The sequence below is a fragment of the Heptranchias perlo genome, unplaced genomic scaffold (assembly GCF_035084215.1).
Source record: "Heptranchias perlo isolate sHepPer1 unplaced genomic scaffold, sHepPer1.hap1 HAP1_SCAFFOLD_54, whole genome shotgun sequence".
Classification (NCBI taxonomy): Eukaryota; Metazoa; Chordata; class Chondrichthyes; order Hexanchiformes; family Hexanchidae; genus Heptranchias; species Heptranchias perlo.
The window spans coordinates 3596666-3668754 of NW_027139559.1; the positions used below are offsets into that span (position 1 = coordinate 3596666).

A 72089-nucleotide genomic window follows, 5' to 3' on the forward strand; every position below is an offset into this window, starting at 1 on the left:
ACTCCAGGAATTAAAAGAAAGTAATGGCAGGAAGGAACACCCAGGCCACAATCTTCTCCCCTAGGACCGGATTAATGCCGGCAATGTCGGCACAATCCAGAGCACGTTAGAAGGGGAACTTAAAACTGCACCAATAAAATATCCGGAGCCGGCAGGCCGTGTTTGTGCATTGCTGCGGTTCAAGCAGATCAGTGAGAAGGACTGCACTGTCAAACTCACAAATTAAAAAACAACTTTCTGTACAATTGTTGCCTTGTCCTGACAGGTGGGTGCGGGAGAACTGCTGGGACTCGCCCGGCAGAGGCGGAGACTCCGAAACGGCGCCAGAGAGTTCGATGTTCTGACCTGTCTCACTGTTTGTCGACTGAACGACAAGATTCTTATGATAGCGTGGGTTTGGGTGGGGGGTGAATTGAGATCCAGAATCCTGGACACATCAGGTCAGCATCTCGGCAGATACAAAAAGCATCAATTTCAGGACCTTAGTATTTAAAATCTATAGAGACAGAATCTCTTGTTCTGAACTTTTAACCGTCCCCGAAATAAAATCGCAGGTTGGTTTAAGGGTTTCACTGTTTAATTCTGACTGGACACAGGGTGGAACAATGGGTGTGTTTACTATATTGAACAAAGTTTACCTTCGATTCCCTTGCACCGATTATCTGATCTTTTCAGTTGACCCAGAATCTACAACCTATTGGAGGAGGGCATTCCGCATGTCCAGTAAACTTTGTGTGAAAAAGTGCGTCCAGGTTTCACACCTGAAGGGCCCAGCGCTAATTTTAGTGTTGTGCCCCCTTGTCCTGGACACCTCCATCAGAGGAAATGACTTCTCTGTATCTAATGAGTATGGTGTATTATATTTTGGTAGGAAAAATAATGGGGCCACATACTGCTTGGATGATAAGTGTCTAAATAGTGTAGAGGAGCAGAGGGTTCTCGGGGTAAAGATACAGAAATCACTAAATGTGACGATGCAGGTTAATAAGGCCATTAAAAAGCAAATCAAGCACTGAGGTTCTTTCCAGATGGATGGAATTGCAAAGCAGAGAAGTTATGTTAAAGTTGTATAAAACCTTGGTTAGGCCACACTTGGGTTACTGTGTACAGTTCTGGTCTCCATATGATAAAAAAGGATATAGAGGCACTGGAGAAGGTGCAAAAAGGATTTACTAGGATGATACGAGAACTGAGAGGTTATAACTATCAGGAAAGATTGATCAACATGGAGCTCTTTTCTCTGGAAAAGGGAAGATAGAGGGGTGAACTGATAGAGGTCTTTCAGATCATCAAAATTGCGGGAGAAACCAGAACTAGGGGCCATAAATAAATGATAGTCACTACTAAATCCAATAGGGAATTCAGCAGGAACGTCTTTCCCCAGAGAGTAGTTAGACTATGGAACTCACGACCACAAGGAGTCATTGAGGCGAGTCGCCTAGATGAATGTAAGGGAAGCTAGATAAACATCCGAGTGAGAAATGATATGGTGGGAGGAGAAGATGAATTAAGGAGGGAGGAGTCTCGTGTGGATTATGGACCAGTTGGGCCGAATGGAGTGTTTCAATGCCGTACGTTCGATGTAATTCTGTGCAATTCTCTATTGAATCGTTTTATCAATTTATAAATCTCAATTAACGCACCCAGAGTCCATGCAAACCTATCATTTACCAACACTGTCCACGTAACAATGTACTTAATGAGATATCAACCCACCATTTAAGCACAATGTCCATTTAACGGTGTATTAAATGATATATAAACCCACCATTAAACCACACTGTCCATTAAACAATGTATTTAATGATATATAAACCCACCATTTAAGCACAATGTCCATTTAACGGTGCATTTAATGTTACATAAACCCACCATTTACCCACACTGTCCATTAAACAGTTTATGTAATTATGACCACAATCTGTCCCTGTGATTGATCACAACAATCCGTCCATCCGAATTATCACCACAACCTATCCCGGGGATTGATCACAACAATCCGTCCCTCGGAATTATCACCACAATTTGTCCTCAAACACTTTCTCTCTTCTGACCTCTGAAAATGAGTGAAATTCAATCCTTCTACCGATCACAGCACAGAAATGGTCCTTTCCGGATTTAACAATTTAACTGCTGTATCTTCAGAATATTTACTATGATAAATGTAACTGGGGAAAGACAGTGCTCATTCCACAAGTGACTGAGGTGGTTGATGCTCAGCGACAGCTGAATTCGGCGGTTAAATGGTTAAAGTCCTCACTTTCAGAAACAGCCTCTCTTCAGCTCACTGACGAAACACTGTCTTTTGGCCCCAGGTTTGAAAGCGCAAACATCAGAAAATCGATGGGACTTTGAGCAAACAATGTCCCTGATGCAAATGTAACAATTTATTTCTAACCAAGTATATTTTTTTACTGAACCTCCCTGGAAAAAGAAGAGAAGAAGTAAAATTTATAACTGACTTTGTTCGCAATTGGCAGCGAATCGTCAAACCGGTTCGATTAGATTCCACCAGAAAGGCCGCTCCCTGTTCTGAAACAAATGAGGAATGTTTGTGTTGAAATCCATCCTCATGTCTGGCAGCAGCTTTCACAGAAGGCGGAGCTCTGAATCTCACATAACAAGGATCAGATCAAATTCCCAAGTTGTGAACTGCTAAAATAAAGCAAGGAACTTGTACTCGATTGGTTTCAATGAAATAACAAGGATATAATTTGCAAAATCTGCACGGACAGTGAGAGACGGAAAATCCTCGCGGGATCAAGGTAAGGTTCATGTTGTGTCAATTTGTTTTATGAATTAACTTTTTCTGCCCCTTCCTCCTTTCTAAAGCCGATTTCCCGCGGTCTGATATGTTCCCCAGCGGATGGAGCTCTCTTGCTCGCGGATGGAACAATTCACTAATTGTTCGCTGAGACACGAACTGAAGGTCGACTATTTTATACCGGGAATTTCAGGGCTTATCCCTTCATGGGCCCCACCAATCTCCCCACAGACACATTTTAAAGCGGTGACAGGACAGAAAGCAGGAACACGAACTCTGGAGATTTACACAACCGTAGTCCAGCGGTGCCTCCTCTCCAACTTAGAAATTGATATTCAGTAAACAGGGGTGAGAAACTGACCTTTCTCACTCTATATGCATTTATTTGTAACTGTGACACTGGCTTTTTTTACTCACTGAATCGTTTTCTGCACGGTACACTTTTATTTAACTGACCAAAAACTGATGCAACATTCAGTTCAACTTAGTAAAGTTTTAACACAGTCGCAATGGCCGATTATCGCGCTCTACCGGGCACCTGGAAAATCAGCCGATTACAACTACGAGCAGGTCGGAGGATCCATCACTAATCTTTATATAAAAAGTAACCACTGAAATTACCAACAGGTGGGAGGGACCATCACTAATCTTTAGAGAAAGATTAATACTGAATTACAAACAGGTAGGAGAGTCCATCACTCATCATTATATAAAAAGTAACCACTGAATTCCAAACAGGTGGCAGGGTCCATCACTAACCTTTATATAAAAAGTAACTATTGAAATTACCAACAGGTGGGAGGGACCATCATTAATCTTTATACAAAGAGAAACACTTGAAATTACGAACAGGTAAGAGTGTCCATCACTAATCTTTGTATGTAAAGTAACTCCTGAAATTACCAACAGGGAGGTGTGTGGATCACTTATCTTTATTTTAAAAGTAACTATTATATTACAAAAGGTAGGAGGCTGCATCGCTCATCTTCGTTTAAAATGTAATTACTGAAATTACCAACAGGTAGGAGGGTCCATCACTAATATTTACATAAAACGTAACTACTTTAATTACCAACAGGTCGGTGGGTCCATCACTAATCTTTTTAAAGAAAATAACGAATGAAATTACCAGCAGGAGGAGGGTCCATCACTAATCTTTTTATAAAAAGTAAGCATTCAAATTACCAACAGTGAGGATGGTCCTTCAATAATCTTTATACAAAAAGTAACGACTGAATTACAAACAGCAAGGAGGGTCCATCGCTAATCTTTAATGAAAATTAACTACTGAATTACAAACAGCTACCACGGTCCATCAATAATCTTTATATAAAAAGTAATTACTGAAATTACCTACAGGTAGGAGGGTCCATCACTAATCATTATATAAAAGTAACGACTGAATTACAAACAGGTGGGAGGGTCCATCACTAATATTTATTTAAAAAGTAAATGCAGTTATTACCAACAGGTGGGAGGGTCCATCACTAATCTTTATAGAACAGTAACTAGTGAATTACAAACAGGGAGGAGGGTCCATCACTAATCTTCAGATAAAAAGTAACTACAGAAATTACCAACAGGTAGGAGGGTCCATCACTACTATTTATATATAAAGTAACTCCTGCAATTACGAAGAGGGAGATTTGTCCATCACTTGTCTTTATTTAAAAAGTAATTATTGAATTACAAATAGGTGGGAGGGTGCATCGCTAATCTTCTTTTAAAAAGTAATTACTGAAATTACCAACAGGTAGGACAGTCCATCACTAATCTTTAACTAAATAGTAACGACTGAATTACAAACAGGAAGAAGAGTCCATCGATAATCTTTATATGAAAAGTAACTAATGAAATCAGCAACAGGTAGGAGGGTCCATCACTAATCTTTATATATCAAGTAACTACTGAATTACAAACAGCAAGGAGGTTCCATCGCTTATCTTTAATGAAAATTAACTACTGAAATACAAACAGCTACCACGGTCCATCAATAATCTTTATATAAAAAGTAATTACTGAAATTACCGACATGGAGCAGTGTCCTTCAATAATCTTTACATGAAAAGTAACTACTGAACTAGAAACAGGTTGGAGGGTGCATCACTAATCTTTGTATAAAAAGTAACTACTGAAATTACAAACGTGTAGGAGGGTCCATCACAAATCTTTATTTAAAAAGTAACTACATTAATTACCACCCGGTCGGAAGGTCCATCACTAATCTTTATGTAAAAATAACTACTGAATTACAAACAGGTAGGAGGGTCCATCACTAATCTTCAGACAAAAAGTAACTACAGAAATTACCAACAGGTAGGAGGGTCCATCACTAATATTGATATAAAAAGTAACCATTCAAATTACCAACAGGTTTGAGGGCCCGATCTCTAGTCTTTATATATAAAAGCAAGTAACTGCTCAAATTAATCTTGTGTTTGATTACACTAATGTAATTAGTGTAGGTGTAAATTTAAGTTTTTGTTGCTGTTGTCCGTTTAAAGCACTAGTGTGAGCGTGACTGAAACAACAGATAACTGCATCTTACAAGGTCTCAAACTTGGTTGTACATTTATGGTAGAGAATAACTTCAACTATAGTTTGCAGAAATTTCCTGACCGACATGAACCGCTTTTACATTCAAACAGTGTGAAAAGGAAAGCACCGATACTGATAGTTTGATTGGTTGCTCTTGCATTTGCGCACACATACAGCAAGGCGCACACAAAATGGAGAATTATGATTATAAAACAGCCGTCAAATCTTCAACTTAGAAATTTGTGGTGTTTTCTGAGATTGTACGACCCCAAAAGATAACGCAAAGATAAATGTGCAGCATCTGTTTAAAGTTACACGATTCACAATATTATACATTAGTGTTGATATTATTGAACGGAAATTCCTCACCTCCGACAGTGCTCATTAGTCAGGTGCTGATACCATGAGAGATACGGTAAATATATTCAAATAGAAGCACCAACCAAAACACAACTCCATGAACACACGGACAATGTCACTGTCCATAGAGAGCAGAAAAATCTCACACAGCTCCAAACTGTGTATGTAGATAGATATCAGGTTCATAAAATACCGGAATTTAATATCAAAACTCAACACGTTAAAAATATTAAAAATAAATCTGTGAATAAAATAATACAACAGCGCCAGACTGGGTAACACCGAGTGAAGGATCATTTAATTCATCACCTCGCTCCATATTGCCCTCCAGAATATTCACTACCTCAGGAATAAGTCTGGTGCTGGCCTGCACGGTGAGTAAACCTGACCAATTGGTGCTCCCAGGGCAGAATCTCGGCCGGCTACAACTGGGTTGTGAAGATCAGTGGGTCTCATTGGGTTTCACTGGGCAGCTGTCTTTGCCGCACCTCATGTGGAGAGTTGATCCTTACAGTCGGGAAATGCTCGATTCCAGAGCGAACAGCTGTTGTACTGATGGGGGAGGAGGGACTTGATATCGCGACAAGGCGACGTTTTATCCTTCTCATTTAAATATTTCACTCTAACCCTCCTATTAATATATTTATTACAGAGCATCAGAATCTTGGAAAGCCTGTCACCTCCATGGCTGAAGGACCAAACAGGGGAGAAGACCCAACATCTTCAACAAGAATGAGAATAGACACCGGTAGGTTCAGAACAATCTTTAAAATATCAATTGTGTCCTGATAAAGGGACCAGCTCACGAACAAGAACCTGCAGCTCACACAAGAAGAGAAAACCGAGCAGATACTTTGTGGATAGAGAGAAGTGAGTGAACATCGAGTGGGGCAGTGCAGTCACAGGTAGAGAGACATCAGTACTGGAACTGTCCGGTAGATAACTGGTGTTAGGGACTGCAAGGTGGATAGAGACAGTGACTCAGGCTGGCCTTCCTGATGAATAGTGTGACACCAGGGAGTAGGGGGACACCCCGAGTGGCGCAGGTGTGACAGGCAGGTTAGGCACAGGAATAGGAGCGCGATAGTGTTGCGAGATTCTATAGTCAGGCGAGTAAACAGACTGTTCTGCAGCCCTGAGCAGGTCCCAATTGGTAAGTTACCTTCCTGGTATCAGAGCGAAGAACTTCCTGGAACAGGTTGGACACTCTATGGGAAGGAAAGGAGAGAGGAAAATAGTCATGGCCGGAACGAATAACAAGGAAAGAGCTCCGTTTATAGAATGAATATTAACTCTGGAGCCCAAGACTGAACAACAAGGCCTGAAGGTGGTGATCTCTGGATTGTTTTGCGCTGGGCTGCTTAAGGAGGACAATATGAGGCAGGTCAATGTCCGGCTGCAGGGCTGGAGCAGGAGGGAAGGGTTCATGTTCTTGGGACACTAGGGTGAGTTGAGGAAGACGGGAAGGGACGGTTACGATCTGAAACGACAAACAACAATAGGGTGAGTTCAGGACGAAGGGAACGGATATATAAACCCATAATTTATCGACATTGTCCGATTAACAGTGTATTTGATGATAAATGAACCTACCATTTACACACACTGTCCATTTAACAGTGTATTTAATGATATATGAACCCACCATTTAACCAGACTGTCCATTTAAAAGTGATTTAATGATATATCAACGAACAATTGACACACACTGTCCATTGAACAGTGTATTTAATAGAATCATAGAATCATAGACAAAATTGTAATAGAATCATAGAAGTTACAACATGGAAACAGGCCCTTCGGCCCAACATGTCCATGTCGCCCAGTTGATACCACTAAGCTAGTCCTATAATGATATATAAACCCACCATTAACACACACTGTCCATTTAACAATGTATTTAATGATATATAAACCCTACATTTACCCACACTGTCCATTTAACAGTGTATTTAATGATATATAAACCCACCATTTACACAGACTGTCCATTTAACAGTGTATTTAATGATATATAAACGAACCATTGACACACACTGTCCATTTAACAGTGTATTTAATGAAATATAAACCCACCATTTACACACACTGTCCTTTTAACAGTGTATTTAATGAAAAATGAACACACCATTTACCCACACTCACCATTTACCAGTGTATTTAATGATATATAAACGAACCATTGACACACACTGTCCATTTAACAGTGTATTTAATGATATATAAACCCACCATTTACACACACTGTCCTTTTAACAGTGTATTTAATGATATATAAACGAATCATTGACAAACACTGTCCTTTTAACAGTGTATTTAATGATATATAAACTCACCATTTACACACACTGTCCTTTTAACAGTGTATTTAATGATAAATAAACCCACCATTTAACCAGTCTGTCCATTTAACAGTGTATTTAATGATATATAAACCCAACATTTACCCACACTGTCCATTTAACAGTGTATTTAATGATAAATAAACCCACCATTTAACCAGTCTGTCCATTTAACAGTGTATTTAATGATATATAAACCCACCATTTACACAGACTGTCCATTTAACAGTGTATTTAATGATATATAAACCCACCATTTACACAGACTGTCCATTTAACAGTGTATTTAATGACATATGAACCAACCATTTCACCACACTGTCCATTTAACAGTCTATTTCATGACATATTAAACCATCTTTTACACACACTGTCCATTTAAAAGTGTATTTAATGATAAATAAACCCACAATCTATTGACATTGTCCATTTAACAGTGTATTTAAAGATATATGAACCCACCATTAACAACATTGTCCATTTAACAGTGTATGTAATGATATATAAACCTACCATTTACACACACTGTCCATTTAACAGTGTATTTAATGATATATGAACACACCATTTAACCAGACTGTCCATTTAACAATGCATTTAATGATATATAAACCCACCATTTACACACACCGTCCATTTAAAAGTGTATTTAATGATATATGAACCCAGCATTTGGACACAATGTCCATTTAACAGTGTACTTAATGATATATGAACCAACCATTTAACCACACTGTCCATTTAACAGTGTATTTAATGATATATTAAACCACCATTTACACACACTGTCCATTTAAAAGTGTATTTAATGATATATGAACCCAGCATTTACACACACTGTCCATTTAACAGTGTATTTCAAGATATATGAACCCACCATTTACCAACATTGAACATTTAACAGTGTACTTAATGATGTATAAACCCACCATTTACAAACACTGTCCATATTACTGTTTATTTTCTGATATATAAACCTACCATTTACACACACAGTCCATTTAACAGTGTGTTCATGATATATGAACCAAACATTTAACCAGACTGTCCATTTAACAGTGTATTTAATGATATATGAACCCAACATTTGCACACACTGTCCTTTTAACAGTGTATTTAATGATCTATGAACCCAACATTTAACCAGAATGTCCATTTAAAATTGTATTCAATGACCGATGAACCCAACATTTAATCACACTGTCCATTAAGCAGTTTATTTAATGATATATAAACCCATCATTTACCCACACTGTCCATTTAATAGTGTATTTAAGGATATTTAAACCATGATTTACCCACACTGTCCATTTCATAGTGTATTTTATGATATATAAACCCATCGATTATACACACTGTACATTTAAAAGTGTATTTAATGATATATAAATCCATCATTTACCCACACTGTCCATTTAACAGTGTATCTAATGATATTTAAACCATCATTTACCCACACTGTCCATTTAACATGTATTTAATGATATATAAACCCACCATTTACCCACACTGTCCATTTAACAGTGTATTTAATGATATATAAACCAACCATTTAACCACACTGTCCATTTAACAGTGTATTTAATGATATATAAACTCACGATTGACCCGCACAGACCATTTAACAGTGTATTTAATGATTTATAAAGTGTCCATTTACCCGCAATGTCCATTAAACAGTGTATTTCATGATATCTTACCCACATTTATCCACACTGTCCATTTAAAGGTGTATTTATCGGTAAAGAAAGCCACCATTTACCTGCACTGTCCACTTAACATTGCATTTAATGATATATAATCAAATATTTATCCACACTGTCCATTTAACAGTGTATTTCATGATATATGTGCCAACATTTAACCAGACTGTCCATTTAATAGTGTATTTCATGAGATATAAACCTAACATTTACACACACTGTCCATTTAACAGTGCATTTAATGATATATGAACCCAGCATTTAGCCACACTGTCCATTTAACAGTGTATTTAATGATAAATAAACACACAATCTATTGACTTTGACCATTTAACAGTATATTTAAAGATATATAACCCACCATTTACAAACATTGAACAATTAACAGTGTACTTAATGATATATAAACCCACCATTTACAAACACTGTCCATTTAACTGTTTATTTTCTGATATATAAACCTACCATTTACGCACACAGTCCATTTAACAGTGTATTTAATGATATATGAACCCACCATTTAACCAGATTGTCCATTTAACAGTGTATTTAATGATATATAAACCCACCATTTACACAGACTGTCTATTTAACAGTGTATTTAATGATATATAAACCTACCATTTACACACACTGTCCATTTAACAGTGTATTTAATGATATATGAACACACCATTTAACCAGACTGTCCATTTAACAATGCATTTAATGATATATAAACCCACCATTTACACACACCGTCCATTTAAAAGTGTATTTAATGATATATGAACCCAGCATTTGGACACAATGTCCATTTAACAGTGTACTTAATGATATATGAACCAACCATTTAACCACACTGTCCATTTAACAGTGTATTTAATGATATATTAAACCACCATTTACACACACTGTCCATTTAAAAGTGTATTTAATGATATATGAACCCAGCATTTACACACACTGTCCATTTAACAGTGTATTTCAAGATATATGAACCCACCATTTACCAACATTGAACATTTAACAGTGTACTTAATGATGTATAAACCCACCATTTACAAACACTGTCCATATTACTGTTTATTTTCTGATATATAAACCTACCATTTACACACACAGTCCATTTAACAGTGTGTTCATGATATATGAACCAAACATTTAACCAGACTGTCCATTTAACAGTGTATTTAATGATATATGAACCCAACATTTGCACACACTGTCCTTTTAACAGTGTATTTAATGATCTATGAACCCAACATTTAACCAGAATGTCCATTTAAAATTGTATTCAATGACCGATGAACCCAACATTTAATCACACTGTCCATTAAGCAGTTTATTTAATGATATATAAACCCATCATTTACCCACACTGTCCATTTAATAGTGTATTTAAGGATATTTAAACCATGATTTACCCACACTGTCCATTTCATAGTGTATTTTATGATATATAAACCCATCGATTATACACACTGTACATTTAAAAGTGTATTTAATGATATATAAATCCATCATTTACCCACACTGTCCATTTAACAGTGTATCTAATGATATTTAAACCATCATTTACCCACACTGTCCATTTAACATGTATTTAATGATATATAAACCCACCATTTACCCACACTGTCCATTTAACAGTGTATTTAATGATATATAAACCAACCATTTAACCACACTGTCCATTTAACAGTGTATTTAATGATATATAAACTCACGATTGACCCGCACAGACCATTTAACAGTGTATTTAATGATTTATAAAGTGTCCATTTACCCGCAATGTCCATTAAACAGTGTATTTCATGATATCTTACCCACATTTATCCACACTGTCCATTTAAAGGTGTATTTATCGGTAAAGAAAGCCACCATTTACCTGCACTGTCCACTTAACATTGCATTTAATGATATATAATCAAATATTTATCCACACTGTCCATTTAACAGTGTATTTCATGATATATGTGCCAACATTTAACCAGACTGTCCATTTAATAGTGTATTTCATGAGATATAAACCTAACATTTACACACACTGTCCATTTAACAGTGCATTTAATGATATATGAACCCAGCATTTAGCCACACTGTCCATTTAACAGTGTATTTAATGATAAATAAACACACAATCTATTGACTTTGACCATTTAACAGTATATTTAAAGATATATAACCCACCATTTACAAACATTGAACAATTAACAGTGTACTTAATGATATATAAACCCACCATTTACAAACACTGTCCATTTAACTGTTTATTTTCTGATATATAAACCTACCATTTACGCACACAGTCCATTTAACAGTGTATTTAATGATATATGAACCCACCATTTAACCAGATTGTCCATTTAACAGTGTATTTAATGATATATAAACCCACCATTTACACAGACTGTCTATTTAACAGTGTATTTAATGATATATAAACCAACCATTACCCACACTGTCCATTAAACAGTGTATTTAATGTTATATAAACCCACCATTTACCCACACGGTCCATTTGACAGTGTATTTAATGATATATGAACCCACCATTTACCCACACGGTCCATTTAACAGTGTATTTAATGATCTGTAAACTTACCATTTACGAACACTGTCCATTTAACAGTGTCTATAATGATATATGAACCGACCATTGAACGAGACTGTCCATTTAATAGTATATTTAATGATATATAAACCCAACATCTATGCGCACTGTCCATTTATCAGTGTATTTAATCATATATGAACCCACCAATTTACCGCACTTTCCATTTAACAGTGTATTTAATGACATATGAACCCACCATTTAACCAGACAGTCCATTTAACAGTGTATTTAATGATATATAAACCCACCATATACACACACTGTCCCTTTAACAGTGCATTTACTGATATTTTAAACCACCATTTACCCACACTGTCCAGTTAACAGTGTATTTAATGATAAATAAACCCACAATCTATTGACATTGTCCATTTAACAAGTGCTTTTAAAGATATATGAACCCAACATTTAACAGCACTGTACATTTAACAGAGTATTTAATGATATATAAACCCACCATTTACCCGCACTGTCCATTTAACATTGTATTTAATGATATATAAACCTACCATTTACCCACACTGTCCATTTAACAGTGTATTTAATGATATTTAAACCATCATTTACCCACACTGTCCATTCAAAGTTTATTGAATGATATTTAAACCATCATTTACCCACACTGTCCCTTTAACAATGCATTTACTGATATTTTAAACCACCATTTACCCACACTCTCCTTTTAACAGTGTATTTAATGATATATAAACCCATCATTTACCCACACTGTCCATTTAACAGCGTATTTAATGAGATATAAACCCACCAATGACCCGCACTGACCATTTAACAGTGTATTTAATGATTTATAAAGTGTCCATTTACCCGCACTGTCCATTTAACAGTGTATTTAATGATATCTGAACATATATTTATCCACACTGTCCATTTAAAGGTGTATTTAATGTTATATAAAGCCGCCATTTACCTGCACTGTCCACTTAACAGTGTATTTAATGCTATATAATCCCATATTTATCCACACTGTCCATTTAACATTGTATTTCATGATATATGTACCCACCATTTATACACACTGTCCATTTAAAAGTGTATTTAATGATATATGAACCCACCATTTACCCACACTGTCCATTTAACAATGTATTTAATGATAAATAAATCAACAATCTATTGACATTGTCCATTTAACAGTGTATGTAAAGATATATGAACCCAACATTTACCAACACTGCACATTAAACATTGTATTTAATGAAATATGAACCCACCCTTCACCCGCACTCAAAAATTTAACAGTGTATTTCATGATTTATAAAGTGTCCATTTACCCGCATTGTCAATTTAACAGTGTATTTAATGATATATGAACTCAACATTTAACCAGACCGTCCATATAACAGTGTATTTAATGATATATCAAAATACCATTTACGCACACTGTCCATTTAAAAGTGTATTTAATGATAGATGAACCCAACCTTCCCCACACTGTCCATTTAACTGTGTATTTAATGATATTTAAACCCAACATTTAACCACACTGTCCATTTAACAGTGTATTTAATGATATTAGAACCCAAGATTGAACCACACTGTCCAATTAACAGTGTATTTAATGATATATAAACACACAATTTATCGACATTGTCCATTGAACAGTGTATTTAATGTTACATGAACACACATTTTAACAACGCTGTCCATTTAACAGTGCATTTAATGATGTATGAACCCACCATTGAACCAGACTGACCATTCAACAGTGCAATTATTGATATATAAACCCACCAATAACACACACTGCCCATTTAACGATGTATTTAATGATAAAAAACCTACCATTTACACAGACTGTCCATTTAACAGTGTATTTATTGATATATAAACCCACAAATTACCAACACTGTCCATTTAACAGTGTATTTAATAATATATAAACCCACTATTTACCCACACTGTCCATTTAATAGTGTATTTAATGATATATAAACCTATCATTTACCCACACTGTCCATTTAACATTGTATTTAATGATATATAATCCCATCATTTACCCACACTGTCCATTTAACAGTGTATTTAATGATATATGAAACCACCATTTACCCACACTGTCCGTTTAACAGTGTATTTAATGATACATAAACCTGCCATTTACACACACTGTCCATTTAATAGTGTATTTAATTATATATAAACCTATCATTTACCCACACTGTCCATTTAATAGTGCATTTAATCATATACAAAACCAACATTTACCCACACTGTCCATTTAACAGTGTATTTAATGATATATAAACCCACAAGTTATCGACATTGTCCATTTAACAGTGTGCTTAATGATATATGAACCAAACATTTAACAAGACTGTCCATTTAACAGTGTATTTAATGAAATATAAATCAACCATTTACACACACTGTCCATTCAACAATTTATTTGACGATATATGAACCAACCATTTAACGACACTATCCCTTTAACAGTGTATTTAATGATATATAAACACACAATTTATCGACATTGTCCATTTAACAGTGTATTTAATGGTATATGAACACACATTTTAACAACACTGTCCATTTAACAGTGCTTTAATGATATGTGAACCCACCATTGAACCAGACTGACCATTTAACAGTGTAATTATTGATATATAAACCCACCATTTACAAATACTGTCCATTTAACAGTGTATTTAATGATATATGAGCCCACCATTAACCCGCACTGACCATTTAAAAGTGTATTTAATGATTTATAAAGTGTCCATTTACACACACTGTCCATTTAACGGTGTATTTAATGATATATGAACCCACCATTTACAAATACTGTCCATTCAACAGTGTAGTTAATGATATATGATCCCACGATTGAACCACACGGTCCAATTAACAGTGTATTTAATGATATCTTAATCCACAAGTTATCGACATTGTCCATTTAACGGTATATTTAATGATATATGAACCCAGCATTTAACCATACTGTCCATTTACCAGTTTATTTAATGAAATACAAATTAACCATTTACACACACTGTCCATTTAACAGTGTATTTAATGATATATGAACCAACCATTTAACCACACTGTCCATTTAACATTGTATTTAATGATATATAAACACACAATTTATCGACATTGTCCATTTAACAGTGTATTTAATGGTATATGAACACACATTTTAACAACACTGTCCATTTAACAGTGCTTTAATGATATGTGAACCCACCATTGAACCAGACTGACCATTTAACAGTGTAATTATTGATATATAAAGCCACCAATAACACACACTGTCCATTTAACAGTGTATTAAATGATATATGAACCCACCATTTACACACACTGTCAAATTAACAGTGTATTTAATAATATAAGGACTCACCATTTAACCAGACTGTCCATATAGCAGTGTATTTAATGATATATAAACCTCCCATTTGCACACACTGTCCATTTCACAGTGCATTTAATGGTACATAAACCCCACATTTACCCACACTGTCCATTTTAAAGTGTATTTAATGATATAAGAACCCACGATTGAACCACACCGTCCAATTAAAAGTGTATTTATGATATATAAAACCCACAATTTATCGACATTGTCCATTTAACAGTGTATTTAATGATATATGATCCCACCATTGAACCAGACTGACCATTTAACAGTGTAATTATTGATATATAAACCCACCAATAACACACACTGTCCATTTAACGGTGTATTTAATTATATTTAAACCGACCATTTACAAACACTGTCCATTTAACAGTGTATTTCATGATATATAAACCCACCATTTACCCACACTGTCCATTTAACAGTGTATTTAATGATATATAAACCCACCATTTACCTACACTGTCCATTTAACAGTGTATTTAATGATATATAAACCCACCATTTAGCCACACTGTACATTTAACAGTGTATTTAATGATATATAAACCCACCATTTACACACACTGTCCATTTAACAGTGTATTTAATGAAATATGAACCCACCATTCACATACAGTGTCCATTTAAAAGTGTATTTAATGATAGATAAACCCACCATTTAACCTGACTGTCCATTTAACAGTGTATTTAATGATATATGAACCAACCATTTCACCACACTGTCCATTTAACATGTATTTAATGATATATTAAAATACCATTTACACACACTGTCCATTTAAAAGTGTATTTAAAGATAAATAAACCCACAATCTATTTACATTGTCCATTTAACAGTGTATTTAAAGATATACGAACCTAACATTGACACACACTATCCATTTAACTGTTTATTTAATGATATATGAACCTACCATTTACAAACACTGTCCATTTAACAGTGTATTTAATGATATATAAACCTACCATTTACCCATACTGTCCATTTAACAGTGCATTTAAAGATATATGAACCCACCATTTAACAAGACTGTCCATTTAACAGTGCATTTAAAGACAGATGATCGCACCATTGACACACACTATCCATTTAAAAGTGTATTTAATGATATATAAACCCACCCTTTACCCACACTGTCCATTTAATAGTGTGTTTAATGACATATAAACCCGGCATTTACTCACACTTTCCATGTAACAGTGTATTTAATGATACATAAACCCACCATTACAAACACTGTCCATTTAACAGTGTATTTTATTAAATTTAACCACACCATTTACCGAACTGTAAATTTAACAGTGCATTAAATGGGATATGAACCCATCATTTACACACACTGTCTTTTTAACAGTGTATTTAATGATATATGAACCCACCATTTACACACACTGTCTTTTTAACAGTGTATTTAATGATATATAAACCCATCATTTACCCACACTGTCCATTTAACAGTGTGTTTAATGATATATAAACATAACATTTCCAAACACTGTCCATTTAATAGTGTATTTAATGATATATAAACCCAACATCTACTCGCACTGACCATTTATCATTGTATTTAATGATATATGAACCTACCAATTATCCACACTTTCCATTTAACAGTGTATTTAATGATATATGAACCAACCATTTAACCACACTGTCCATTTAACAGTGTATTTAATGATATATAAACACACAATTTATCGACATTGTCCATTTAACAGTGTATTTAATGGTATATGAACACACATTTTAACAACACTGTCCATTTAACAGTGCTTTAATGATATGTGAACCCACCATTGAACCAGACTGACCATTTAACAGTGTAATTATTGATATATAAAGCCACCAATAACACACACTGTCCATTTAACAGTGTATTAAATGATATATGAACCCACCATTTACACACACTGTCAAATTAACAGTGTATTTAATAATATAAGGACTCACCATTTAACCAGACTGTCCATATAACAGTGTAGTTAATGATATATAAACCTCCCATTTGCACACACTGTCCATTTAACAGTGCATTTAATGGTACATAAACCCCACATTTACCCACACTGTCCATTTTAAAGTGTATTTAATGATATAAGAACCCACGATTGAACCACACCGTCCAATTAAAAGTGTATTTATGATATATAAAACCCACAATTTATCGACATTGTCCATTTAACAGTGTATTTAATGATATATGATCCCACCATTGAACCAGACTGACCATTTAACAGTGTAATTATTGATATATAAACCCACCAATAACACACACTGTCCATTTAACGGTGTATTTAATGATATTTAAACCGACCATTTACAAACACTGTCCATTTAACAGTGTATTTCATGATATATAAACCCACCATTTACCCACACTGTCCATTTAACAGTGTATGTAATGATATATAAACCCACCATTTACCTACACTGTCCATTTAACAGTGTATTTAATGATATATAAACCCACCATTTAGCCACACTGTACATTTAACAGTGTATTTAATGATATATAAACCCACCATTTACACACACTGTCCATTTAACAGTGTATTTAATGATATATGAACCAACCGTTTCACCACACTGTCCATTTAACATGTATTTAATGATATATTAAAATACCATTTACACACACTGTCCATTTAAAAGTGTATTTAAAGATAAATAAACCCACAATCTATTTACATTGTCCATTTAACAGTGTATTTAAAGATATACGAACCTAACATTGACACACACTATCCATTTAACTGTTTATTTAATGATATATGAACCTACCATTTACAAACACTGTCCATTTAACAGTGTATTTAATGATATATAAACCTACCATTTACCCATACTGTCCATTTAACAGTGCATTTAAAGATATATGAACCCACCATTTAACAAGACTGTCCATTTAACAGTGCATTTAAAGACAGATGATCGCACCATTGACACACACTGTCCATTTAAAAGTGTATTTAATGATATATAAACCCACCCTTTACCCACACTGTCCATTTAATAGTGTGTTTAATGACATATAAACCCGGCATTTACTCACACTTTCCATGTAACAGTGTATTTAATGATACATAAACCCACCATTACAAACACTGTCCATTTAACAGTGTATTTTATTAAATTTAACCACACCATTTACCGAACTGTAAATTTAACAGTGCATTAAATGGGATATAAACCCACCATTTACACACACTGTCTTTTTAACAGTGCATTTAATGATATATGAACCCACCATTTACACACACTGTCTTTTTAACAGTGCATTTAATGATATATAAACCCATCATTTACCCACACTGTCCATTTAACAGTGTGTTTAATGATATATAAACATAACATTTCCAAACACTGTCCATTTAATAGTGTATTTAATGATATATAAACCCAACATCTACTCGCACTGACCATTTATCATTTTATTTAATGATATATGAACCTACCATTTATCCACACTTTCCATTTAACAGTGTATTTAATGATATGTGAACCCACCATTTACCCACACTGTCCATTTAACAGTGTATTTAATGATAAAAAAAAACCCACAATCTATTGACAGTGTCCATTTAACAGTGTATTTAAAGATATATGTACCCAACATTTACCAACACTGTACATTTAACAGTGTATTGAATGATATATAAACCCACCATTTACTCGCACTGCCCATTTAACAGTGTATTTAATGATATATGATCCCACCATTGAACCAGACTGACCATTTAACAGTGTAATTATTGATATATAAACCCACCAATTACACACACTGTCCTTTTAACGGTGTATTTAATGATATTTAAACCGACCATTTACAAACACTGTCCATTTATCAGTGTATTTAATGATATATAAACCCACCATTTACCCACACAGTTCATTTAACAGTGTATTTAATGATATATAAATCCACCATTTACCCACACTGTCCATTTAACAGTGTATTTAATGATATATAAACCCACCATTGACACACACTGTCCATTTAAAAGTGTATTTAATGATAAATAAAAGCACAATCTATTGACATTGTCCATTTAACAGTGTATTTAATGATATATAAACCCACCATTGACCCGCACTGTCCATTTAACAGTGTATTTTATGATATATGAACTAACCATTTAACCACACTGTCCATTTAACATGTATTTAATGATATATTAAAATACCATTTACACACACTGTCCATTTAAAAGTGTATTTAATGATAAATAAACCCACAATCTATTTACATTGTCCATTTAACAGTGTATTTAAAGATATATGAACCTAACATTGACAAACACTATCCATTTAACTGTTTATTTAATGATATATAAACCTACCATTTACCCATACTGTCCATTTAACAGTGTATTTAAAGATATATGCACCCACCATTTAATCAGACTGTCCATTTAATAGTGTATTTTATGATATTAAACCATGATTTACGCACACTGTACATTTCATAGTGTCTTTAATGATATATAAACCCATCATTTACACACACTGTCCATTTTTAGTGTATTTAATGACAGATGAGCCCAACATTTAACCACACTGTCCAATTAACAGTGTATTTAATGATACATGAACCCACCATTTAACAAGACTGTCCATTTAACAGTGCATTTAAAGACAGATGATCGCACCATTGACACACACTGTCCATTTAGCAGTGTATTTAATGATATATAAACCCACCCTTTACCAACACTGTCCATTTAATAGTGTGTTGAATGAAATATAAACCCGGCATTTACTCACACTGTCCATTTAACAGTGTATTTAATTAAATATAACCACACCAATTACCAAACTGTAAATTTAACAGTGCATTAAATGGGATATAAACCCACCATTTACACACACTGTCTTTTAACAGTGTATTTAATGATATATAAACCCACCATTTACACACACTGTCTTTTTAACAGTGTATTTAATGATATATAAACCCATCATTTACCCACACTGTCCATTTAACAGTGTGTTTAATGATATGTAAACATAACATTTACAAACACTGTCCATTTAATAGTGTATTTAATGATATATAAACCCAACATCTACTCGCACTGACCATTTATCATTGTATTTAATGATATATGAACCTACCATTTATCCACACGTTCCATTTAACAGTGTATTTAATGATATATGAACCCACAATCTATTGACATTGTCCATTTAACAGTGTATTTAAAGATATATGTACCCAACATTTACCAACACTGTACATTTAACAGTGTATTGAATGATATATAAACCCACCATTTGCTCGCACTGCCCATTCAACAGTGTATTTAATGATATATGAACCTGCCATTTACCCGCACTCTCCATTTAACATAGTATTTAATGATATATGAACCCACCATTTAACCAGACTGTTCCTTTAACAATGCATTTTATGAAAGATGAACCCACCATTTAACCAGACTGTCCATTTAACAGTGCATTTAATGACATATAAACCTGGCAAAAACTCACTAAATCCATTTAACAGTGTATTTAATGATATACAAACCCACCATTTACAAACACTGTCCATTTCACAGTGTATTTAATGATATATAAACCAACCATTTACCCACACTGTCCATTTAACAGTGTATTTAATGAAATATCAACCAATCATTTACACACACTGTCCATTTCACATTGTATTTAATGATATATAAACCCACGATTTACCCACACTGTCCATTTAACAGTGTATTTAATGATACATAAACCCACCATTACCCACACTGTCCATTTAACAGTGTATTTGATGATATATAAACTCATCATTTACCCACACTGTACATTTAATAGTGTATTTATTGATATTTAAACCATGATTTCCCCACACTGTCCATTTAATAGTGTATTTAATGACATTTAAACCATGATTTACCCACACTGTCCATTTAACACTGTATTTAATGAAATATAAACCCATCATTTACCCACACTGTCCATTTAACATTGTATTCAATGAAATATAAACCCATCATTTACCCACACAGTCCATTTAGAAGTGTATTTATTGTGAAAAATCCCACCATTTTCCCACACTGTCCATTTAACAGTGTATTTAATGATATATAAACCAACCATTTCCCCACACTGTCCATTTAACAGTGTATTTAATGATATATGAATCCACCATTTAACCAGAATGTCCATTTAACATTGAATTTAATGATATATAAAAGTTCCATTTACACACACTGTCCATTTAACCGTGTATTTAACGATAAATGAACCAACCATTTAACGACACTATCCCTTTAACATTGTATTTAATGATATATAAACACACAATTTATCGACATTGTCCATTTAACAGTGTATTTAATGGTATATGAACACACATTTTAACAACACTGTCCATTTAACAGTGCTTTAATGATATGTGAACCCATCATTGAACCAGACTGACCATTTAACAGTGTAATTATTGATATATAAACCCACCATTTACAAATACTGTCCATTTAACAGTGTATTTAATGATATATGAGCCCACCATTAACCCGCACTGACCATTTAACAGTGTATTTAATGATATAAGAACCCACGATTGAACCACACGGTCCAATTAACAGTGTATTTAATGATATCTTAATCCACAAGTTATCAACATTGTCCATTTAACGGTATATTTAATGATATATGAACCCAACATTTAACCATACTGTCCATTTACCAGTTTATTTAATGAAATACAAATCAACCATTTACACACACTGTCCATTTAACAGTGTATTTAATGATATATGAACCAACCATTTAACCACACTGTCCATTTAACATTGTATTTAATGATATATAAACACACAATTTATCGACATTCTCCATTTAACAGTGTATTTAATGGTATATGAACACACATTTTAACAACACTGTCCATTTAACAGTGCTTTAATGATATGTGAACCCACCATTGAACCAGACTGACCATTTAACAGTGTAATTATTGATATATAAAGCCACCAATAACACACACTGTCCATTTAACAGTGTATTAAATGATATATGAACCCACCATTTACACACACTGTCAAATTAACAGTGTATTTAATAATATAAGGACTCACCATTTAACCAGACTGTCCATATAACAGTGTAATTAATGACATATAAACCTCCCATTTGCACACACTGTCCATTTAACAGTGCGTTTAATGGTACATAAACCCCACATTTACCCACACTGTCCATTTTAAAGTGTATTTAATGATATAAGAACCCACGATTGAACCACACCGTCCAATTAAAAGTGAATTTATGATATATAAAACCCACAATTTATCGACATTGTCCATTTAACAGTGTATTTAATGATATATGATCCCACCATTGAACCAGACTGACCATTTAACATTGTAATTATTGATATATAAACCCACCAATAACACACACTGTCCATTTAACGGTGTATTTAATGATATTTAAACCGACCATTTACAAACACTGTCCATTTAACAGTGTATTTCATGATATATAAACCCACCATTTACCCACACTGTCCATTTAACAGTGTATTTAATGATATATAAACCCACCATTTACCTACACTGTCCATTTAACAGTGTATTTAATGATATATAAACCCACCATTTACCCACACTGTACATTTAACAGTCTATTTCATGACATATTAAACCATCTTTTACACACACTGTCCATTTAAAAGTGTATTTAATGATAAATAAACCCACAATCTATTGACATTGTCCATTTAACAGTGTATTTAAAGATATATGAACCCACCATTAACAACATTGTCCATTTAACAGTGTATGTAATGATATATAAACCTACCATTTACACACACTGTCCATTTAACAGTGTATTTAATGATATATGAACACACCATTTAACCAGACTGTCCATTTAACAATGCATTTAATGATATATAAACCCACCATTTACACACACCGTCCATTTAAAAGTGTATTTAATGATATATGAACCCAGCATTTGGACACAATGTCCATTTAACAGTGTACTTAATGATATATGAACCAACCATTTAACCACACTGTCCATTTAACAGTGTATTTAATGATATATTAAACCACCATTTACACACACTGTCCATTTAAAAGTGTATTTAATGATATATGAACCCAGCATTTACACACACTGTCCATTTAACAGTGTATTTCAAGATATATGAACCCACCATTTACCAACATTGAACATTTAACAGTGTACTTAATGATGTATAAACCCACCATTTACAAACACTGTCCATATTACTGTTTATTTTCTGATATATAAACCTACCATTTACACACACAGTCCATTTAACAGTGTGTTCATGATATATGAACCAAACATTTAACCAGACTGTCCATTTAACAGTGTATTTAATGATATATGAACCCAACATTTGCACACACTGTCCTTTTAACAGTGTATTTAATGATCTATGAACCCAACATTTAACCAGAATGTCCATTTAAAATTGTATTCAATGACCGATGAACCCAACATTTAATCACACTGTCCATTAAGCAGTTTATTTAATGATATATAAACCCATCATTTACCCACACTGTCCATTTAATAGTGTATTTAAGGATATTTAAACCATGATTTACCCACACTGTCCATTTCATAGTGTATTTTATGATATATAAACCCATCGATTATACACACTGTACATTTAAAAGTGTATTTAATGATATATAAATCCATCATTTACCCACACTGTCCATTTAACAGTGTATCTAATGATATTTAAACCATCATTTACCCACACTGTCCATTTAACATGTATTTAATGATATATAAACCCACCATTTACCCACACTGTCCATTTAACAGTGTATTTAATGATATATAAACCAACCATTTAACCACACTGTCCATTTAACAGTGTATTTAATGATATATAAACTCACGATTGACCCGCACAGACCATTTAACAGTGTATTTAATGATTTATAAAGTGTCCATTTACCCGCAATGTCCATTAAACAGTGTATTTCATGATATCTTACCCACATTTATCCACACTGTCCATTTAAAGGTGTATTTATCGGTAAAGAAAGCCACCATTTACCTGCACTGTCCACTTAACATTGCATTTAATGATATATAATCAAATATTTATCCACACTGTCCATTTAACAGTGTATTTCATGATATATGTGCCAACATTTAACCAGACTGTCCATTTAATAGTGTATTTCATGAGATATAAACCTAACATTTACACACACTGTCCATTTAACAGTGCATTTAATGATATATGAACCCAGCATTTAGCCACACTGTCCATTTAACAGTGTATTTAATGATAAATAAACACACAATCTATTGACTTTGACCATTTAACAGTATATTTAAAGATATATAACCCACCATTTACAAACATTGAACAATTAACAGTGTACTTAATGATATATAAACCCACCATTTACAAACACTGTCCATTTAACTGTTTATTTTCTGATATATAAACCTACCATTTACGCACACAGTCCATTTAACAGTGTATTTAATGATATATGAACCCACCATTTAACCAGATTGTCCATTTAACAGTGTATTTAATGATATATAAACCCACCATTTACACAGACTGTCTATTTAACAGTGTATTTAATGATATATAAACCAACCATTACCCACACTGTCCATTAAACAGTGTATTTAATGTTATATAAACCCACCATTTACCCACACGGTCCATTTGACAGTGTATTTAATGATATATGAACCCACCATTTACCCACACGGTCCATTTAACAGTGTATTTAATGATCTGTAAACTTACCATTTACGAACACTGTCCATTTAACAGTGTCTATAATGATATATGAACCGACCATTGAACGAGACTGTCCATTTAATAGTATATTTAATGATATATAAACCCAACATCTATGCGCACTGTCCATTTATCAGTGTATTTAATCATATATGAACCCACCAATTTACCGCACTTTCCATTTAACAGTGTATTTAATGACATATGAACCCACCATTTAACCAGACAGTCCATTTAACAGTGTATTTAATGATATATAAACCCACCATATACACACACTGTCCCTTTAACAGTGCATTTACTGATATTTTAAACCACCATTTACCCACACTGTCCAGTTAACAGTGTATTTAATGATAAATAAACCCACAATCTATTGACATTGTCCATTTAACAAGTGCTTTTAAAGATATATGAACCCAACATTTAACAGCACTGTACATTTAACAGAGTATTTAATGATATATAAACCCACCATTTACCCGCACTGTCCATTTAACATTGTATTTAATGATATATAAACCTACCATTTACCCACACTGTCCATTTAACAGTGTATTTAATGATATTTAAACCATCATTTACCCACACTGTCCATTCAAAGTTTATTGAATGATATTTAAACCATCATTTACCCACACTGTCCCTTTAACAATGCATTTACTGATATTTTAAACCACCATTTACCCACACTCTCCTTTTAACAGTGTATTTAATGATATATAAACCCATCATTTACCCACACTGTCCATTTAACAGCGTATTTAATGAGATATAAACCCACCAATGACCCGCACTGACCATTTAACAGTGTATTTAATGATTTATAAAGTGTCCATTTACCCGCACTGTCCATTTAACAGTGTATTTAATGATATCTGAACATATATTTATCCACACTGTCCATTTAAAGGTGTATTTAATGTTATATAAAGCCGCCATTTACCTGCACTGTCCACTTAACAGTGTATTTAATGCTATATAATCCCATATTTATCCACACTGTCCATTTAACATTGTATTTCATGATATATGTACCCACCATTTATACACACTGTCCATTTAAAAGTGTATTTAATGATATATGAACCCACCATTTACCCACACTGTCCATTTAACAATGTATTTAATGATAAATAAATCAACAATCTATTGACATTGTCCATTTAACAGTGTATGTAAAGATATATGAACCCAACATTTACCAACACTGCACATTAAACATTGTATTTAATGAAATATGAACCCACCCTTCACCCGCACTCAAAAATTTAACAGTGTATTTCATGATTTATAAAGTGTCCATTTACCCGCATTGTCAATTTAACAGTGTATTTAATGATATATGAACTCAACATTTAACCAGACCGTCCATATAACAGTGTATTTAATGATATATCAAAATACCATTTACGCACACTGTCCATTTAAAAGTGTATTTAATGATAGATGAACCCAACCTTCCCCACACTGTCCATTTAACTGTGTATTTAATGATATTTAAACCCAACATTTAACCACACTGTCCATTTAACAGTGTATTTAATGATATTAGAACCCAAGATTGAACCACACTGTCCAATTAACAGTGTATTTAATGATATATAAACACACAATTTATCGACATTGTCCATTGAACAGTGTATTTAATGTTACATGAACACACATTTTAACAACGCTGTCCATTTAACAGTGCATTTAATGATGTATGAACCCACCATTGAACCAGACTGACCATTCAACAGTGCAATTATTGATATATAAACCCACCAATAACACACACTGCCCATTTAACGATGTATTTAATGATAAAAAACCTACCATTTACACAGACTGTCCATTTAACAGTGTATTTATTGATATATAAACCCACAAATTACCAACACTGTCCATTTAACAGTGTATTTAATAATATATAAACCCACTATTTACCCACACTGTCCATTTAATAGTGTATTTAATGATATATAAACCTATCATTTACCCACACTGTCCATTTAACATTGTATTTAATGATATATAATCCCATCATTTACCCACACTGTCCATTTAACAGTGTATTTAATGATATATGAAACCACCATTTACCCACACTGTCCGTTTAACAGTGTATTTAATGATACATAAACCTGCCATTTACACACACTGTCCATTTAATAGTGTATTTAATTATATATAAACCTATCATTTACCCACACTGTCCATTTAATAGTGCATTTAATCATATACAAAACCAACATTTACCCACACTGTCCATTTAACAGTGTATTTAATGATATATAAACCCACAAGTTATCGACATTGTCCATTTAACAGTGTGCTTAATGATATATGAACCAAACATTTAACAAGACTGTCCATTTAACAGTGTATTTAATGAAATATAAATCAACCATTTACACACACTGTCCATTCAACAATTTATTTGACGATATATGAACCAACCATTTAACGACACTATCCCTTTAACAGTGTATTTAATGATATATAAACACACAATTTATCGACATTGTCCATTTAACAGTGTATTTAATGGTATATGAACACACATTTTAACAACACTGTCCATTTAACAGTGCTTTAATGATATGTGAACCCACCATTGAACCAGACTGACCATTTAACAGTGTAATTATTGATATATAAACCCACCATTTACAAATACTGTCCATTTAACAGTGTATTTAATGATATATGAGCCCACCATTAACCCGCACTGACCATTTAAAAGTGTATTTAATGATTTATAAAGTGTCCATTTACACACACTGTCCATTTAACGGTGTATTTAATGATATATGAACCCACCATTTACAAATACTGTCCATTCAACAGTGTAGTTAATGATATATGATCCCACGATTGAACCACACGGTCCAATTAACAGTGTATTTAATGATATCTTAATCCACAAGTTATCGACATTGTCCATTTAACGGTATATTTAATGATATATGAACCCAGCATTTAACCATACTGTCCATTTACCAGTTTATTTAATGAAATACAAATTAACCATTTACACACACTGTCCATTTAACAGTGTATTTAATGATATATGAACCAACCATTTAACCACACTGTCCATTTAACATTGTATTTAATGATATATAAACACACAATTTATCGACATTGTCCATTTAACAGTGTATTTAATGGTATATGAACACACATTTTAACAACACTGTCCATTTAACAGTGCTTTAATGATATGTGAACCCACCATTGAACCAGACTGACCATTTAACAGTGTAATTATTGATATATAAAGCCACCAATAACACACACTGTCCATTTAACAGTGTATTAAATGATATATGAACCCACCATTTACACACACTGTCAAATTAACAGTGTATTTAATAATATAAGGACTCACCATTTAACCAGACTGTCCATATAGCAGTGTATTTAATGATATATAAACCTCCCATTTGCACACACTGTCCATTTCACAGTGCATTTAATGGTACATAAACCCCACATTTACCCACACTGTCCATTTTAAAGTGTATTTAATGATATAAGAACCCACGATTGAACCACACCGTCCAATTAAAAGTGTATTTATGATATATAAAACCCACAATTTATCGACATTGTCCATTTAACAGTGTATTTAATGATATATGATCCCACCATTGAACCAGACTGACCATTTAACAGTGTAATTATTGATATATAAACCCACCAATAACACACACTGTCCATTTAACGGTGTATTTAATTATATTTAAACCGACCATTTACAAACACTGTCCATTTAACAGTGTATTTCATGATATATAAACCCACCATTTACCCACACTGTCCATTTAACAGTGTATTTAATGATATATAAACCCACCATTTACCTACACTGTCCATTTAACAGTGTATTTAATGATATATAAACCCACCATTTAGCCACACTGTACATTTAACAGTGTATTTAATGATATATAAACCCACCATTTACACACACTGTCCATTTAACAGTGTATTTAATGAAATATGAACCCACCATTCACATACAGTGTCCATTTAAAAGTGTATTTAATGATAGATAAACCCACCATTTAACCTGACTGTCCATTTAACAGTGTATTTAATGATATATGAACCAACCATTTCACCACACTGTCCATTTAACATGTATTTAATGATATATTAAAATACCATTTACACACACTGTCCATTTAAAAGTGTATTTAAAGATAAATAAACCCACAATCTATTTACATTGTCCATTTAACAGTGTATTTAAAGATATACGAACCTAACATTGACACACACTATCCATTTAACTGTTTATTTAATGATATATGAACCTACCATTTACAAACACTGTCCATTTAACAGTGTATTTAATGATATATAAACCTACCATTTACCCATACTGTCCATTTAACAGTGCATTTAAAGATATATGAACCCACCATTTAACAAGACTGTCCATTTAACAGTGCATTTAAAGACAGATGATCGCACCATTGACACACACTATCCATTTAAAAGTGTATTTAATGATATATAAACCCACCCTTTACCCACACTGTCCATTTAATAGTGTGTTTAATGACATATAAACCCGGCATTTACTCACACTTTCCATGTAACAGTGTATTTAATGATACATAAACCCACCATTACAAACACTGTCCATTTAACAGTGTATTTTATTAAATTTAACCACACCATTTACCGAACTGTAAATTTAACAGTGCATTAAATGGGATATGAACCCATCATTTACACACACTGTCTTTTTAACAGTGTATTTAATGATATATGAACCCACCATTTACACACACTGTCTTTTTAACAGTGTATTTAATGATATATAAACCCATCATTTACCCACACTGTCCATTTAACAGTGTGTTTAATGATATATAAACATAACATTTCCAAACACTGTCCATTTAATAGTGTATTTAATGATATATAAACCCAACATCTACTCGCACTGACCATTTATCATTGTATTTAATGATATATGAACCTACCAATTATCCACACTTTCCATTTAACAGTGTATTTAATGATATATGAACCAACCATTTAACCACACTGTCCATTTAACAGTGTATTTAATGATATATAAACACACAATTTATCGACATTGTCCATTTAACAGTGTATTTAATGGTATATGAACACACATTTTAACAACACTGTCCATTTAACAGTGCTTTAATGATATGTGAACCCACCATTGAACCAGACTGACCATTTAACAGTGTAATTATTGATATATAAAGCCACCAATAACACACACTGTCCATTTAACAGTGTATTAAATGATATATGAACCCACCATTTACACACACTGTCAAATTAACAGTGTATTTAATAATATAAGGACTCACCATTTAACCAGACTGTCCATATAACAGTGTAGTTAATGATATATAAACCTCCCATTTGCACACACTGTCCATTTAACAGTGCATTTAATGGTACATAAACCCCACATTTACCCACACTGTCCATTTTAAAGTGTATTTAATGATATAAGAACCCACGATTGAACCACACCGTCCAATTAAAAGTGTATTTATGATATATAAAACCCACAATTTATCGACATTGTCCATTTAACAGTGTATTTAATGATATATGATCCCACCATTGAACCAGACTGACCATTTAACAGTGTAATTATTGATATATAAACCCACCAATAACACACACTGTCCATTTAACGGTGTATTTAATGATATTTAAACCGACCATTTACAAACACTGTCCATTTAACAGTGTATTTCATGATATATAAACCCACCATTTACCCACACTGTCCATTTAACAGTGTATGTAATGATATATAAACCCACCATTTACCTACACTGTCCATTTAACAGTGTATTTAATGATATATAAACCCACCATTTAGCCACACTGTACATTTAACAGTGTATTTAATGATATATAAACCCACCATTTACACACACTGTCCATTTAACAGTGTATTTAATGATATATGAACCAACCGTTTCACCACACTGTCCATTTAACATGTATTTAATGATATATTAAAATACCATTTACACACACTGTCCATTTAAAAGTGTATTTAAAGATAAATAAACCCACAATCTATTTACATTGTCCATTTAACAGTGTATTTAAAGATATACGAACCTAACATTGACACACACTATCCATTTAACTGTTTATTTAATGATATATGAACCTACCATTTACAAACACTGTCCATTTAACAGTGTATTTAATGATATATAAACCTACCATTTACCCATACTGTCCATTTAACAGTGCATTTAAAGATATATGAACCCACCATTTAACAAGACTGTCCATTTAACAGTGCATTTAAAGACAGATGATCGCACCATTGACACACACTGTCCATTTAAAAGTGTATTTAATGATATATAAACCCACCCTTTACCCACACTGTCCATTTAATAGTGTGTTTAATGACATATAAACCCGGCATTTACTCACACTTTCCATGTAACAGTGTATTTAATGATACATAAACCCACCATTACAAACACTGTCCATTTAACAGTGTATTTTATTAAATTTAACCACACCATTTACCGAACTGTAAATTTAACAGTGCATTAAATGGGATATAAACCCACCATTTACACACACTGTCTTTTTAACAGTGCATTTAATGATATATGAACCCACCATTTACACACACTGTCTTTTTAACAGTGCATTTAATGATATATAAACCCATCATTTACCCACACTGTCCATTTAACAGTGTGTTTAATGATATATAAACATAACATTTCCAAACACTGTCCATTTAATAGTGTATTTAATGATATATAAACCCAACATCTACTCGCACTGACCATTTATCATTTTATTTAATGATATATGAACCTACCATTTATCCACACTTTCCATTTAACAGTGTATTTAATGATATGTGAACCCACCATTTACCCACACTGTCCATTTAACAGTGTATTTAATGATAAAAAAAAACCCACAATCTATTGACAGTGTCCATTTAACAGTGTATTTAAAGATATATGTACCCAACATTTACCAACACTGTACATTTAACAGTGTATTGAATGATATATAAACCCACCATTTACTCGCACTGCCCATTTAACAGTGTATTTAATGATATATGATCCCACCATTGAACCAGACTGACCATTTAACAGTGTAATTATTGATATATAAACCCACCAATTACACACACTGTCCTTTTAACGGTGTATTTAATGATATTTAAACCGACCATTTACAAACACTGTCCATTTATCAGTGTATTTAATGATATATAAACCCACCATTTACCCACACAGTTCATTTAACAGTGTATTTAATGATATATAAATCCACCATTTACCCACACTGTCCATTTAACAGTGTATTTAATGATATATAAACCCACCATTGACACACACTGTCCATTTAAAAGTGTATTTAATGATAAATAAAAGCACAATCTATTGACATTGTCCATTTAACAGTGTATTTAATGATATATAAACCCACCATTGACCCGCACTGTCCATTTAACAGTGTATTTTATGATATATGAACTAACCATTTAACCACACTGTCCATTTAACATGTATTTAATGATATATTAAAATACCATTTACACACACTGTCCATTTAAAAGTGTATTTAATGATAAATAAACCCACAATCTATTTACATTGTCCATTTAACAGTGTATTTAAAGATATATGAACCTAACATTGACAAACACTATCCATTTAACTGTTTATTTAATGATATATAAACCTACCATTTACCCATACTGTCCATTTAACAGTGTATTTAAAGATATATGCACCCACCATTTAATCAGACTGTCCATTTAATAGTGTATTTTATGATATTAAACCATGATTTACCCACACTGTACATTTCATAGTGTCTTTAATGATATATAAACCCATCATTTACACACACTGTCCATTTTTAGTGTATTTAATGACAGATGAGCCCAACATTTAACCACACTGTCCAATTAACAGTGTATTTAATGATACATGAACCCACCATTTAACAAGACTGTCCATTTAACAGTGCATTTAAAGACAGATGATCGCACCATTGACACACACTGTCCATTTAGCAGTGTATTTAATGATATATAAACCCACCCTTTACCAACACTGTCCATTTAATAGTGTGTTGAATGAAATATAAACCCGGCATTTACTCACACTGTCCATTTAACAGTGTATTTAATTAAATATAACCACACCAATTACCAAACTGTAAATTTAACAGTGCATTAAATGGGATATAAACCCACCATTTACACACACTGTCTTTTAACAGTGTATTTAATGATATATAAACCCACCATTTACACACACTGTCTTTTTAACAGTGTATTTAATGATATATAAACCCATCATTTACCCACACTGTCCATTTAACAGTGTGTTTAATGATATGTAAACATAACATTTACAAACACTGTCCATTTAATAGTGTATTTAATGATATATAAACCCAACATCTACTCGCACTGACCATTTATCATTGTATTTAATGATATATGAACCTACCATTTATCCACACGTTCCATTTAACAGTGTATTTAATGATATATGAACCCACAATCTATTGACATTGTCCATTTAACAGTGTATTTAAAGATATATGTACCCAACATTTACCAACACTGTACATTTAACAGTGTATTGAATGATATATAAACCCACCATTTGCTCGCACTGCCCATTCAACAGTGTATTTAATGATATATGAACCTGCCATTTACCCGCACTCTCCATTTAACATAGTATTTAATGATATATGAACCCACCATTTAACCAGACTGTTCCTTTAACAATGCATTTTATGAAAGATGAACCCACCATTTAACCAGACTGTCCATTTAACAGTGCATTTAATGACATATAAACCTGGCAAAAACTCACTAAATCCATTTAACAGTGTATTTAATGATATACAAACCCACCATTTACAAACACTGTCCATTTCACAGTGTATTTAATGATATATAAACCAACCATTTACCCACACTGTCCATTTAACAGTGTATTTAATGAAATATCAACCAATCATTTACACACACTGTCCATTTCACATTGTATTTAATGATATATAAACCCACGATTTACCCACACTGTCCATTTAACAGTGTATTTAATGATACATAAACCCACCATTACCCACACTGTCCATTTAACAGTGTATTTGATGATATATAAACTCATCATTTACCCACACTGTACATTTAATAGTGTATTTATTGATATTTAAACCATGATTTCCCCACACTGTCCATTTAATAGTGTATTTAATGACATTTAAACCATGATTTACCCACACTGTCCATTTAACACTGTATTTAATGAAATATAAACCCATCATTTACCCACACTGTCCATTTAACATTGTATTCAATGAAATATAAACCCATCATTTACCCACACAGTCCATTTAGAAGTGTATTTATTGTGAAAAATCCCACCATTTTCCCACACTGTCCATTTAACAGTGTATTTAATGATATATAAACCAACCATTTCCCCACACTGTCCATTTAACAGTGTATTTAATGATATATGAATCCACCATTTAACCAGAATGTCCATTTAACATTGAATTTAATGATATATAAAAGTTCCATTTACACACACTGTCCATTTAACCGTGTATTTAACGATAAATGAACCAACCATTTAACGACACTATCCCTTTAACATTGTATTTAATGATATATAAACACACAATTTATCGACATTGTCCATTTAACAGTGTATTTAATGGTATATGAACACACATTTTAACAACACTGTCCATTTAACAGTGCTTTAATGATATGTGAACCCACCATTGAACCAGACTGACCATTTAACAGTGTAATTATTGATATATAAACCCACCATTTACAAATACTGTCCATTTAACAGTGTATTTAATGATATATGAGCCCACCATTAACCCGCACTGACCATTTAACAGTGTATTTAATGATATAAGAACCCACGATTGAACCACACGGTCCAATTAACAGTGTATTTAATGATATCTTAATCCACAAGTTATCAACATTGTCCATTTAACGGTATATTTAATGATATATGAACCCAACATTTAACCATACTGTCCATTTACCAGTTTATTTAATGAAATACAAATCAACCATTTACACACACTGTCCATTTAACAGTGTATTTAATGATATATGAACCAACCATTTAACCACACTGTCCATTTAACATTGTATTTAATGATATATAAACACACAATTTATCGACATTCTCCATTTAACAGTGTATTTAATGGTATATGAACACACATTTTAACAACACTGTCCATTTAACAGTGCTTTAATGATATGTGAACCCACCATTGAACCAGACTGACCATTTAACAGTGTAATTATTGATATATAAAGCCACCAATAACACACACTGTCCATTTAACAGTGTATTAAATGATATATGAACCCACCATTTACACACACTGTCAAATTAACAGTGTATTTAATAATATAAGGACTCACCATTTAACCAGACTGTCCATATAACAGTGTAATTAATGACATATAAACCTCCCATTTGCACACACTGTCCATTTAACAGTGCGTTTAATGGTACATAAACCCCACATTTACCCACACTGTCCATTTTAAAGTGTATTTAATGATATAAGAACCCACGATTGAACCACACCGTCCAATTAAAAGTGAATTTATGATATATAAAACCCACAATTTATCGACATTGTCCATTTAACAGTGTATTTAATGATATATGATCCCACCATTGAACCAGACTGACCATTTAACATTGTAATTATTGATATATAAACCCACCAATAACACACACTGTCCATTTAACGGTGTATTTAATGATATTTAAACCGACCATTTACAAACACTGTCCATTTAACAGTGTATTTCATGATATATAAACCCACCATTTACCCACACTGTCCATTTAACAGTGTATTTAATGATATATAAACCCACCATTTACCTACACTGTCCATTTAACAGTGTATTTAATGATATATAAACCCACCATTTACCCACACTGTACATTTAACAGTGCATTTAATGATATATAAACCCACCATTTACACACACTGTCCATTTAACAGTGTATTTAATGAAATATGAACCCACCATTCACATACAGTGTCCATTTAAAAGTGTATTTAATGATATATAAACCCACCATTTAACCTGACTGTACATTTAACAGTGTATTTAATGATATATAAACCCACCATTTGCACACACTGTCCATTTAACATGTATTTCATGATATATTAAAATACCATTTACACACACTGTCCATTTAAAAGTGTATTTAATGATAAATAAACCCACAATCTATTTACATTGTCCATTTAACAGTGTATTTAAAGATATATGAACCTAACATTTACACACACTATCCATTTAACTGTTTATTTAATGATATATAAACCTACCATTTACCAGCACTGTACATTTAACAGTGTATTTAATGATACATCAAGCTAACATTGACACACACTATCAATTTAACTCTTTATTTAATGATATATGAACCGAACATTTACAAACACTGTCCATTTAACAGTATATTTAATGTTATATAAACCCACCATTTACCCACACTGTCCATTTAACAGTGTATTTAATGATATATCAACCAACCGTTTAACAAGACTGTCCATTCAACAGTGTATTTAATGATATATGAACCCATCATTTAACCAGACAGTCCATTGAGCAGTGCATTTTCTGAAAGGTGAACCCAGCATTTCACCACACTGTCCATTTAACAGTGCATTTAATGATATATAAACGCACCATTAACCACACTGTCCATTTAACATTGTATTTAATGATATTTAAACCATCATTCACTCGCTGTCCATTTAATTGTGTATTTAATTATATATAAACACATCATTAAAACACACTGTCCATTTAACAGTGCATTTAATGATATATAAACCCATCATTTACCCACACTGTCCATTTAATAGTGTATTTAATGATATTAAAACGATGATTTACCCAAACTGTCCATTTAACAGTGTATCTAAACAGATATAAACCCACCATTTACCCACACAGTCCATTTAAAAATGTATTTATTGTGAAAAATCCCACCATTTGCACACACTGTCCATTTAACAGTGTATTTAATGATATATAAACCAACCATTTACACACACTGTCCATTTAACAGTGTGTTTAATGACACATAAACCCACCATTGACCCGCACTGACTATTTAACATTGTATTTAATGATTTATAAAGTGTCAATTTACCCGCAATGTCCATTTAACAGTGTATTTAATGATATATAAACCTACCATTTAACAGACTGTCCATTTAACAGAGCATTTAATGATATATCAACGCGCCATTTACACACACTGTCCATTAAACAGTGCATGAAATGGGAAATAAACCCACCATTTACCCACACTGTCCATTTAACAGTGTATTTAATGTTATATGAACCCACCATTGAACAACTCTGTACATTTAACGGTGTATTTAATGATATATTATCCAACCGTTTGATCACACTGTCCATTTAACAGTGTATTTAATGATATATAAACCTAACATTTACACACACTGTCCATTTAAAAGTGTATATAATGCTATATGAACCCACCATTTACACACACTGTCCATTTAACAATGTATTTAATGATAAATAAACCAAAAATCTATTGACAATGTCCATTTAACAGTGTACTTAAAGATATATGAACCCAACATTTACAAAAACTGTACATTTCTCAGTGTATTTATTTATATATGAACCCACCATTTACCCGCACTGTACATTTAAGAACATAAGAACATAAGAACATAAGAAATTGGAGCAGGAGTAGGCCAATCGGCCCCTCGAGCCTGCTCCGCCATTCAATAAGATCATGGCTGATCTGATCCCAACCACAAATCTAAAGAACACAAGAAGTCGGAGCAGGACCCGGCCACATAGCCCCTGGGCCCTCTCCGCCACCCACAGGGCATTGACCGATCCGAACTCAGCTTCATGTCCAATTTCCTGCCTGCTCCCCATAACCCCTAATTCCCTTCACTTCGAGGAAACTGTCTATTTCTGTTTTAAATTTATCTAATGATGTAGCTTCCACAGCTTCCTGGGGCAGCAAATTCCACAGTCCTCCCACCCTCTGAGTGAAGAAATTTCTCCTCATCTCAGTTTTGAAAGAGCAGCCCCTTATTCTAAGATTATGCCCCCTAAAAAGGAGAAACACATGAGGGCTCGTCCGGGATTTGAACCCGGGACCTCTCGCATATCACTCAATGAAACTCCCTAAGCGAGAATCATACCCCTAGACCAACGAACCAATGATATATATACCTACCATTTAGCCACACTGTCCATTTAACAGTGTATTTAATGATACATGAACCCACCATTTACCCACACTGTCCATTTAACAGTGTATTTAATGAAAGATGAACCCACCATTTCACCACATTGTCCATTTAACAGTGGATTGAATGATATGTGAACCCACAATTTAACCTGACTGTCCATTTAACAGTGCATTTAATGATATATAAACGCACCATTTACACACACTCTCCATTAAACAGTGCATGAAATGGGAAATAAACCCACCATTTACCCACACTGTCCATTTAACAGTGTATTTAATGTTCTATGAACCCACCATTTAACCACTCTGTCCATTTAACAGTGCATTTAATGTTGTGTTAACCAACCGTTTGCACACACTGTCCATTTGAAATTGAATTTAATGATATATGAACCCTCCATTTACACAGACTGTCCATTTAACAGTGTGTTTAATGATAAATAAACCCACCAGTTGCATACTCTGTCCATTTAACAGTGTATTGTATGATTTATGAGCCCACCATTGAAACAGACTGTCCATTTAACATTGTATTTAATGATATATAAACCCACAATTTATCGACATTATCCATTCAACGGTGTATTTATTGATATATGAACCCAACATTCAGCAACACTGTACATTTATCAGTGTATTTAATGATATATGAACCCAGCTTTTAACCAGACTGTCCATTTAACAGTGCATTTAATGATATATCAACCCACCATTTACACACACTGTCCATTTATCAGTGTATTTAATGGTATTTGAACCCAGCATTTAACCACACTGTCCATTTAACAGTGTATTTAATGATATATAAAACCACCATTTACCCACACTGTCCATTTAACAGTGTATTTAATGATATATAATCCCATATTTATCCACACTGTCAATTTAACAGTGTATTTAATGATATATAAACGCACCATTTACAGACTCTGTCCATTTAACAGTGTATGTAATGATATATAAACCCACCATTTACAAACAATGTCCATTTATCAGTGTGTTTAATGACATATAAACCCATCATTTACCCACACTGTCATTTAACAGTATATTTAATAATATATAAACCTAACATTTACCCACACTGTACATTTAACAGTGCATTTAATGATATATAAACCTAACATTTACACACACTGTCAATTTAACAATTTATTTAATGATATACGAACCCACCATTTTACCACACTTTCCATTTAACAGTGTATTTAATGATATATTAAACAACCATTTGCACACAAAGTCCATTTAAAAGTGTATTTAATAATATATGAACCCAACATTTACACAGACTGTCCATTTAACAGTGTATTTAATGATATATGAACCGACCATTTACGCACACTGTGCATTTAACAGTGTATTTAATGAAAAAAAAAACGACATTTACCCACACTGTCCATTTATCAGTGTACTTAATGATATATGAACTCACCATTTCACCACACTGTGCATTTAACACTGTATTTATTGTTATATAAACCCAGAATTTATGGACATTGACCATTTAACAGTGCATTTAATGATATATAAAACCTCTATTTGCAAACACTGTCCATTGAAAAGTGTATTTAATTAGATATGAACCCACCATTTACACACTCTGTCCATTTAACAGTGCCTTTAATGATGTATGAACCCAACATTTAACCAGACTGTCCATTTAATCCTGTATTTAATGATATCTAAACCCACCATTTACCCACACTGTCCATTTAATAGTGTATTTAATGATATGTGAACCCACCATTTACCGAACTGTCAATTTAACAGTGCATTAAATGGGATATAAATGGGATATAAACCCACCAATTACCCTTACTGTCCATTTAACAGTGTATTTAATATTATATGAACCCACCATTTGCACACACTGTCCACTTAACAGTGTATTTGATGATATATAAACCCATCATTACCCACACTGTGCATTTATCAGTGTATTTCTTGATATATAACCCTTGCATTTCCCGAACTGTCAATTTAACAGTGCATGAAATGGGATATAATACAAGCATTTACCCACACTGTCCATTTAATAGTGCATTTAATGATATATAATCCCATCATTGATCCACACCGTCCATTTAACAGTGTATTTAATGATATATAATCCCATATTTATCCACACTGTCAATTTAACTGTATGTTTAATGATACAGAAACACAGCATTTTCTCACACTGTCCATTTATTAGTGTCTCTGATGATATATAAACCCACCATATACACGCACTGTCCATTTAAAAGTGTATTTAATGATATATGAACCCACCATTTACCCACACTGCCATTTAACAGTGTATTTAATGATAGATAAACCTAACATTTACACACACTGTCAATTTAACAGTGTATTTAATGATACATGAACCCACCATTTAACCAGACGGTCCATTTAGCAGTGTATTTAATGATATATAAACCCATCATTTACCCACACTGTCCATTTAAATGTGTATTTATTGTGAAAAATCCCACTATTTACCCACACTGTCCATTTAACAGTGTATTTAATGATATATAATCCCATATTTATCCACACTGTCAATTTAACAGTATGTTTAATGGTACAGAAACACACCATTTTCTCACACTGTCCATTTAAAGGTGTCTCTAATGATATATAAAGCCACCATTTACCCACAATGTCCATTTAACAGTGTATTTAATGATATATAAACCCACCATTTACAAATACTGTCAATTTCACAGTGTATTTAATGATATATGAACCCACCATTTGCAAACATTGTCCATTTATCAGTGTGTTTAATGATATATAAACCGATCATTTACCCACACTGCCAGTTAACAGTGTATTTAATGATATATAAACCTAACATTTACACACACTGTTCATTTAACAGTGTATTTAATGAAATATAAACCCATCATTTAGCCACTCTGTCCATTTAACAGCTTATTTAATGATATATAAACACATAATTTACCCATACTGTCCATTCCCCCAGTGATTGAGCTGATTGATGCTCAGACATAGTTTAATTCGGCGGTATAATGGTTAATATCCTCACTTTCAGAAACAGCCTCTCCTCAGCTCACTGACGAAACACGAGCTCTTGGCCTCAGGGTTGAAAGCGCCAACATCAGAAAATTGATGGGACTCAAGTCAACAATGTCCCTGATGCAAATGTAGCAATTTATTTCTAAACAAGTATCTATTTTACTGAAATTCCCAGGAACAAGAAGAGAAAAAGAAAATTTAGAACCAACTTTGTTCACAATTTCTGAAACAAATGAGGAATGTCTGTGTTGAAATCCATCCTGATGTCTGGCAGCAGCTTTCACAATGGGCGGTGCTCTGAGTCTCACATAACAAGGATCGGATCAAATTCCCAAGTTGTGAACTGCTGAAATAAAGCAAAGAACTTGTACTCGATTGATTACAATGAAATAACAAGGATATAATTGGCAAAATCTACACGGACATTGAGAGACGGAAAATCCTTGCGGGATCAAGGTAAGGTTCATGTTGTGTCAATTTGTTTTATTAATTAACTTTTTCTGCCCCTTCCTCATTTGTAAAGCCGATTTCCTGCGGTCAGATATGTTCCCCGACGTACGGAGCTCTCTTTTCCTCGCGGACGGAACAATTCACTGATTGTTGGCTGAGACACTGACTGAAGTCCGGCTATTTTACACTGGGAATTTCAGGGCTTCTCCCTTCATGGTCCCCACCAAACTCCCCCAGACACAATTTAACGCGGTTCTGGGAAAGAAAGCAGGAACACGAACTCTGGAGATTTGCACCATCCTCGTCCAGCGGTGCCTCCTCCCCATGTTAGAATTTGATATTCGGTAAACAGGGGTGGGAAACTGTCCTTTCTCACTCTTTAAGCATTGATGTGTAACTGTAATACTTGCTCTTTTTACTCACTCAACAGTTTTGTGCCGGTTGCACTTTTATTGAACTGATCAAAGACTGATCGAACACACAGTTCAGCTCAGTAAAGGGTTAACTCTTTCGCAATGGCCGATTATCGCTCTCTGCCTGACACCTGGAAAATCAGCATATGGTTACCCGAGGGGTCAGACTGAACGCGATCCAATGACAGGATAGGAGCAACATCGGAGACAAAACGTATTCCTGATTAATTATAATCAATTAGTTTGATTCGAATTAATAGGAGAATGGAGCAGGGACGTCTGTTTTTGCTAAAATATGTTAGCGAGGGTGTTATTTGTTAAACTGGCTCAACTGAAGAAAGGCCGTTCCCTTCAGATTGAAACAAACTTCACGAATGTTTTAAAGGGATACCGGTTCAGGGCGGAAACCATCTTTCACACAGATGGGTGGTTTCTGATCGTTAATCATGGTAATTTGAGTAGTTACTTTTAATATCAACAGGAAGGAGGACCACAGCACTGAGTGGAATAAATGAAACTTTTGCAGCAGGAACAGAAGATTTATGAAATAGTGAAAAGTTATGAGCAGGAAAACGGAAGGATGTTTTGAAGAAGTAACTCGATATTAAAAATTGAAAACGTGAAAGGGTCAACATTCCAATGAATTTGAGTTCAGATTGTGTGTTATGTCTGTGAATCTACAAAATATTCAAAACACGTTTGGAAAGTCAGAATCATGAGAGATGTGATCTAGTATCTATAAGTCAGGGCCTGGGTTTTCACAGAACACAGTGAAATGTTCCTGGTTATCACATTTTGAGGAGAGAGGACGCCAGTATTAATAAATGGTTCCATGACAGAGGTGGAAAAACATCAACAAACTTTCAGGGCCCCAGCACTAATCTTGATATAAACAGTAACGACTGAAATTACCAACAGGTAGGAGTGTCAATCACTAATCTTTATATAGAAAGGTAACGACTGAAATTACAAACAGGTCGGAGGGTCCATCACTAATCTTTGTATAAAAAGTAACAACTGAAATTACCGACAGGTAGGAGGGTCCATCACTAATCTTTATATAAAAAGTAACAACTCAAATTACCAACAGGCACGAAGGCCCAAAACAAATCTTTATATGAAAAATAATCACTCAAATTACCAACAGGGAGGGGGGGTCCATCACTAAACTTTATATAAAAAGTAAATACAGAAATTACCAAAAGGCAGGAGGGTCCATCATTAATCTTTATACAAAAAGTAACATGCCAAATTACCAACAGGTATGAGGGTCCAAGCACTAATCTTCAAATAAAATGTTACAAATCAAATTACCAACAAGGAGGAGGGTGCATCACTAATCTTTATATGAGAAGTAACCTCTGCAATTACCAACAGGCAGGAAACCCATCACAAATTTTATATAAATCACTAATTTTATATTAAAATGTAACCACTCAAATTACCAGCAGGTATGAGGGTCCAAGCACTAATGTTTCTATAAAAAGTAACTTCTGAAATTACTAACAGGTAGGAGGGTCCATCCCAAATCTTTACATGAACATTTACAACTCAAATTACCAACAGGTAGGATGCTCCGTCACTAATTTTAAATAAAGAAGTAACCACTGAAATTACCAACGGGTTGAAGGGTCCATCGCTAATCTTTATATAAAAAGTAACTCCTGAAATTACCACCAGGGAGGAGGGTCTATCATTAATCTTTATATAAAAAGTAACTACTGAAATTTCGAGGAGGTAGGAGGTTCCATCACTAACCTTTAACTAAAAAAAAACCTACTGAAATTACCACAAGGTAGGAGTGTCCATCACTCATCTTCATAAAAATGTAACAAGTCAAATTACCAACAGGAAGGAGGGTCCAGCAATAATCTTTATATGAAAAGTAACTACTAAAATTACGTACAGTTCGGAGGGTCCATCACTAAAGCTTACAAAAATAAATAACTACTGAAATTACCAACAGGCAGATGGCCCCATCACTAATCTTTATATAAAAAGTAACAACTCAAATTACCAACCGAGAGGAGGGTCGATCACTAATCTTGAAATAATAATTAACTATTGAAATTACCACCCGGTAGGAGGGTGCATCACTAATCTTTATATCAAAAGTAACTACTGAAGTTACCAACAGAGAGGAGGCGCCATCACTAATTTTATATAAAAAATAACGACTGAAATAATCAATACGAAGGAGGGTCCATCACTAATCTTTACATGAAAAGTAACTAAAAAAATTATCAACAGGAAGAAGGGTCCATCACTAATCTTTAAAAAAAAAAGAATCGACTGAAATTGCCAACAGGCAGGATGGTCCATCACAAATTTTTATTCAAAAATAACTGCTGAAATTACCACCAGGTAGGAACGTCCATCATTAATCGTTATATAAAAAGTAACCACTGAAATGACCAGCGGGTATGAAGGTCCTATCACTCATCTTAACATAAAAAATCACTGCTGAATTTACCAACAGGCAGGATGTCCCATCACTAATCTTTAACTAATAAAAAAAATAACTATTGAAATTACCAGAAGGTAGGAGTGTCCATCACAAATCTTTATAAAAAAGTAACAAGTCAAATTACCAACAGGGAGGAGGTTCCATCAATAATCTTTATATAAAAAGTAACCACTGAAATTACCGAGAGGCATGAGGCCCATCACTAATTTAACAGAGAAAAAGTGACAACTCAAATTAGCAACAGGTAGGAGGGTCCATCACAAATCGTTATCAAAAAAGGAACTGCTGAAATTACCAACAGGGAGGAGGGTACGTCACTTATGCTTACATAATAAGTAACTACTGTAATTACCACCAGGTGGGAAGGTCCATCACTAATCTTTACAAAAAAAACCACTGAAATTACCATCAGGTAGGAGTGTCCATCACTAATCTTTACATAAAAATATAGCGGCTCAAATTACCAAAAGGTAGGAGGAACCCATTACTAAACTTTATATAAAAAGGACCTACTGAAATTACCACCAAGCAGGAGGCCCATCACTAAATTTTTATAAAAATGTAACGACTGAAATTACCAACAGGTCGGAGGGTCCATCATTAATCTTTACATAAAAAAGTAACAACTGAAATCACTACCAGGAAGTAGTGTCCATCATTAATCTTTATAAAAGAAAAATAAATTACTGAATTTACCAACAGGCAGGAGGCCGCATCACGAATCTTGATTTTAAAAAAGTAAATCCTGAAATTACCAACAGGTCGGAGGGTCCATCACTCACCTTTACGTAAAAAAGTAACGACTGAAATTCCCAACAAGCAGGAGGTCCCATCCCTTATCCTCACCGAAAAAAATAACGACTGAAACTACCACCAGGTGGCAGTGTCCATCAGAAATCTTGACGTGAAAGGAAACTACTGAATTTACCATCAGGGTTGAGAGTCCATCACTAATGTTTTGTTCAAAAGTAACTATTTAAATTCACACCAGGCAGTCGGGTCCAACGCTATTTTTTATATAAAAAGCAGCTACTGAAATTACCAACAGGCAGGAGGGTCCATCAATAATCTTTACAAAAAAAGATAAACTACTGAAATTACCAACAGGTAGGAGGGTCCTCTCTAATCTTTGTATAAGAAGTAACAAGTGAAATCACGAAAAGGCAGTGGGCCCCATCACTAATTTTATGTAAATAAGTAACTAATGAAATTACCAACAGGGAGGAGGGTCCGTCAATAATCTTTATATAAAATGTAACAACTCAAATTACCAACAGGGAGGAGGGGCCATCATTTATCTTTATATAAAAAGTAAATACTGAAATTACCACCAGGTAGGAGGGTCCATCACTTATGATAATACAAAAAGTAACTACTGAAATTACCAGTAATTATGAGGGTTCCATCACTAATCTTTACCTTAAAAATGAACCACTGAAATCACCACCAGTTAGGATTGTCGGTCACTAATCTTGATATAGAAGTAACTACTGAAATGATCAACGGTTAGGAGGGTCCATCACTAATACTTACATGAAAATTAACCACACAAATTATCTACAGGGAGAAGGGTCCATCACTAATCTTTATGTAAAAAGTAACCACTGAAGTTACCAACATGGAGGAGGGTCCATCACTAATTTTATTTGAAAAAGTAACGACTGAAATTACCCACAGGTGGGGGGGGGGGTTCATCATTAATCTTTATATAAAAAGAAACCACTGAAATTACAAAAGGGAGAAAGGTCCATCACGTATCTTAATATAAAAAGTAACAGCTCAAATTACCAACAGGAAGGAGTGTCCATCACTAATCTTTATATAAAAAGTAAACACTGAAATTACCAACAGGAAGGAGTGTCCATCACTAATCTTTATATAAAAAGTAAACACTGAAATTACCAACAGGCAGGAGGGACCATCACGAGTCTTTATATAAAAAGGAACGAGTCAAATTACCAGCAGGTATGAGGGTCCCATCACTAACCTTTATATAAAAAAGTAACCACTGAAATTACCAAAAGGCAGGAGGCCCCGTCACAAATCTTTACATAAAAACTAACCACTGAAATTACCAAAAGGCAGGAGGCCCCGTCACAAATCTTTACATAAAAACTAACCACTGAAATTACCAAAAGGCAGGAGGCCCTGTCACTAATCTTTACATAAAAAGTAACGACTGAAATTATCAAAAGGCAGGAGACCACATCACTAATATTTACCTAAAAAAGTAACTGTTGAAATTACCAACAGGTAAGAGGGTCCATCATAATCTATATATAAAGAGTAAGCACTGAAATTCCCAACGGTCAGGACGCCCCATCACTAATTTTATATAAAAAGGTGACAACTGAAATTACCCGCAGGTAGGAAGGGTCATCACTACTCTTTATATAAAAAGTTACAACTCAAATTGCCAAAAGGGAAGAGGGTCCGTCACCAATGTTTATAAAAAAAGAAAGTACTGAAATTACCAACAAGTATGAGAGTCCATTTCCAATCTTTGTATAAAAAGTAATTACTTTTTTTTTATTCGTTCACGGGATGTGGGCGTCGCTGGCAAGGCCAGCATTTATTGCCCATCCCCAATTGCCCTCGAGAAGGTGCTGGTGAGCCGCCTTCTTGAACCGCTGCAGTCCGTGTGGTGACGGTTCTCCCACAGTGCTGTTAGGAAGGGAGTTCCAGGATTTTGACCCAGCGACGATGAAGGAACGGCGATATATTTCCAAGTCGGGATGGTGTGTGACTTGGAGGGGAACGTGCAGGTGGTGTTGTACCCATGTGCCTGCTGCTCTTGTCCTTCTAGGTGGTAGAGGTCGCGGGTTTGGGAGGTGCTGTCGAAGAAGCCTTGGCGAGTTGCTGCAGTGCATCCTGTGGATGGTACACACTGCAGCCACAGTGCGCCGGTGGTGAAGGGAGTGAATGTTTAGGGTGATGGATGGGGTGCCAATCAAGCGGACTGCTTTATCTTGGATGGTGAAATTACCAACAGTTAGTTGGGTCTATCCCTAATCTTCATATAAAAAGTAACAACCAAAATTACCAACAGGTCGGAGGGTCCATCACTCACCTTTCCGTAAAAAAGTAACGACTGAAATTACCAACCAACAGGAGGTCCCATCCCTTATCCTCACCGAAAAAATAACTACTGAAACTACCACCAGGTGGCAGTGTCCATCAGAAATCTTGACATGAAAGGAAACTACTGAATTTACCATCAGGGTTGAGAGTCCATCACTAATCTTTTGTTCAAAAGTAACTATTTAAATTCACACCAGGGAGTCGGGTCCAACGCTATTTTTTATATAAAAAGCAGCTACTGAAATTACCAACAGGCAGGAGGGTCCATCACTCATCTTGAGATAACAAACGTAACTGCTGAAATCACCACGAGGTAGTAGGGTCCATCTCTATTTTTTATAAAGAATAGAAATTACTGAAATTACCAACAGGTAGGAGGGTCCATCACTAATCTTTATATAAAAACTAACCACTGAAATTACCAACAGGCAGGAGGGTCAACCACAAATCTTTATATGAAAAGCAACTACTGAATTTACAAAAGGGAGGAAGGTCCATCACTAATCTTTTTAAATAAAGTTATTACTGGAATTAGCAACAGGTAGGCGGGTCCATCAATTATATTTATAGAGAAAGTAACCACTGAAATTACGACCAGGTCGGAGGGTTCATCACTAATCTTTATATAAAAAGCAACTACTGAATTTACAACAGGTAGGAAGGTTCTTCACTAATCTTTTTTAAAAAAAGTAATACTGGAATTTCCAACAGCTAGGGGGTCCATCACTAATCTTGGTAAAAGAAAAAAACTACTGAAATTTCCAACAGAGAGGAGGGTCCATCACTTATCTTCATATGAAAAGTAACTACTGAAATTACCACCAGGTGGGAGTGTCCATCGCGAATCTTTATATATAATGTAACTACTGAAATTACCACGAGGCAGGAGGAACAATCACTCATCTTTGTACCAAAAGTAACAACTGAAATTACCAATTGACAGGAGGCCCTATCAGTAATTTTTATTTAAAAAAGGTAACTACTGAAATTACCAACAGGCGGGAGGTCCCATTACAAAACTCCAGCCAAAAATATAACTACTGAAATTACCACCAATTAGGAGTGTCCATCACTAATCTCAATATAAAAATAAACTACTGAAATTACCAACAGGTAGGAGGCTCCATCACTCATCTTTTTAAATAAAGTAACTGCTGGAATTACCAACAGCTAGGCGGGTCCATCATTAATCTTTGTAAAAGAAAAAAATACTAAAATTACCACCAGGGAGGAGGGGCCATCACTGATCTGTATAAAAAAAACGTAACTACTGAAATTAACACTGGTCAGGAGTGTCCATGACTAATCTTTATATAAAAAGTAACTGCTGAAATTACCACCAAGCAGGATTGTCCATCACTAATCTTTATATAAAAAGTAACGACTGAAATTACCAATAGGGAGGAGGTCCCATCAATAATCTTTACATGAAAAGTAACTACACAAATTAGCAATAGGGAGGAGGGTCCAACATTAATCTTTAGATAAATGGTAAACACTGACATTACCAAAAGGGATGAAGCTCCATCACTAATCTTTATATGAAAAGTAACTGCACAAGTTAATCTTGTGTTTGATTACACTAATGTAATTAGTGTAGGAGTAAATGCAATTTTTGTTTCTGCTGTCCGTTTATTACACGAGTGTCAGCGTGACTGACACAATCGATAACTACATCTTACAAGGTATCAAACTAGGTTGCACATTTAAGCTAGAGAATAACTTCAACTATAGTTTGAAGAAATTACAGAACGATTTTAATCTCTTTTACATTTCCACAGTGTGACTGATAGTTTGATTGGTTGCTCTTGCCTTTGCGCACACACAGCGAGGCACACACAATGTGGAATCATGATTGTAAAACAGCCGTCAAATCTACAACTTGTATATTTGTGGTGTTTTCTGAGATTGTAAGACCCCTAAAAATAATGCAAAAATAAATGTGCAGCACCTGTTTAAAGTTACACGATTCATAACATTATACATTCGTGTTAATATTAGTAGAACGGTGTAAAATTCCTCACCTCCTACAGTGCTCATTATTCAGGTGCTGATACCATGAGAGATATGATAAATATATTCAAATAGAAGCATATTTAATCAATAGATAAATATATTCAAACAGCGGGAAAAGCAAAAGTGCAACCCAGCTGATGAATTCGTAGCTAATGTCTCCATATTCATATCTCTTCGACCTCACAGTGAAAAATTCGCAATTTTATTATACTTTTGGTTCAGTGTATAACCTGCGGATGCCGAGACAGTTGACAACGTAGCTTTCGAGCAATACATTCTGCAAAGTTTTACTTGATAATACAAGTCGTTCATTCAAAACGCATGTGGTAAAGAGAGTCTAATATTGATGACTTGAAATAGTTCGTGCTCAACTTGACATTGCTGTACATCGGATTAGAAAACGAGATTGATTAAACAGAAGTGGCCTGAAAGGCTGGGTGCACTGCTGTGCGTTGCTGCGATTTATACATTGTCTGGACAGCAGTATTCGTGGTTCCCTGTTGTTTGAGGGGTATAATAGAGTCATAGAGTCATAGAGTCATACAGCACGGATAGAGGCCCTTCGGCCCATCGTGTCCGCGCCGGCCATCAGCCCTGTCTACTCTAATCCCACATTCCAGCATTTGGTCCGTAGCCTTGTATGCTATGGCATTTCAAGTGCTCATCCAAATGCTTCTTGAATGTTGTGAGGGTTCCTGCCTCCACAACCCTTTCAGGCAGTGAGTTCCAGACTCCAACCACCCTCTGGGTGAAAAATTTCTTTCTCAAATCCCCTCTAAACCTCCCGCCTTTTACCTTGAATCTATGTACCCTTGTTATATAACCCTCAACGAAGGGAAAAAGCTCCTTAGTATCCATCCTATCTGTGCCCCTCATAATTTTGTACACCTCAATCATGTCCCCCCTCAGCCTCCTCTGCTCCAAGGAAAACAAACCCAATCTTCCCAGTCTCTCTTAATAGCTGAAGCGCTCCAGCCCTGGTAAAATCCTGGTGAATCTCCTCTGCACCCTCTCCAAAGCGATCACATCCTTCCTGTAGTGTGGCGACCAGAACTGCACACAGTACTCCAGCTGTGGCCTAACCAGTGTTTTATACAGCTCCATCATAACCTCCTTGCTCTTATATTCTATGCCTCGGCTAATAAAGGCAAGTATCCCATATGCCTTCTTGACCACCTTATCTACCTGTTCCGCCGCCTTCAGGGATCTGTGAACTTGCACACCAAGATCCCTCTGACCCTCTGTCTTGCCTAGGGTCCTCCCATTCATTGTGTATTCCCTTGCCTTGTTAGTCCCTCCAAAGTGCATCACTTCGCACTTTTCCGGGTTAAATTCCATTTGCCACTGTTCCGCCCATCTGACCAACCCATCTATATCTTCCTGCAGACTGAGGCTATCCTCCTCACTATTTACCACCCTACCAATCTTTGTATCATCAGCGAACTTACTGATCATACCTTTTACATTCATATCCAAGTCATTAATGTAGACCACAAACAACAAGGGACCCAGCACCGATCCCTGTGGTACCCCACTGGCCACAGGCTTCCAGTCACAAAAACAACCTTCGACCATCACCCTCTGCTTTCTGATACTAAGCCAGTTTTGTATCCAAAGTGCCAAGGCACCCTGGATTCCATGGGCTCGTACCTTCTTGACCAGTCTCCTGTGGGGGACTTTATCGAAGGCCTTACTGAAATCCATGTATACCACATCCACTGCGTTACCCTCATCCACACGCCTAGTCACCCCCTCAAAAAATTCAATCAAATTAGTCAGACATGATCTTCCCTTGACAAAGCCATGTTGACGATCCCTGATTAATCCTTGCTTCTCCAAGTGGAGACTAATTTTGTCCTTCAGAATTTTTTCCAATAATTTTCCTACCACTGATGTTAGGCTCACTGGCCTGTAGTTCCCCGGTTTTTCCCTACTCCCCTTCTTGAATAATGGTATTACATTAGCGGTTCTCCAGTCCTCTGGCACATCACCTGTGGTCAGAGAGGTTCTGAATATATGTGTCAGAGCCCCCGCAATCTCCTCCTTTGCCTCACACAGTAGCCTGGGATACATTTCGTCCGGGCCTGGGGATTTATCCATTTTTAGGCCTGCTAAAACCGCCAATACCTCCTCCGCTCGATGTTAATATGTTCGAGTATATCACAGTCCCCCTGCCGTATTTCTATGTCTACATCGTCCTTCTCCATATTGTAAACAGATGCATAAAATTCATTTAGAACCCCTCATACATCTGCCGGCTCCACACACAGATTGCCATTTTAGTCCCCAATGGGCCCTATTTTTTCCCTAGTCATCTTCTTACCCTTAATATACTTATAAAACATCTTAGGATTTTCCTTTATTTTGCTCGCCAGTGTTATTTCATGGCCCCTCCTTGATATCCTAATTTCTTTTTTAAGTATCCCCCTGCACTTTTTGTACTCCTCTAGGGCTTCCTCCGTCTTTAGCCTTTTGTATCTGCCAAAAGCCCTCCTTTTTTTCCTAATCCATTCTCGTATATCCCCTGACATCCAAGGTTCCCTGGAGTTCTTGGAACCACCCTTGACCTTTACGGGAACATGTTGCCATTGTATGGTCTCAATCTCCCTTCTGAAAGACTCCCATTGCTCCGATGCGGATTTTCCTACAAGCAGCTGATCCTAGTCCATTTTGGCCATATCCTGCCTTATCCTATTAAAATCGGCCTTCCCCCAATTTAGAACCTTTATTTCCGGCCCCTCCCTGTCCTTTTCCATGACCACCTTAAATCTCACCGAATTATGGTCACTGTCACCAAAGTGCTCACCTACTCGCACTTCTTCCACTTGGCCGGCCACATACCCTAGAATTAGGTCCAGTACCGCCCCCTCTTTTGTAGGACTTTCTACATGCTGGCTCAAAAAGCTCTCCTGGATGCACGTTAAGAATTTTGTACCCTCGAAGCCTTTTACACTCTGAGTATCCCAGTTAATATTGGGGAAGTTGAAATCCCCCACGATTATTACCCTATTATTTGCACAATTTTCTGAGATTTGCCTACATATCTGTTCCTGGATCTCCCCCTGACTGTTTGGGGGCCCATAGTACACTCCCATCAAAGTGCTTGCCCCCTTTTTGTTTTTAAGCTCCACCCATATGGCCTCAGTAGAGGAACCTGCGAATATATCATCCCTCCTTATGGCAGTAATTGATTCTTTAATTAATATTGCGACCCCCCTCCTCTTATACCTCCCCCTCTGTCTCGCCTGAAGATTCTGTACCCCGGAATATTGAGCTGCCAGTCTTGCCCCTCCCTCAACCATGTCTCTGTGACAGCAACAATATCATACTCCCATGTGTTTATCAACACCTTCAGTTCATCCACCTTATTCGCAAGACTCTTTGTATTAAAATAGATGCCATCCAGCCTTGCCCTTACATATTTGCCCTGTCTTGCAAGCTGACTTGTTTTTTTCTCTATATTTGGCTGCACATCACCCCCTATTGTAGCTCCACTCTGTATCCCATCCCCCTGCCAAGTTAGTTTAAACCCCGCCCCCCCCAACAGTGCTCGCAAACCCCCCCGCAAGGATATTTGTCCCGCTCTGGTTCAGGTGCAACCCGTCCGACTTGTACAAGTCCCACCTTCCCCAGAAGCAGGCCTAGTGATACAGGAAACTGAAACCCTCCCTCCTGCACCAACTCTTTAGCCACGCATTCATCTGTTCTATCCTCCTATTTCTATACTCACTAGCCCGTGGCACTGGGAGTAATCCAGAGATTACAACCTTTGAGGTCCTGCTCTTTAATCTGCTACCTAGCTCCCTAAATTCTTGATGCAGGACCTCATCTCCCTTCCTACCTATGTCGTTGGTCCCAATGTGGACCACGACCTCTGCCTGCTCACCCTACCCCTTGAGAATGCCCTGTAGCCGCTCAGTGACATCCATGATCCAGGCACCAGGGAGGCAACAAACCATCCTGGAGTCACGTTTACGGCCACAGAAACGCCTGTCTGTTCCCCTTACTATAGAATCCCCTACCACTATAGCTCTTCCACTCTTTTTCCTCCCAGCCTGTGCAGCAGAGCTACCCCTGGTGCCAGGAAGTTGGCTGCTGCTGCCTACCCCTGATAAGTCATCCCCCTCAACAATATCCAAAGCGGTATATTTGTTTGAGAGGGGGACGGCCACAGAGGACCCCTGCACTGCCTGCCTGCTCTTCTTACTCTGCCTGGTGGTCACCCAATTTCTTCCTGCCTGTACAACCTTTACCTGCGGTGTGACCATCTCACTAAACGTGCTATCCACGACGTTCTCAGCATCGTGAATGCTCCATAATGAATCCATCCGCAGCTCCAGTGCCGCAATGCGGTTTGTCAGTAGCTGCAGCTGGATACATTTCCCGCACACATGGTCGTCAGGGACACCGGAAGGGTCCCTGATTTCCCACATAGAGCAGGAAGAGCATAACACGGGGCTGGGCTGTCCTGACATGACTTACCCTTTAACTAATTAATTCAAATTAAATGAATCCCACCAATTTCACTTCAATTAAAAAGGTATACTCAAGGGCCCTTGCTGAACAGCAGTCCCCCACTACACAACAGAGACCAGAGAATCCACAAACTCTAACCTTAGACAAATACAGCAGGAAAATACTCACCAGCCAATCGCTTACCTCTTCCTTGGTGACGTCCCACTTGGATTACTTTTTGCTTCTTATTTATCTTCGGTCCAGGAGTTCAGTCCCTGTGATGTCGCACAGTAGTGGTCTCTTGGTGCAGGTGTGCTGCTGCTTTTATTCCACAATCTCAGTCTTCTACTCTCAGGTCCACTACCGCTCTGCAGGAAAAGCAAGGCAAAGCAGCACCTCCTTCCCCCACTTCACCAAACTCCCACACTTACCGAACTCTCAGCACACTGTGTTGTCCTCACACCGTGCTGTCCGCACTGACAGGCCCCTGTATTTCTACAGTTGAGACTCAGATGAGTCAGGCCTGCCCCACCTTCAGGGACCAAATTGAATCTAGCTAACCAATTAACTTGCTGCAGCAGCTCTCTGCTGAAGCCTGACAGAAACTTAGAAATTTAAACTTTTAAATTGACCTTAAACAGTTGAAGCAATATGCACTAGATTTAAAGAGATTAACCCTTCAACTCCCACACTTACCGAACTCTCAGCACACTGTGTTGTCCTCACACCGTGCTGTCCGCACTGACAGGCCCCTGTATTTCCTAGCTGAGTGTCAGTATTTACAGGATGTTACGAGGTCAGTGTCAGTATTTGCAGGCTGATCTTACGTGAGTGTCAGTATTTAAAGCATGTTCCTGTTTGAGTGTCAGTACTTACAGGATGCTCCAAGCTGAGTGTCGGTATTTACAGGATGTTACTCGGTGAGTGTCAGTATTTATAGATTGTTAATAGGTATATGTCAGAATTTAGAGGATGTTCTTGGGTGAGTTTCAGTTTTTTCAGGGTGTTTCTGAGTCAGTGTAAGTATTTGCCGCCTGTTACTAGGTGAGTGTCAATATTTACAGGATATTCCCAGGTGAGTGTTTGTATTTACAGTCTGTTCCTCGCTTAGTGTCAGTATTTCAAGAATGTTCCTTAGTGAGTGTCAGTATTTTTAGGGTATTCCTGAGTGAGTGTCAGTATTTACAGGATGTTCCGAGGTGAGTATCATTATTTACACAATTTTCCTGAGTGAGTGTCAGTATTTACAGGATGTTTTTAAATTAGTGTCAGTATTTACAGGATGTTCCTGGTTGACTGTCAGTATTTTTAGGATGTTCCTGGTTGAGTATCAGTATTTACAGGATGTTCCTGGTTGAGTGTCAGTATTTGCAGGATGTTCCTGGTTGAGTGTCAGTATTTACAGGATGTTCCTGGTTGAGTATCAGTATTTACAGGATGTTTTTAAATTAGTGTCAGTATTTGCTGGATCTTTCTATTTGTGTGTCAGTAATTATAAGTTATTCAAAAGTGATTCTCACTCTTTACTGGATGTTCCTTTGTGCGTGTCAGTACTTGTGGGATGCATAAACTTTTTTGTATTCCCTTTCGTTTAAAATCTGAGAAGTTATCTAATCGAAGTGTTTAAAGTCATAAATGGATTGAATCGGGTAGGTCCCGACAAATGTTTTCTATTCTGGTGGAATCCAAAAGTAGCGGGCAAATTATTCCATTCAGGAGCGAAATCAGGAGGCACTTTTTGACCCAACGGGAAGTGGAAACCTTGAACACACTTCCCCAAACGGCTGTGTGCATTGGGTCAATTGACATTTTCTGGACTGAAATCGATAGCTTTTTGCTTATTAACAAATTATATGGATCAAAAGGGGTTTAAAAGGTGTTGAGATGCAGATCAGCCATGAACTAATTGGATGGTGAACAGACTCGAGCGGCTGAATGGCCTACTCCTGGTCCTGTGTCCCAGGTTTGCATTGATTATTGTTACAGAATCTGTAGAATATCAACGCACTCGGGGTTTCCTGAATGGGCACGCTCCCTGGTAACCCTGTAAATATTGACTCACCCACGCATGTAAACACTGGAGCATTCTGGCGTCTGCCTGAATATGTAAACGCTCTGCCACTGCTTCGTTCGGCCTCAGCTGGATTATTGTGCCCAATTCTGGTAACCATACTTTTGAAAGTTCGTCAAAGAAAGAGTGCAGAGGCCATTAGCTAAAATGGTAGCAGGGATAAAGGATTTCATTGTGTGGAGAGACTAGAGAAGCTGGGATTGTTCACTTAGAGCAGAAAAAAGCCATGGGGAGATTTATTAAAGGTGTTCAAATTAATGAGGGGTTTTGAGAGAGTAAAAAAGTAGAAACTGTATCCACTGGCAGGAGGGTCGGCAACCAAAGGAACGGATTTAAGTTCATTGGGAAATGAAGCAGGGGGAGATGAGGAGATTTTTTTTAATGCAGCGACTTGTTATGATCTGGAATGTATTGTCTGAAAGGTGGTGGAAGAATATTCAACAGTAGCTTCCAAAAGGTAATTGGACAGACACTTGAAAAGGAAACATTTTCAGGGTTATACGGAAAGGGCAGGGGAGTGGGACTAATTGGATAACTCTTCCAGAAGAGCCGGCACGGGCACGGTGGGCCGAGTGTCCTCCTTGTATGCTCTGAGATTATTTTACTGTCTGAAATATTGACACTGTCCATTGACGCTTGTCCAGACTAACACGGTCTGGAGACTGAATGGAAAGATCAACATTAATGGGGGATTTAGTGACTGTACCAAAATTTCAGAGGTTTTCAGAGACGATACCACATTAACACGGGATCCGGAGAATTTACCAATCCTTAAAGTTGGATCGATGGACTTCCCGAATGTTTATCGTGGCGCCGAGAATCTGTGGCCATATCGACAAGAGTTAAAGTGACGGTGCGATGTTGACAAGTGGGTCCACAGATTATGTCGAAGTTTACTTTGGAATCACGGATTGTACTAATATTTACACATGGATCAAAGGCTCTACCAATACAGGCTCTACCAATACAGGGGGATGTGATTCATTGGAAACCGATTATCTTTCATGTGTAATTTAATTCCTTTATTTTATTTTGTTCTCAATCCACTCCTGATTCCAGCAGAAATCCCTGTTTGTTTCTCTATTCCCAGTCCAATCACTGTTATTATATTTAAACTCTGTCTCCAGTAGAAAGCCGTATCACAAGTATAATAATCAGACCCATCACTTTATGCAGTAACAAATCATCAAATTTCACCCCGAACTCCATCAAACTGCTGCTTTTGCTCCCAGCCTGATGTATAATTTCCCTCTTCATTTCCCTTCCTTACAGTTAACTTGGTGACGATTGTGATCCTGTCCCGAGGAACGTGCGGCCTCTCCAAATGTGTCACTCGCTACCTGGTGGCCATGGCAGCGGCGGATCTACTGGTCGTTATCATCGATCTGATATTGAGACAGATTCCGATTGTTTATTTCGAACAATTTATTTTCCTGTACGACATCCCCGTGTGTAATATCCACGCCGTCCTGCTTTATGCAGCGACAGACTGTTCTGTCTGGTTCACCGTCACTTTCACCTTTGATCGATTTGTGGCCATTTGTTGCCAGAAACTGAAAACTAATTATTGCACCGAGAAAACGGCGGCTGTGGTTTTGGGAACAGTGACTGTGCTGAGCTGTTTGAAGAACATCACCTGGTACTTTATGTTATGGCGTGGGTATAATCTTGGCAACCTTCCCTGGTTTTGTGCTGCAGATCGTCGTTTTACAGATTCCCTGGTGTGGGGAGCAATCGAACTCCTTCATTTTATTCTAACCCCGGGGGTCGCATTTGTTCTGATTCTGCTGCTCAATGTTTTAATCGTCAGACACATTGTAGTGGCCAACAGAGCCCGCAGGAGACTCCTGGACCACAGCAGTGAAGAGAGTCCCAGTGACCCAGAAATTACGAGTCGAAGGAAGTCCATTATTTTACTGTTCGTCATCTCGGGGAATTTCATGCTGTTATGGGCGATGCTTATGTTGAATTCTATATGGGTGCGGGTGTTAAGTTACAAAGGTCAGACTGCAATTCCGCCTATCTTTCTAGTGGAACTGGGATTCATGCTCCAGCTCCTAAGTTGCTGCACAAACACTTTTATTTATGCTGCGACCCAGACTAAATTCAGAGAGCAGTTGAAGAATATGCTGAAATATCCCTTTTCTCTAATTGTTGAAATCATTAAATGATGAGAACAACAAAAAAATTCCCAGCATCAGAACTCAATCCTCTTTTATGTTCTGTCGGAACCGCTCCGCCCCCGGGCTCTGTGCCATAGAGATATTGTGGTCAATCGGCTATGACACTGAACCAGTCCAAAGTACTATCATCGGTTCCTAATTTGAATGGAAGTTTGGGGACGATCACAACCTCTGAGGTCCCTGCGGTGAATCTTGAATGTGGCCGGGAATTTCACTACAGCTTCCTGTCGAGACATTGTGGGACTGGACAATCGTTGGAAGGTGTTTTAAATTATTGAAAGAAATGATCACTTAAACGTTCAGTAACATGACGGAAGACTCCTTAGAATAATAAAAAACATAAATGGAGAATAAGTGAACAATTACACAGGAACAGAAACACCCAGTAAACATTAACAGACTCAAGGAAACACGCTGCAAACATTAACAGTCGCTCCGAATGGCCCTATAAATAATAACCGTCTCACAGGAACGCACTGTAAACATTAACATTCACAGAAACCACCTGTAAACATTAACAGTTTCACCGAAACGCCACATAAATATTAACAGTCTCACAGACACACTCTGTAAATATTAACAGACTCACAGAAACACTCTGTAAACATTAACAGTCTCACAGAAACAACCTGAAAACATTAACAGACTCACAGAAACAGATTGTAAATAACAATATGCTCGCAGAAAGACACTGTAAATATTAATAGAATCACAGAAACACTGTAAACTTTAACAGACTCACACAAATACACTGTAAACATTAACAGACTGTCAGAAACACTGTAAACATTGACAGATTCAAGGAAACAGCCTGTAAACATTAACAAGTCTCACAGATACACGCAGCAAGTATTAAAATACTGACATCATTCCATACTAATACATTGCCAGGCACTTCTTGTCAGCAACGAATCACTCCCAGAGACCCCCAAGATCTGTTAACAAAATGACAGAAGCATCCTGTAAATATTACCGTTGATGAACAGACACCCTGTACCAACAACAACACTGCCAGAGACTTCCTGTAAACAATAACATACTCCCAATGACTCATGAATAGAAACACACCGATAGATTACAGAGATTAATATTAACATTCTCACTGAGACACTCTGTGCTTCATGGCCCACGGCCAGAGACACCCTGTGAACTGTAAAACACTCCCACTGATGCCAGGGATATTAAGAACCTGACAGAGACACAGGTGAATATTAACAACAATAACTCCCATTTATGCAGCGCCTTTAACGTAGTAAAACGTCCCAGGTCGTTTCACAGGAGCGATTATCCAACAAAGTTTGACACCGAGCCGCCTAAGTAAATATGAGGACAAGTGACCAAAAGCATCGGTAAAGAGGTAGGCATTAAGGAGCGTTTTAAAGGGGGAAAGAAAGGGTGAGAGGCAGACAGGTTTTGCGAGGGCACTTCAGAGGTTCGGCAGCTGAAGGCATGGCCGCCAGTGGTGGGGGGATGAAAAGCGGTGAGGGGATGAAAAGCGGTGAAAGGCAAGAGGCCAGAATTGGAGGGGCGCAGAGATCTCGAAGGGAGGTTACAGAGATAAGGTGGGGCGAGGCTGCAAATGGGTTTGAAGACAAGGATGAAAATTTTAAAATCGAGGCGTTGTTGGACTGGGAGCCAATGTCGGTCAGCGAACACAGAGGGGCGGTTGGAGAACGGGACTTGATTCGAGTGAGAATTTGGACAGTAGAGTTTTGGATGAGCTCAAGTTTGCAGAGGGTACAAGGTTGGAGGCCGGCCGGGAGGGCATTGAAGTAGTTGATTCTGGAGGTAACAAAGGCATAGATGAGAGTTTCAGCAGCGGATGAGCTGAGGCAATGGGTGGAGACCGGCGATGTTACAGAGGCGGAAGTCGGCGGTCTTGGTGATTGAGAGGATATGGGGTCAGAAGTTCATCTCAGATTCAAACTGGGCGCGAAGGTTGTGAACGGTGTGGTTCAGCCACACACATTAGCCAGGGAGAGGGATGGCGTCAGTGTCTAGGGAATGGAGTTACTGGCAGGGACAGAAGACAAGGGCTTCAGTATTCCCAAAGTTTAATGGGAGGAAATTTCTGTTCAACTAATACTGGATGACGGAGAAGCAGCGTGACAAAGCAGAGGCAGTGGAGGGGATGGGAGAGATGGTGGGGATGTGGAGCTGGGTCTTGTCAGCAGCCTGAACTGGTTCCTCCCGGACTGAGCAGGATTACGATTGCAACAACACATCATCAGTGGAGTGAAACTAAGCTGTCTCACGACGGTCTAATCCGAGCTCCCGTTCAATATTCGAGTGTGAACAATCCAGCGCTGGGTGAAGTCTACTTCACAATGAGAGGAACAGCCGACATCGAAGGATCAAAAAGCGACATCCCCACGAGCGCTGGATCGCCACAGGCCGTCTGGAACCTGACGTTGTGTTTTCGGATGATGTCGGCGAGGCGCAGCATGTAGAGGAGAAATAGGCGGGGGCCAAGGAGAGATCATTGGGTTTTCCAGAGGTAAAGATGGAGGAGCAGGAAGAGAAGCCGTCGCGGGTGATTCTCTGACTCGACTGGATAGATGGGAATGGACCAGGCGAGGACAGTCCCAACTCGGCAAAGAGTGAGGGGAAAGAGCGAACCAAAGTCAGAGGGAGAGAGAGAGACACACAGTGAAAGAAGTGGTGAGAAATAGAGCGGGACAGATTGGAGATAGTGTCGCAGAGAGAGAGGGGGAGAGAATTAAACAGAAACAGAGAAAAGCTGTGACACAAACTCAAACAAAGTACGAGAGAAAAAGAGCATCGCACATTGGTCAAGAATTAATCTAGAATCGCAAATAAGACCCGGTTCAACAGGCCCCCGTGAACCCTATTTTTAAACCTCCTTTTATTACCTCCTTTTTATACCAATTTTATTCCCCTTTTTAAATCCACTTCAAATTGTCATTTGAAACGTCATTAAACCCCTTTTAATCCCTTTTAAACCTCATTTTTAAACCCAACTATTGAAGCCATTTTGCCCCCTTTTTAAACCCATTTTTTGGAGAGATTGTCTTTCTCCAAACTCTCCCACTGTGGTTCCTTTTGAAACCCATCTCTTTCTCACCAAGCTTAGTCTCTCTCCGGAAACCTTTTTAAACCCGTTTAAAACCTCACTAACCTCCTTTTAACTATTTAACCTCATACACCGCTTATTACGATCGTTTTTAAAACTTTTCACCTCTTAAACCAAAATTTTACCACCAACCCCCTTTTAAACTTTCACCCCCGTTTAACTCATTTTGACCACTTTCCTACCCTTTCAACCAGTAACTTATTCAACGCGTTTCAACCCTCTTTTTAACCCGTTTATAACATTAGTCCCCTTTTAAACCCTTTTTAAGCTCTTTAACATTCTTCTTAATCCCCTCCTGTGAGAGAAGCAAAGCGACCCCCAGACATTGAGCACAATGGAGGTTTGCAGACTGGAGGAGGGGGCAGGGGCTCTGGCATCGGTGCGTCTCACAGGAAGTGACCTCACCGCGTAAGACACTGACGACTCACATGGTCGACTGCAACGCTGCTGACCAGCCCGCTCCGCATCCGACATTTTGTCCATACCCAGAAGTGACATCGTCACGTCGATGCCAGCTCAACATGTCCGCAGCCGGGCCCAGCTGGGCTCCGCCTGCTGCCCCGCACCCGAGTGACCGGTTGAGGATTCACCTGGTCAGGTGAAGCCATCTCCCAGAGTGCAACGCGGCCAGAGCTGTGGTTCGATCGGGGCTTGTCTCGGCCGCGCTGCATTATGGGAAGGCGGGGTCGTCATCTCCGCATCCGTCCAACCAGCTCCTGAAATCCGCAAAACCGCCGCCCTCCAACGTGGACAGGCACCGAAAGGAACTGGAGTTGGGATTCAAACCCCGGGAGGCAACCAGGATCGCTCTTCGGCTCCTTCCAACCACCTGAACACATTGCCCACCCCATAAACTCCTTCCCACTCCCTCAAGCCCTTCCCCAAACACTGAACGATTTCCCTTAACAGCTTCCCAACCCCTGAAGCTCTTCCCACACTTTGAATTCCTTATACTCACAATGAGCCCCTTCCCATTCCCTGAACCCCTTTTCAACCCCATGAACGAATTCTTGATACACTCAACCGCTTCTCCTCCCCTAAACCCTTTCCCATCCCCTGAACCCCTTTTAACCCGCTGGTATGATTCCAACATCTTCCCCAACTCCTCACCATCCCCTGAACCTCTTCCCACTCCCTGAACACCTTCCCACTCCCTGAACGCCTTCCCTCCCACTGATACCCTGCCCCACCCGCTAAACCATTTCCAATACTCTCGACCACTTCTCCTCCCCCTGAACACCTTCCGACCCAATAAACCCCTTCCCGAGCCCATTAATCCCGAATCCCTTCCCAAACCCTTGAACCACTTTCCCACCCTCTGAATCCCTACCATCCACTTCCCACCCTTGAAGCAGTTCCCCACACCCTGATCCTCTTCCCCAACACCTGAACCCACAAGGATCTGCGCTGGGGCATCAACTTTTCAGTCTATTTATTATTGACATGGATAACACAATAGAGAGCCATTTATCCAAGTTTGCAAATGACACAAGGATTGATGCCATAGCAAGTCGTGTACACGGGAGCAGAACATTACAAAGAGATATTTGTAGATTCAGGGAGTGGGCAAAACCGTGGCAGATGGACTTCAAACCAGTTAAATATGAGGTCATCCATTTTGGACCAAAAATGAGTAGATCCTAGAATTTATTTAAATGGCTGTCATTCCCTTGAGAATCGAAGCTTCTAATTCTAATCGAAGATCTAATTGAAGCGTTTCAGATGATAGAGAGGAATTGTTTCCTCTGGTTTGAGAGTGCAGAACAACGGGAATAACATTAAAATTAGGGTGAAGTCAGATAGAACTTCTTCAAACAAAGGGCAGTGTAAATCTGGAACTCTCGCCCCCAAAAGCTGTTGAGGCTGGGGATCCATTGAAAATTCCAAAACTGTGATTTATGGACTTCTGTTAGGCACGGGTATTATGAGTTATGGAACCAATGCGGGTAGATGGAGTTAAGATTCAGATCAGCCATGATATATTTGATCGAAACAGGCTCGAGGAGTTGAATGGTCTACTCTTGTTCCTTTGTCCCTTTGTTCCTATGTTCCCTTGTAACTATGTTCCAATGGAGGAGGGGTGGAAGTGATTATCCTCGGGGTCAGTGCTGGGCCCAGATCCCCACTCCGTATATATCGACTGTTCGGATTTGCAATCGCCATCACAATCGGAACATTTGCTGATGACACAAAATTAGGAGATTTGACAGCCAGTAACGAAAATTTAAATGAGTTCAGGAAGACATTGATGGTTTGGACTGGAATGGATTGACAGGTGCCAGATGTCTTAATGTGTAGAAGTATGAAGCACATTGAATAATGGTCCAGCAACACCTCGAATTTAAAATTTCCATCTTCGTGTTAAAATCCTTCCAGGGCCTCGTCGCTCCCTGTCTCTGTATCCTCCTCCAGCCCTACAACACCCACCCCCTCCCGCCCCCGCACGAGGTCTCTGCACTCCTCCAATTCTTGCCTCTTGTGCATTTCCGATTTTCATCGTTCCACCATTGGCGGCCGTGCCTTCATCTGCCTAGGAAGTAACCTCTGGAATTCCCTCCCTAATCCTCTCCGCCGCTCTACCTCTGTCTCCTCCTTCAAGACGTTCCTTAAAATCGACCTCTTTGACCAAGCTTTTAGTTAACTGTCCTAATGCCTCCTGATGTGGCTCAGTGTCAAACTGTGTTTGATAATGTTCCTTTCATGGGACTTGGGAAGTTTTGATATTTTAAATGTGGTATATAAATGCAAGTTGTTGTCGATTATAGATATCGAATCATAGACTCACAGAATGGTTACAGCACAGAAGGAGGCCATTCGGCCCATCGTGCCCGAGCCTTCTCTTTGTAAGAGCAATCCATTTTACTCCCATTCCCCTTCTCTTTCCTTGTAACCTGACTATTTTTTTCCCTTAGAGTATTTGTCCAATTCATTTTTGAAAGCCACGATTGAATTTGCTTCCACCGCCCTTTCAGGCATCGCATTCCAGATCATAACTACTCGCTGTGTAAAAAAGTTTTTCTTCATGTCGCCTTTGGTTCTTTTGCCAATCACCTTAAACCTGTTCCCTCTGGTTCTCGACCCTTCCGCTAATGGAAACAGTTTCTCTTTATTTACTTCATCTAAACCCTTCATGGTTTTGAGCACTTACCATCTCCTTTCAAGAGATAGAGGCGGAGGGGTCTAATTCGGTTATTCCAGTGATATGGGCCCAGGCAGATGAAGGCAAGGCAGCCAATGGTGGAGCGATTAAAATCAGGGGTTCACAGGAGGCCATAATTTGAGGAACGCCGTGGTCTCGGAGGGTTGTCGGGCTCAGGGTGGTTACAGCGATTGGGAAAGGCAAGGCCGCGGAGGGATCTGAACACAAGGATGAGAATTTTAAAATCGAGCATTGACGGACCGGGAGCCAATGTAGTTGAGCGAGCACATGGATGATGGACAGTTTAAAAGCTAAGCACCGTGTGCAGGATTGGAGGGACAGGGCGACTCGGGATAATTGGCCTAGGGCAGTGAGAATATCTCTTGAGCATTCAGATATTCAGCAGCTCAAAGTGGCAGGGAGATGAGATCTGTGTGTCAATTTATCCTGGCATGTGCAAAATCCATCGTCTCTCAATGACCAATATATTTCTTCACCTCTCCCTGCTTTCCTGGAAAGCGTTTTATTTTCCGTCGCTGCATTTGCTTCGAACATCTAATTCCCCCGGCATCTGGAGGAACAGAGGAAGATGGATTACAATAATAGACAGAGGCAGAAGGAGGTGGCAGGTGAAACTGGCAAAAAATGTGAGTGTCACTTGCTTCAAATGAGGCCTGAGAGGCCGGGGTTGCCTTGCACCTTTCCAAGGAGATGCGTTGATCAGGTAGGTGTATTTTGGAAATGGAAACAGTTGCACCAGCAGCTTGTGATAGTATTTCCCCTCACTGTCCATTCCATATTCATGCCTACCCGCACTTGGTGCTTTCATTCTCTGAACACGTATTTCGTGTTCTGACAGTAAAAGCCAGCTTGTCTGGGGCGAAAGTGACCTGAATTTCAAAGGAACAATTAGGAAAAGCAGCGTTGGTCGGCTTGAAAGCAGTAAAATTGCAGCAGGTTCCATGGTGGTGAGGATTCGGATGCAGGTCGGGTAGGTTTTCTGGAAGGAACATAATAACAAGACTGAAAAATCACCTCCAGCCAAATGCACCAACAATTGTTCCGTCTTTGTAAAGGACTGAACGTCAGGACTGGGATTCAAACCCACGGCTCCACGCGGCCTGATACGCAGACGCCTGAGACTCCTGACTCCTGGGTGCAGTGGTCAGATTCTCTCATTTCCACATTAAAACCGCTCCGCCGCCCTATCCCCGTAGCCCTGCAATTTGTTTCCTTTCAAGTACTTTACAATTCCCTTTTGATGACCATGATTGAATCTGCCTCCAACACTCCCTCGGGCAGCGTATTCCAGGTCCTCACCACTGGCCGCTGAAAAACGTTTATTCTCATGTCACCTTTTGTTCTTTTGCCAATCACCTTAAATCTGTGTCCTCTGGTTATTGATCCTTCTGCCAATGGGAACAGTTTCTCTCTATCTACTCTGTCTAGCCCTTTCATGATTTTGAATACCTCTATCAAATCTCTTCGCATCCGCCAATGTTCCAAGGAGAACAACCCCAGCTTCTCCAGTCTATCCACATACCTAACGTCCCTCATCCCTGGAATCATTCTAGTAAATCTCTTCTGCACCCTCTCTAACGCCTTCACATCCTTCCTAAAGTACGATGCCCAGAACTTGACACAATACTCCAGTTGTGGCCGAAACAGCGTTTAATAAAGTTTCTTCATGACTTCCTTACTTTTGTAATCTATGCCTCTATTTATACAGCCCAGGAATCCGTGTGCTGTTTAAACCGCTTTCTTATCCTCCCTGCCCCCTTCAATGATTTGTGCACATAAACCCCCAGATCTCTCTGTTCCTGTGCCGCTTTTAGAATTGTGCCCTCTAGTTTATATTGCCTCTCCTCGTTCTTCAACCGAAAAGCATGACTTCGCATTTTTTTGAGTTAAATATCATCTGCCACGTGTCCTACTATTCCACCAGCCTGTCTATATCCTCTTGAAGTTTATCACTTTCCTCCTCACTGTTTACTACACTTCCAAGTTTCACTGTTGATCTGACAGTGGAACACTAACCGATGAATTAAATACTTATTGATTTACTCTCTGCACTCTTCCTCGCCTTGTTTTGAGGCTTCCTTTATAAAGAAAAGCTCAGGAAGTGAGGTGGAATCTTTGGAGAAAGAAACTGAGTTAACGTTTCAGATCGAAGAACTTTCGTCAAAAGTCTTGACGAATTTTCACTTTAATTTTAGATTTGCAGAAACCGCAGTATTTTGCTGTAAACAACCGAGATTGGCTTCACGCAAATCAGAATTCTTCTTGACAGACAAGGTCCGAAGGGAGGATTTACTGGTTACAGGAGAGCTGGCTCAATGTGACATGGATATTTCTGCAGTGAGCGACACCAGACTCTTTCCCTGTTTCCACAATGAATGTCGCTCTCTTAATTTTATTCACATTCCCACAGGATTCTGTGGATTTCTGAGCGATCATGAAAGGATCCCGCAGCGCTGCCTCCGTAAATAACAACAGTTCCAAGCCGCATTTCGAATGCAGCATCAAACCCATCAGTTTCTCGCTGCTCCCCAGCTCCCGGAGTGAATGAGGCCGCGATTTGTGCAATATTCAGACCGCCTGTCCGGCCTCGCTGATGTAATCACCCGCTGCCGACGGAAAGCATCGAATCCAGTCTCAGTCCGCGCGTTACTGCCCCTCCCCAGGAAAAAAAATATATCATGGCGCGACCAAACCTCCCCATACACCGAGATCAGGCACAAGAAAATCCGGGAAGCTTGACCCTGGTCACTCGGTCTCCCACCAAGATTTACCGAGAAACGGAATGAAATTGTCATTGGCCCAGTTGTTAGCAGCGCAAGTGGTTTGGAATCAGGATGGCTGAGCGGTCTGAGGCGCTGCGTTCAGGTCGCAGTCTCTCCTTGAGGCACAGGTCCGAATCCCCCTTCTGACATTTGGTCCTCAACACGCACGAAACTTTTCCTCGGCCGGAGTTGATTTTTACGAGGAGTTTTGAAGAAGATATTGTTTCCACTGGCAGGATGGTCGGTTAGCAGAGGAAACAGATTAAAGATAATTGGCCAAAGAACCAGAGAGGGATGATGGGGAGAAATTCCGTTTCCGCAGCGAGTTGTTATGATCTGGAATGCACGGTACGAAAGGTTGGAGGAAGCAGATTCAATTGTGACTTTAAAAAAGGGAATTGGATAAACACTGGAAGGGCAAAAACTTGCAGGGCTATTTTGAAAGAGCAGGGGAGTGGGACGAATTGGAGAGCCGACATCGCCATGATGGGCTGAATGGCCTCCACCTGCGCTAAAAGATTCAACGAACGGTGAGGCGTAAAACTCCCTGCAACCAGAAGATGGTACCTTTGCCTAAAACATTCTCGCTCACCCCAGAGGACTGTTGGAATCATAGATTCATAGAATTGTTACAGCCCGGAAGGAAACTAGTCGGCCCGTCGAGTCCGTGCCAGCTGTCTGCAAGAGCAATCCAGCTCATCCTACTCCCCCGCTCTATCCCCATAGCCACGTTCTTTTTTTCCCTTCAAGTACTTATCTAATTCCCTTTTGAAGGCCACGATTGAATCTGCCTCCACCACCCCCTCAGGAGGGTGATCATTCCTGTTCACCACCACTCACTGTGTAAAAAAGTTTTTTCTCATGTCGTCCTTATTTTTTTTTGACAATCACCTTCAATCTATGTCCCCTGGTTCATGACCCCCCCCCCCCCCCCCCCGCGCGCCAATGGGAAGTTAATCTCTATCTACTCTGTTCAGACCCTTCATGATTTTGAACACCTCTATCAAATCTCCTCTCAATATTCTCCACTCTGAGAACAACCCCAGTTTCTCCAGTCTATGCATGTATCCGAATCCGTCATCCCTGGAATCACTCTAGCAAATCTCTTCTGTACCCTCTCTAAGGCCGTCACATATTTCCTAAAGTGCGATGCCCAGAACTGAAGACAATCCTCCAGTTGTGGCCGAACCAGTGTTTTATAAAGTTTCATCATATCCTCCTTGCTTTTGAACTCTATGCTTCTATTTATAAAGCGCAGGATCCTGTATGATTTCTTAACCGATTTCTCAACCTGCCCTGTCATCTTCAATGATCTGTGCACATATACCCCCAGATCTCACTGTCCGATGAAATGCAGCCAAATTTGATCGTCCACATTTAATAATAACTTTGGTAACATCAGTGATTCACTTAATATTGAACTTTCCTGTCTCCCTCCACCCACCCCCTGCAGGTACTGACTGTCGCTGAGGGACGGCCTCCACAAAGATAGGATGCCTTCTTGGCCCTTCACCCCAAGGGCCTGAACTTGTGTCTCAGAAAGGAGACTCGGTGTTAGCACCTACCGCACTTTCCACCAGGGGGCACTGCTGACCAGGAGTGATCGAGTGAGAGGGGGCGAGATGGGGAGAGAGAAAGACAGATGGAGGGAGAGAGACAGAGACAGAGCGAAAGAGAGAGAGAGACGGAGAGAGAGACAGAGAGGGAGAGATAGAGAGAGACGGAAAGAGAAAACCCGACAGAGAGACAGAGAGGGGGATAGAGACAGAGAGAGAAAGAGAGAGAGATAATGAGAGACAGAGAGGGGGTGAGAGAGGCAGATCGAGGGTGAGGAAGATACAGAAAGGGAAATACAAACACACACGCACACATGGAGTCAGAGAGACAGAGATATAGACAGAGAGTCAGAGATAGAGATAGATTTGGAGACAGATACAAAGAGGGAGAGGGAGAGATACAGATAGAGTGACAGATAGACAGACAGTGAGAGAGAGGCCGTAGAGGGAGAGAACGAGAGAGGAAAGACAGACAGAGAGAGAAGGGCACACACGCAGAGAGTGACAGAGACAGAGAGTGAGGAAAATAGTGAGAGAGAGGGGGAGACAGAGAGAGGGAGAGAGAGAGAGAGAGAAAGAGATAGAGACAGAGTCTTATGGAGGGACAGAGACGTAGAGAGAGACAGAGTTCAACGACATAGAGAGAGACGGAGTGAGAGAGACAGAGAGAGAGAGACAAGGAGTTGTAGAAAGAGATTGAGAAAGGGTGAGGCAGAGAGATAGAGAGAGACAGAGAGAGGCAGAAAGGGCAGAGAGAGAGGAAACAAATCTGTAATGATGAACAAAAACAAAGAGAGAGAGTGAGAGAAAGGCAGATAGAGAGACAACGAGCGAGAGAGAGAGAGAGAGAGAGAGAAATAGATAGCGAGAGATAACGAGAAAGGGAGCGAGAGACAGAGTAGAGAGTGGGAAGAGGGGGAGTCAGTGCGAGAGAGAAAGACAAGAGGGGAGACAGAGAGAGAGAGAGAGAGACAGAGAGAACCACACAGGGAACGATATGGAGAGACAGAGGAAGAGTGTGTGGGAAAGAAAAATATAGACAAAGAGAGATAATGAGCGAGAAACATAGAAGCATAGGAAATAGGATCAAGGGTAGGCCATTCGGCCCTTCGGGCTTGCGCCGCCATTCAAAATGATCATGGCAGATCAATTAACTCAGTACCCTTTTCTCGCGTTTTCCCCATATCCCTTGTTCCATTTAGGATTAATAAATGTATCTATCTCCTTCTTGAATATATTTAATGAATTGGCCTACACTGCCTCCTGTGGTAGAGAATTCCACAGGTTCACCACCGACTGAGTGAAGAAATTTCTCCTCATCTCGGTTCCAAATAGCATACTCCATATCCTGAGACTGTGACCCCTGGTTCTGGACTCCCCAGCATTCGGGATCAAACTCCCTGCATCTAGTCTGGCTGGTCCTGTTAGAATTTTATATGTTTCGATTAGATCACCTCTCATTCTTCGAAACTCGAGTGAATATAGGCTTAGTCGACCCAATCTCTCACGCGTCAATCCTGCCATCCCAGGAATCAGTCTGGTAAAGCTTCGTTGCACTTCCTCCATGGCAAGGACATCCTTCCTCAGATAAGGAGACCAAAACTGCACACAATGCTCCAGATGTGGTCTTACCAAGGCCCTGTATAACTGCAGTAAGACATCCCTGGTCCTGTATTCAAATCCTCTTGCAATGAAGGCCGACATACTATTTGACTTCCTAACTGCTTGCTGCACCTGAATGCTCGCTTTCAGCGAATCGTGTGCAAGGACACCCAGGTCTCGTTGCACCTCCCCTTTTCCCAATCTATCACCATTCAGGTAATAATCTGCTTTTCTGTTTTTATAAGGAGCTATGAACCTGTACTCCTAGATCTCTTTGTTCTATAACTGTCTCCAACGCCCTCCCATTAACGGAATAGGTCATGGCCCGATTCGATCATCCAAAATGCATAACCTCACATTTATCGAAATTAAACTCCATCTGCCATTCATCGGCCCACTGGCACAATTTATCAACATCCCGTTGCAATCCTAGATAACCTTCTTCACTGTCCACAATGTCACCAACCTTGGTGTCGTCGGCAAACTTACTAACCATACCTCCTAAATTCTCATCCAAATCACCAATATAAATTACAAATAAAAGCGGACCCAGCACCGATCCCTGAGGCACACCGCTGGTCATGGTCCTCCAGTCCGAAAAACAACCCCACACAACCACCCTCTGTCTCCTATCGTCAATCCAATTTTGTATCCAATTGGCTACCTCACCTTGGATCCCGTGAGATTTAAACTTATGTAACAACCTACCATGCGGTACCTTGTCAAAGTCTTTGCAAAAGTCCATGTAGACCACGTCTACTGCATAGCCCTCATCTATCTTCTTGGTTACCCCTTCAAAAAACTCAATCAAATTCGTGAGACATGATTTTCCACTCACAAAACCATGCTGACTGTTCCTAATCAGTCCCTGCCTCTCCAAATGACCGTAGATCCTGTCTCTCAGAATACCCTCTAACAACTTACCCACTACAGATGTCAGGC

The 72089-nt window shown here is 37.6% G+C and overlaps 1 long non-coding RNA gene and 1 other non-coding gene across 2 annotated transcripts; one reads left to right on the plus strand and one right to left on the minus strand.

Annotated features, from left to right (window-relative positions):
* The first annotated feature begins 2567 nt into the window (after positions 1-2567).
* On the plus strand, positions 2568-58134 carry LOC137315206 (uncharacterized). The gene is made up of 4 exons (XR_010961350.1): positions 2568-2765; positions 6315-6410; positions 42013-42293; positions 58063-58134. It is a non-coding gene; the product is annotated as an uncharacterized lncRNA (long non-coding RNA).
* trnap-agg (transfer RNA proline (anticodon AGG)) lies at positions 38686-38774 on the minus strand. The gene is given in 2 exon segments: positions 38686-38721; positions 38739-38774. It is a non-coding gene; the product is annotated as a tRNA-Pro (tRNA).
* Positions 58135-72089: the final 13955 nt, after the last annotated feature.